This window comes from Microcaecilia unicolor, chromosome 14 (assembly GCF_901765095.1).
Source record: "Microcaecilia unicolor chromosome 14, aMicUni1.1, whole genome shotgun sequence".
Lineage (NCBI taxonomy): Eukaryota > Metazoa > Chordata > Amphibia > Gymnophiona > Siphonopidae > Microcaecilia > Microcaecilia unicolor.
In genome coordinates, this window is record NC_044044.1 from 50,274,689 (window position 1) to 50,335,775 (window position 61,087).

At 44.7% G+C, this 61,087-nt stretch overlaps 1 protein-coding gene and 1 long non-coding RNA gene across 2 annotated transcripts; both read left to right on the top strand.

Moving 5' to 3' along the window:
• Positions 1–360: 360 nt before the first annotated feature.
• Positions 361–22,778, top strand: LOC115457626 (alpha-2-macroglobulin-like protein 1). Its single transcript, XM_030187127.1, has 26 exons — positions 361–528; positions 1,092–1,319; positions 2,843–2,906; positions 3,172–3,308; positions 3,740–3,889; positions 4,388–4,579; positions 4,956–5,043; positions 5,451–5,571; positions 5,997–6,222; positions 6,833–6,959; positions 7,840–7,961; positions 8,080–8,131; positions 9,660–9,743; positions 9,900–10,076; positions 12,042–12,123; positions 12,297–12,453; positions 13,528–13,602; positions 15,312–15,474; positions 17,017–17,228; positions 17,533–17,742; positions 18,189–18,307; positions 19,814–19,904; positions 20,054–20,122; positions 21,552–21,654; positions 21,746–21,790; positions 22,600–22,778. Exons 1-25 carry the CDS (start codon positions 361–363, stop codon positions 21,781–21,783), a joined length of 3,255 nt encoding a protein of 1,084 aa, XP_030042987.1. The 3' UTR covers positions 21,784–21,790; positions 22,600–22,778.
• Positions 22,779–45,875: 23,097 nt separating this feature from the next.
• Positions 45,876–55,278, top strand: LOC115457627. Its single transcript, XR_003939985.1, has 3 exons — positions 45,876–45,981; positions 53,889–53,960; positions 55,233–55,278. It is a non-coding gene; the product is annotated as an uncharacterized LOC115457627 (long non-coding RNA).
• Positions 55,279–61,087: the final 5,809 nt, after the last annotated feature.

The window sequence follows — 61,087 nt, forward strand, 5'->3', positions numbered from 1 at the left end:
AGCTACCGAGCGAATCCACTTGTAAGTCAGTGAGAGGAGAATGAACTATATACTTTCCTTAGAGGAGTAAGCTCAGTATGCACCTTGGCAGGCCATTCTTATCTGCAACACAGAGCGGTCAATGCAGAAAACTTGCATTAGAGCTGTAAACTGATGGCTGAATGCACAGCTTCTAACACAAACAATGCCTGTATTGCTCGCTGATGAAGTAAGCAAACAAGAGTAGTCTGCAGAAAGGTGGTGTCGATCGAGCCAGAGGTTGTAGAACCTCCATTGAATTTAACAGGTTGCAGCTTGCATTTGTACTGTTTGATATTACCCAAAACAAGGACGCGTTAAGAGTAGAGCTTCTCCTTACAGATGAGGGCCCTAGACCACAATGGTTTGCCCTTGAAGCTCCATCAAGTGTTCCTCGACATAACCGCTCAGTCTGGGCGCCTGGTCCGATACTACACCACCGATGAGAATGGAAAAGTTTCCTTCACTTTGGACACCAACGAGTGGGGCAGTGCAGCGGTTTTCCTCCAGGTGAGCCAGAAGGGATTCTCTTCCAGATCCTGGAGAAGATCTAAGCTAAGCTGGACTTGTGGCACCTATTGCATGGCCCAAGTCAGGCAGAGAGCGGTCAAACTTTGGTAGCCAGCAGCGTCTTTCAGGTGCCACAGTGCATCACAGATTTGAACACTGTTAGAGATGGTGAACAGGTGCAGTCTTTTCCCTCTCTCTCTCTCCTATTAAATGCTTTTATTCCCACACTCTTTGCTCCATCGTGTTTTATGCTCTCTTATTTTTCTTTCCTGGTTCTCTTCCTTTTACCATTACTATCTACATTTCTTTGCCTCCATCTTCTATCACCTTCATGCCATTCCATTTATTGTCTCTTATAGTTATTCTTTCTCTTCCTTATCTCTCTCCATTGTTTCTCTTTTCTTTCTTTTAATGTTGGCATTGCTATTTTAATTATTCAGCTCTCATTTCTATCTCCTGTTTTCCGTCTGGTTCTTTATTCCTCCCTCCTTCTCGCTGCTTCTCCCTCCGTTTCTAGACAGCAGCAAAAATGCTGAAATACATTTGCCGTCCAACTCTTCCAGGGGAGAGTCAATCTAGTGGATCCTCCATATTCCCCCGGTGTGCCCTACGTGTACTATCAGAACGCCTACGCCACGGTGCAGCCTTTCTACTCCAACGTCGAGAGTTACCTGAAAATCCATCGTGTGCGGCGCAAACTGGCCTGCCACCTGAAGGACATTCAAGTGGAGTACACCATTAGCAGGCAGGACCTTCAGCACCACGCTAGAAGCTTTGTGGTCAACTTGGTGGTGAGTTTCAAGGAACGGCCATGTTGTGAAATAACGAAGGAAGACAAAAAAGGGAAGAGAGCTAGAGACAGGACTGATCCTGTCCTCCTGTAATTCTCTGATGTTCAGGGTTTTAGCAGCTGTATGTATGCTGCAAAACCTGGAATTTTTTGTAGGCTGTGATCCATTCTACTGGAGCAAGCTAAGAATTATTGAAAGATGATGTTGTATGTGACCTATCCAGAATAAAAAAAGAAACCCAAATTTGAAATTGACAACAGACTGTTGGCTGAGGAAGGGAAACAATTTTTCCAGCTCTGGTACTTCTGATGCAGGCCAGTTTGGCCGAAACACAATTTGTGTCGGGTCTTTATGAAGATCTAATTAAATATTTTTTGGTGCCCTTGGCATGAGATGGTTTGCTTTATGGTCTCCCCTGTTTGTTTTTGTTCTGTGACCTGTCCAGACCACACAGATGGAAAGGATCCCACATAGATTGCAAAGACCACATACAATATTGTCTTTCAACAATTCCTAGCTTGTTCCAGTAGAAGGTATCCAGAGAAGTTGATCAGGAGAGAATTGGTTTTCTCTCCAGACTCTGTTATTGGCCGCTGTAGATATTTTGAATCTCAGCCCAGCCAATGCCGGCACAGACAGCTTGAGGTTCACTCACTGAAGACCAGGGCCGCCGAGAGGGTGGGGCGGGGGGGGGGGGGCAAAATTCCCCGGGCCTAGGCCTCCAAGGGGGGCCTGGCGCCGGGGTCAGGCCACCGGCACTGCAGTTCCTGGTCTCAACTGCCTGCCTCCTTGGCTCCGGGCCCCCTGCATTCGAAGCGGCAGTCACAGATTGCCTCCCTTCGGGCCTTCCCTCCCTGTGTCCCGCCCTCACGGAAACCGGAAGTTACATCAGACGAGGGCGGGACGCAGGGAGGGAAGGCCAGAAGAGAGGCGATCTGCGACTCAAGAGAGGCAATCTGCGACTGCCGCTTTGAATGCAGGGGGCACGGAGCCATGGAGGCAGGCAGGTGAGACCGGGGACTGCAGCGGCAGGGGGAGCGATGGGGGGCAGTAGTGGCAGGGGGCGGAGGCGGGGCGGCCTTGCCTCGGGCCCGTCCTAGTCTCTCGGCAGCCCTGATGAAGACATGTTGCAAGTACAACTGTCTACCTCTCATCACCTGATGGGAAGATGGTGTTTCTCCTAAGCCCCTGATCTTATACCAGAACTGGACAAAACCGAACTCTCTATACTTGACTGCTTCAGTTACTCTGTCACGAATAAATTCTAACGCAATACCACTCTAGTTCTCATTCCGAATATGAATTCTCTACACTTGACTGCTTAACCTACTCTGTCACTTATGAACGTTAATGCAATACCTCCTGTATTTCTCATTCCGGAAATGGCGATCGCCATTACGGAATAATGTAAGCCACATTGAGCCTGCAAATAGGTGGGAAAATGTGGGATACAAATGCAACAAATAAAAAAATAAAATCTTCCTCTCCCCCCAACACCCTCATTCTTCCTTCTATCCCGACAGGTGACTGGGAAAGGAGGAATTGTGGCTTCAGCACATAAGAGGAGAGATGTTCCCAGACTAGGCCGTAAGTTCATTTGCATTCGCTGTGTCCTGAGGGTGGGAGGGCTGTTGAATACAGGGGAGGAGGAGCATGCAATGATTCTTAGGAAAGTCTGTTACCCGGGCGTTGTGACTTTCTAGAGATGTCTGGGAACAGGGATGTCACATTTAGAGATATCTGTGACTAGGGCTGTCAACTTTTAGCAGTCTGTGACAGCTGGGGGATGTCTTTTTAAAGAGATACCTCTGACTAGGCTGAAGTGAAACCGTCCCCTCTCTTGTATCCCCAGCTGTGAGAGGGGTCATCGGTTTCCCTGTCTCCGACTTTGGACCGGCCCCCAGAGTGTTGGCATTTGCTCTCCTGTCTCAGAGAAGAGTGGTCGCCGACAGCACCGTCTTTCAAGTAAACATGTGCTTCAAAAACAAGGTAATATTACAATACTAAAGTATAGACCGTCAGTGACAGAGCAGGGGATTAGAACTGAGGTCACTAATGAGTCTTGATTTCAACTGAGGCACCGAGAGAGGCAAATTGTGCAGGGCATTCATGGGTCCTGCCTTTCCTCACATTGAGCTTCTCTGTGGTTGAGGAACCGGGTTCTATTCCCACTGTGGCTCCCTGTGACCCTGGGCAAGTCACTTAACCCTCTATTGCCTCAGGTACAAAACTTAGATTGCGGACCTGCTAGGGACAAAGTACCTGTTGCACATAAAATGCAAACCACCTTGCTTGTACCACGGAAAGGCAGTATATCAAATGCATGACCCTTACCCTCCATGATCTCTTTGCTCAGGGTCAAGAGAATGAGTGACATTTTGCCTTTCTCTCCCTTTTCTATTTTTTCTGTGCTGCGGCAGGTCTCCCTGAGGTTTTCCGAGAAAGAGGAGCTCCCAGGATCCAGTGTGGGCTTAGAGCTGACCGCGGCTCCTGGATCTCTCTGCGCAGTGCGTGCCGTTGATCAGAGTGTCCTGCTCATGAAACCGCAGGCTGAGCTCTCCAACCAGACGGTGAGTCTCGGAGGAAGACTGAGGCTTCGGGGTTCCCGGAGGTGGCTGAAGGAGGGAGAAATGGATGAACAGAGGTAGAGGTTAAACAGAGAGTCCTGGAACAAGATAGATGGGTACAAGGAGAAGGTGGGTTTGCTAGAATAGGGAACGCCAGGCAGGATAGGAGGGGAAGAGAGCACAACGTGAGTAAATGGAAAGAAGACGGTAAGATGAAAAATGAAGAAAAGGGAGATAGAGATGCATATGGGAAAAGAAAAGTTTAGTGAGGGATATAGGACCACTTGTGATTGGACACAAAACCCACTCGTTCTGGATTGAACACTAAAGAAATTTCAGCTCTCTTTATTTACGAAGTACACATGTTTCCAGAGCATTGCCCCAGTGTACGAGTGACTAAGAGGGACCAACACCCTAACTCCCGGCCAGGAGGTCCATGTGTGGTTCCGGGAAGGCCCCATCTTGTTTTCATATCTACCACAGATTCATGGTCTCTTCTAGGTGTACAACTTATTCCCCTACATATATCGGGCTGGTTACCCTTGGCAAGTCGAGGAGTATGACGATGATCCGTGCTGGAACCCTTTCCTGAGGCCTCGCCCACTTTTTCCCATCGCTTCCAAGGTAGATCAACGCTTCAGTATCTGGAGGCCGTGGTATTCCCCTGAGGTGGATGTCTTCAGCCTATTTAAGGTAAAGGGAGTTCATTTTAAAACTTTTTAAAGAGAACAAGAAACTAGATGGACAGTCATGGAGGAGTGGCCTAGTGGTTAGGGTGGTGGACTTTGGTCCTGGGGAACTGAGGAACTGAGTTTGATTCCCACTTCAGTCACAGGCAGCTCCTTGTGACTCTGGGCAAGTCACTTAACCCTCCATTGCCCCATGTAAGCCGCATTGAGCCTGCCATGAGTGGGAAAGCGCAGGGTACAAATGTAACATAAAATAAAATAAATCTCCTTACGAAGGTGAGACAACCTGGTGTCTGTCTTCCTTTAATGTAAATATCCCCATCAATATTACACACTTGTTTCAAACTTTTCTTTTACTGTTTCATCTTTCTGGCAAACAGGAGGGCGGATTGAAAATCTTAACCAACGTCGACATTAAGAAGCCAACGACGACTGTGACGTGTCCTCCCTGGATTCAACTCCCCAATGGTTCGTATTTTAGCGTTGATACATGAATACTAATAAGGTAATTGGTTAAATTTTCAATCAGCATTTCCTGAATCAAAATACCAACAATTCTCCCCACCCTGTGGTTTCAAAGACACGCTTTGAGCACACGAAAGGTAAGACCTGGACCATTACTAGCATCAGAAAAAGACTTTTTTTTGTTTTCACTAATATGTATGTGCATTTTCTGTTCACCTGACTATCCACGTCCACTCTGTCCATAGTGATTATCCATTGTACAGATGGACAGATAACTGTGGGTGACGGACAGATACTAGAGATGGTTTTTGCGCACACAATAAAGGAAGGCAGGTGACAGCATTGACTCTGATAATGGAAACTGCCACGGACAGATTACGGCATTCAGCTTTCACCCACATATCTTTTAGTAATCCTTGCGGAGATTGCCAAGAGTCCCGCAAGTGCTGAGATGGCCCCCACCACTACCATGCAAGAGAGAGCACGTACCTACTTCCCAGAAACCTGGATTTGGAGTCTGATTCCTGTGGGGTAAGAACATTCGGGTTCTGCAACACTTCTCAGTGGCAAGGAAGCATAAGGTAAACTAGAGACCGATTTAAGGTTTGTGACATCGGAGAAGGAAAAGAGACCAGGTGAGACTGGAAGCTTTTGTGTGCCGTCCAATTTTGGTACTCCTTCAAGGACAGGTCAACAAATTCTCTGATTATAATGGAACAAATATGACTATATTTCACTTTAAATTCACTCTTTGCCTTTCTCTCTACACATAATATATAATTTCTCTTTCTCTTTCTTATCAGAGTTGATGACAGGGCTTAGACCTGAGGTGTCTAGAGACAAAGTGACTCCCTTGCTGTCACATACACAATCTCAGAGGCAGAACCAGGGATTAGAACTCATGTAGCTTGAAGGGCTCCTGACTTTGTGCTTGCTGTGTTGTCTTGGGTTTGCAGGAGTTCTGGTAAATGTTCTTTGCCAGTCACAGTCCCCGACACCATCACCCAGTGGAAAGCCATGACGTTCTGTACGGCAGACGTTGGCTTTGGGATCTCACCAACCGCAAACCTCACAGCCTTCAAGCCTTTCTTTGTGGACCTGACTCTGCCATATTCTATCGTCCGAGGGGAGAACTTCAACTTAAAGGCCACTATCTTCAACTACCTGAGAGAGTGCATTAAGGTGAGGCATCAAATATGAACCTAGCGACATCCGACTCATCTTACACCAGTCCTTAGGGACTTGACGCTTGCATGCGATGAAGATCCCCACTTCTGCTGTCCCCCCACCCACCTCCATATCCCAATTAACTTGGATAACATGACTGCAAAGGCCTTCAAAACAATGAAAACATATCAGCAAAGAAATAAAGATCAGAACAGAAATGGGACCCTAATGATTTTTGGAGGTGGTGTTGAGGTGAATTCCCTTAAATAAATGTATCTGTTGCTAGTCCTGCTGGTTTAACCATGCTGCTTGGTGTGGATCTGAGCATGTGGTCTGCCTGCAGGGCCCCAGCCCTTCTAATGGTGCTGTTCAGATACACGAGAGGGACTTCCTGGAGCCACCTCTCACAAGGTTTGCACACGAGATTCATGTGGTGAATGATTGGGCTCAGCCAGGCCTCGTCACACTATCTTTGTCTTACTACTTGCAGCTCCTCTTTTCTTTAGAGACGTCCAGAAGTGCAATGGGACACAGCCAGGAGCAGCTCAATCTATTCCTAGTGACTGGACATTGCTGACCAGCCCTACTTACAGGATGAACCCATTATTTTCTTCTTGTTATGCAGATCCAGATTACCCTGGCTGAGTCTGAAGACTTCCTGGTGGCCCCATGTGAAAACTGTGTTTACAGCACCTGTCTATGCCAGGACAGCTCCATCACCTTCTCCTGGGATATAACAGCTACTACCCTGGGTAAGAGGCCAGGAAAGTGCAAAGATGCATGATCAGAGAATGAGCTGACCCCATCCTGCACCTCAGAATGGGAAGAGATGAAAATCCATAGAGAGAGAGAGTAGATGTCAAACCAGCCTGCATTGGGGACAATGTTAGTAGGAAAGTGAGGGATACCTGTATGTAAGATTTATATAAATCATATACATTGCTCTTTGAGATCTGAATGCTTCCTAGAATAGGCTGAGCTGCATGTCTGGAGGTCTTGTCGTTCTGTCCGAAGGAGTGTGGCCTCCCTCGCACGTACAAAGCTCATTTTTCTGCATAGCAGCGTGTGCAGGAGGAGGGGGTGACCCCTTTAGGTATCTTATCTGATAGCCAGCATTTAGCATCAAGTTAAACTCTCATTTCCCATGCAGAAACCCCTTATCAGTCCTGGTGAATGCTTGGAATGCCCTCCCGCGGGAGGTGGTGGAGATGAAAACGGTAACGGAGTTCAAACATGCGTGGGATATGCATAGAGGAATCCTGTGCAGAAGGAATGGATCCTCAGAAGCTTAGCCGAAATTGGGTGGCGGAGCAGGTGGGGGGGAAGAGGGGTTGGTGGTTGGGAGGCTAGGATAGGGGAGGGCAGACTTATACGGTCTGTACCAGAGCCGGTGATGGGAGGCGGGACTGGTGGTTGGGAGGCGGGAAATACTGCTGGGCAGACTTATATGGTCTGTGCCCTGAAAAGGACAGGTACAAATTCAATTCAAGGTAAGGTATACACATATGAGTTTGTCTTGGGCAGACTGGATGGACCATGCAGGTCTTTTTCTGCCGTCATCTACTATGTTACTATGTTACTATGGTAGTTTATCTGAATACATTTTTCTAACTGTCTGGTTTCTAACCTCAGGGGAGGTGAACTTCACCGTCAGCACTGAGGCTCTGCACAGCGAGGAGCTCTGTGCTGGGAAGCGGACAGTCGTGCCAGAGAGAGGGCGTACAGACACGCTGATCAAACCCCTTCTCGTCCGGGTCAGTGCCCCTAATATAAAGTCGCATGCACGGTTTGGATTTTGTGTTTATTTCCAAACTTGACCCTGTTCTCTTGTCGTCGTCCCCCCCCCCCCCCCCCCACACACACACTTTACAGCCGGAGGGGGTCCCAGGAGAGAACACACGCAGCTCCCTGCTCTGCACCAGTGGTAAGACTGTGGAGTATAACTAAAAGGAAATACCTGTAGTAACGTAATGTGGGGCAACCAAATGCTTTGTTGCACTTTTAATTAATCAAATATGAATTTATTTAAAAAAAAAAAAAAGCTCCTCAATTGTGATCTGCAGGTATGATGATAAAGAGTTTTTGTTGAATTTTGTATGGGTTTTTTTAAATGTTTTTTTTGTACTTCATTAATATCTTACATATTTTGACTGGTGGCACATCTAGGTTCTTATATTTTTGCTTTAAAGAAATGCGTGTGTTGTGGTATATTTATTTATTACATTTACTACTATTTAACATTTCTAGAGCGCTACTAGGGTTACACAGCGCTGTACAATTTAACAAAGAGAGACAGTCCCTGCTCAAAGAGCTTACAATGTAATAGATAAGAGTGAGACAAATATAGGACAATCAAGCCATTGTGACATCACTGATGAGGTTGGCTCTTAGGCATTGGTGGAATGAGGCATTATGACATCACAATCTCAGCTCTGGTTAAATCACTGCTATATGTAATACTACTACTACTACTTAACATTTCTAGAGCGCTACTAGGGTTACGCGGCGCTGTACAATTTAACAAAGAGAGACAGTCCCTGCTCAAAGAGCTTACAATCTAATAGACAAGTGAATGGTCGGTCTGATAGGGGCAGTCAAATTGGGGCAGTCTGGATTCACTGAACGGTAAGGGTTAGGTGCCGAAGGCAGCATTGAAGAGGTGGGCTTTAAGCAAAGACTTGAAGACGGGCAGGGAGGGGGCTTGGCGTAAGGGCTCAGGAAGGTTGTTCCAAGCATAGGGTGAGGCGAGGCAGAATGAGCGGAGCCTGGAGTTGGCGGTGGTGGAGAAGGGTACTGAGAGGAGGGATTTATCCTGTGAACATTTGTACCCCGCGCTTTCCCGCTCATCGCAGGCTCAATGCGGCTTACATAGTAACAAGAGAATACAATCTGTAGTATCAGAATCAACAAAGGAGGTGTGTGATAGGACAAATGAACAAGGAGTAAATGGGATAGAAGAGGTATGAGAAAAAGGATAGGGATAGGTAAGGCGGTAGAGCGATTAAGGAGAAGATGGGAAGAAAGATGAGTGAAAGATTTTAGTTTCTGGGGGGTTTTTTTTGTGATCCACATGGAACTGTATAGGCTTTTACGGAATATAAAACCGATATGTAATGTAACACATTAGTGTGATATACAGGGATGTGATATGTGTGGATGAAGGAGGGAGGCTCGTGTCGGTGAGATGTACAGGGATCTGAACATCGGTGTGATAATATACAGAGATGTCTGGGTTGAGGGGAAGGGTACCCTGGATGTAAATAAGTGAGGATCCCTGTAAAGGGAAATAAGGAAAGCGGGAATATGAGAACTGTTTCCAGTTAGAAGACCTCATGTCTACAGTTTTGCACTGGTTATGTTTGAAGTGGTGGGGAGAGGGCCAGGACATCAGCAACAGCTTCGGCGTTTCTTGTGTTGGTGAAAAGTCTCACTTTCTTGTTTCTTTCCTGAAGGAAGTACCGTTTTTGAAGAGGTTTCCCTGGTTATCCCTCAAGACATTGTGAAGGGATCAGAGAGAGCCGTTATTTCTGTACTGGGTAACGTATCTGGAGGTTGTGGCACTCATTCCACTTGTACTGCGACTGTAGAGAACCTGTATTTTCCTCTTCGCGTTCCATGCTTCAGTACCTCGTATCACATCGCATCTGCAGACAGTCAGCCGTTTCCAGCATTCCTGTTTCCTCTCCTCTCAGGTGACCTCATGGGGTCGGCGCTGCAGAATCTGGACCGGCTCATCCAGATGCCCTACGGCTGTGGGGAGCAGAACATGGTGACCTTTGCCCCCATCATTTACGTTCTGCAGTACCTGGAGAAGACGGGACAGCTGACTGATGAGATCAGGACACGGGCAAATGGATACCTTGTGAGCGGTCAGTAGATCAGAGAAGGGGGAGTGTAATTCAAGAAAATGCCTCCGACCTTACGTTCCTACCTCAGTTTTTCCAGTGCCTTTCTGGGATCTGAGCTGCATGCTTCTTCTCTGAAATCATCATGAACAAGAGAGAATCAGAGGGAAGGCAGGAGAAATGCTGTCTATTCCTTCCCTGTTGCAGACTTATCCACCTCATAATCGAAAGTGAAAGACGCCCATATTTCGACCTAAATCGGGAGATGGGCGTCTTTCTCGCATGGGTGCCCAAATCGGTATAATCGAAAGCCGATTTTGGGCGTCTTCAACTGCACTCCGTCGCGGGAATGAATAAAGTTGACGGGGGCGTGGTGAAGGCGGGACTGGGGCGTGGTTATCGGCCGAACAGAGATGGGCGCGCTCGGCCGATAATGGAAAAAAGAAAGGCATTTTTAGTTAGAATTTAGGTCACTTTTTTTGGACCCTTTTTTATCACGAACAGGTTCGCAAAAAGTGCCCTAAATGATCAGATGACCACTGGAGGGAATTGGGGATGACCTCCCCTGACTCTCCCAGTGGTCACTAACCCCCTCCCACCAAAAAAAAAGAAGTTGAAAAACCTTTTTTTCCAGCCTGCTCATCCCCAGCTCCATCACAGCAGTATGCAGGTCCCTGGAGCAGTTTTTAGTGGGTGCAGTGGACTTCAGGCAGGTGGACCCAGGCCCATTCCCTCCTGCCTGTTGCACTTGTGGTGGTAAATGGGAGCCCTCTAACCCCCCCCCCAAAACCCACTGTACCCACATGTAGGTGCCCCCCTTCACCATTAAGTGCTATGGTAATGGTGTTGAGTTGTGGGGAGTGAGTTTTGGGGGGGATTTGGGGGGGCTCAGCACCCAAGGGAAGGGAGCTATGGACCTGGGAGGTAATTTAATGTTTTTTTCTATTTTTTAAAAGTGCCCCCTAGGGTGCCCGTTTGGTGTCCTGGCATGTGAGGGGGACCAGTGCACTATGAATCCTGGCCCCTCCCACGACCCAAAGCCTTGGATTTGGTCGTTTTTGAGCTGGGCCGCTTCGGTTTCTAAAACGCCCAGCTCAAAAAACGCCCACGTCCAATACATTTGCCTGGCACAAACCGTATTTTCGAAACTAAAGATAGACTTCCATCTTTTTCGAAAATACCGCCCCTTCACGGACCCGTTCTCGGAGATGGACGTCCCTACACATGGGCATTCGCGTTCAATTATGCCCCTCCACGTATCTCTCAGGGAAACGCATGAGTTCTACACCCATCTCTGCCACTGATTCTCTTCGGTCACTTTGGATTTTGCATGGCACTGCGGAGGTTTTGTGAGTTTGGTTGATATTGCTAATGTCATTTTCAAAAAGAGTTTATTGATCAACAGTCAATACGCGAGTGCAGCCGATTTCTAACTAGCTGTGCATGTTCTCAGTCCCCTGACGCAAGCTACTTTTTTGCCGAAACACGGCCGTGTCAGGTCACCTATGTGCTGCTTTCAATAAAGACTGCTGGTTCCGTTACAAGCTTCCATCTCCTCACTGTGGTTGCTTGTTTTGTCCTCCTCCTGGGGATTATAGATCCTTTTTCTTTCTTTGTGTGACCTTCTGTCACTTTGGCCATATTATGTTACCTTCAGTGCCTCCTATAATCCGCAGTTGTGCCCCACAGACAGGATTTAGAGATTTATCTGTATTCTGTGCAGTTCTATCATGATTGGTGTTTATTTTGTGGTGGAAGTTTGGGGGGGGGGGCTGTGGTTCAAGCATGCGAGCGCTTACTGGTATTTTGTTCTAGGAGTAATGTACATTGAAACGTGACAGCAGATGAGGCCTATGATGCCCAGTCTGTTCATTTACCTCTTCCTGATGTAATGCCACAGGCTACTCAAACTCCAGCTTCAATTCACTTCCCCTCAGCTATTCCGTAGTCTCTTAAATTCTATAGTTTGGTGTCTTTCTCTCTTTCCAGGATATCAGCGGGAACTGACTTACAAACACAAGGATGGATCCTACAGCGCCTTTGGGAGCACCGACGGAGATGGAAACACCTGGTCAGTAATCCTATGGCTGTATGTGACTCCTGTATGGTCACTAGTGTGAAATCTCCAGCTTTCCCTGGAGTATTTCAGGAGTTGCCCTCTTTAAGAAACCGATTCACAGAACTTGTAGTGAGACCAGCCTGCCTTATTCTCTCTCTTGCTGTAAATACCATCTTCTTCTCCAGGCTCACTGCCTTTGTGGCCAAATGCTTCGGCCAGGCACAACACTACATCTTCATTGACGAGAACAATGTGAATGATGCCATAACCTGGCTGGGGAGTCACCAGTCATCCAACGGCTGTTTCGCCAACATAGGAAGACTGTTCCACACAGCAATGAAGGTCATACTGGAAGTTCTTCGTCCCTAGTAGAATCAATGTTGGGGCCCATTTTTGATGGTGACCAGGTCGATGGTTTATGCTGATTACTTAGTCAATAGAATTGTCTTCCAGTGGAAGATTCAAAGTAAAAGGAAGACTGGGAATGGGAACCATACTGTTTGGTGAAACTAAGAAACGTTCCTAGAAACATCCACAAAAATACACACCTCGTGCATCACTGTCATCTTTCCATAGATAAAATAAGACCCAGGGTCTAGTCTGAGGTAGCGCCAGGGATACACACTGGGGATTCACCTCACTAGTTATGTTTATCAGACTTAATAGACCACCTTTTACTGTAACCAAACAGAAAAAAAGAAAACGCAATTGAATAAAGGACAGAAGTCAGTTGGAGGAAAGGGGGAAAAAGTACCTATGCAAAAACAGGTGGGGGATTTTTCATAGGGTAAGAGAAAAGATACAAGAAAGGGACTGAAATATTAGTGAAGGCCCACGGCTTCAGGCGCAACCTTTGTGCATTTAAAACAAGGCCCGGGCTCTAGGTAGACTGCAGCCCGAGGAGACACCTTACACCAACTTTACTGCCCCCCCTCCCCCTTCACCTAGAAAAAGCAGGACCCAGGATTTATGCCCAGAGAATGCACACATGTGATATACAGGAGGCTATCCCTTGGCTCATGGACTTCCGGAGAGAGAATGCACCAGTCACTGTACTGGTTACGTTCAGGAGATGAGACCAGGATGTATGTCTGTCTTAGAATAGTAGATGAGACATTCCACCGAGCTCCCTTCTCCTCTGGGGTTAAAGATTGCAGGGAATCTTTCACATTTCACATAATTAGGAGATGACCAGAGTCAATGCTAAATTCCAGCTGACAGAGAATCAAAATTCAACCCCCACTCCAACTGTGTGCAAGTTGAGAAATAATTTGATTCAGAAAAATCCTTCCCTCTACTGTCCATGTGCCTATCCCATAGTTTGAGAGTCCAGCAGTTTAAATTCAAGTGATATGCAAATGAAAAAAAAAAAACACCTGGTTATGATAGCTGGAGAAATCGCTCTTTTTCTTCCAGGGAGGAGTGGATGATGAGATCTCTCTTACCGCTTACATTGTGGTGGCTCTGCTGGAGGTGGGGTCCCTCCCAGATGTAAGTACGAACAGTTTTATTTATTTATTTATTTATTTGGATTTTGCTCACACCTTTTTCAGTAGTAGCTTAAGGTGAGTTACGTTCAGGTACACTGGGTATTTCCCTGTCCCTGGAGGGCTCACAATCTAATTTTATACCTCAGGCAATGCAGGGTTAAGTGACTTGCCCAAGATCCCAGTTCCCTCTGTTCATTGATGGGTCTGGTGGGGCTCAGGGTTCGGAGGGTGCGTATACCAAGGGCTATGGTGAAAGCAAGTGGAGAATCAAGAGGTGAAGGAACTGGGCGAGACATGAGCCTTGGATTAGGTATGGAGGCTTAACTCCTCAGTCGCACAGAGCTCTAAAGGGCCAGAAAGCAGCAAAGAGTGGTGAAACGGCTGCAACTATGTGTGTGTTTCAGCCTGAAGTCTCTGGTGCTGGAAGCAATAAAACGGGAACCAGAGTAAGTGTAAGAAGGGAAGCCCACTTAGGTGGTTGGGAGGCGGGGAAAATGCTGGGCAGACTTATACAGTCTGTGCCAGAGCTGGTGGTGGGAGGCGGGACTGGTGGTTGGGAGGCGGGGATAGTGCTGGGCAGACTTATAAAGTCTGTGCCAGAGCTGGTGGTTGGGAGGCGGGGATAGTGCTGGGCAGACTTATATGGTGTGTGCCAGAGCTGGTGGTGGGAGGCGGGACTGGTGGTTGGGAGGCGGGGATAGTGCTGGGCAGACTTGTACGGTCTGTGCCCTGAAGAGGACAGGTACAAATCAAGGTAGGGCATACACAAAAGTAACTAGCTCCTAGGAAGAGAAAGGTTCAGTTGACATGCAGTGCCAGGAGAAAGGCACAGTTTTATTTATTTATTTATTTATTCATTCATTCTTGTAGCCCACAATTATCCAAACAGTGTCAGTTTGATGTGGCTTACAGTTAACAGTAATGTTTAAGCTGATGTGGTTAGGGACGAGAGCAGGATTCTGGAGGAGGGTGGCGGGAAGCTTTTATGGCAGAAAACCTGGAGATACCCTCAACTGGAAAGTATTCTTATGTTCTTATGTATGGGGGGGGGGGGGGGGGGGCAGGCTGGGTGAACCAAAGGGCCCACTGCTATTTTAACATTACCATGCGTTTTTTTAATGTGAAACCCGTGCTTTCACTCGCCAACAATGAAAATGAAAATGTTTATCTGATCCATGGTATAGTAACTTCCACTGCACCCAAGCATCAAGCCATGAATGAGTTATGGGGGTCACCACAGAAGTGTGGTAGTTTCCATAGTGGGTCTTGAGTTGGGGTCAGGTTGCCAGCGCTGTCCTCAGCTATCCCAAGGCTATGAAGGGTTAAGTGACTTGCCCAAGGCTACAAGATGCTGCTGTGGGATTTGAACTTGGGCTTTATGGGTCAGTTCCCATCCTGCTGCCATTAGGCTGATTCTCTGCCCTAATCCAGAACCATCGTATCATCTGTTTATTGCATCGATGCTCTTGTAGATGTGCATTCTGGACAATGGCCCCTTGATCTGGTGTCCTTGCTCACATAACTTTAATCTCTTGATTTTATTGGGAGCATTGTATTGGTCCGATCAAGTTTCCTCAACTTGCTGAGAATTTGCTCATCTCTGGGACCAATGCAGGCCTTATTCTCGGAACAGTCGCAGCTCGGACGATCTCTCAGCAGATCCCGGCTATGCATATCTGAAAGGAAACTAACGTGACCCTCTCTTCCCAGAACTCGCTGGTGGTGAATGGCTTTGCGTGCCTGGAAGCAGCAGGGGACACCGTGACCAGCATCTACACACAGGCCTTGCTGGCCTACGCCTACACGTTGATAGGAAATGACGTGGCTCGAGCGACAATCCTGGACCAGCTGGACCAGCAAGCCATCGAGTCAGGTAATCTTGGGAGCATTCAAACTCATGGCCTCCTAGTTAATTAATCCCTGCAGGAGCGACAGACCAGGAAAAGCTGCTCTACCGAGTGTGGCCTGGGAAGCATCGATCATTGTACTTAACTCTCGGCGTTTATACAACTTTGTGAAGGTAACGGAGAAATAGAGTGGAGATGCTGCTTTGAAAAGGTTATAAAGATACAAGATTTCAGATGTGCCAGAGGATTTAATAATTTAAATGAATAATTTCTAATGTGGTAGATTGAATGCATTTTTCAGGATTTTTGTTGCTGCATAATTCTGAGCCATTCAAAGTTCACACTGTTCTCGTAAATTTGTATAGAACAAACTGCAATGGGCAGTACATACTTACCAGTCAAAATATGGCAAAAGGCTTTCCTACGGCAGGTGTTTTCATTCAGTGTGATATTCACATTAAGCAGCTAAAATTATGCACTGAAGACCAGCAGCTCAAAGGCCGGGCCTTGTCTAGCTGGCTGAATATTTTCAGCCTGAAAACCAGTTTCTTAGCGTTGGTCAAGTGTTTAGTTATCTTAAACCCAGCAAGTTTTAGAAAACTGACCCCCTAGTAGCTATTATGTTGGCTTAAGTGGAGGAGTAGCTTAGTGGTTAGTGCAGTGGACCCTGATCTCAGGGAACTGGGTTCAATTCCCACTGCAGCTCCTTGTGACTCTGGGCAAGTCACTTAACCCCCCCCCATTGTCCCAGGTTACAGTACAAAATAAGTACCTTTAAACAGTGGCGTTCCTAGGGGGGCGGACACCCGGGGCTGCGCCCCCCCCCCCCCCGATACAGCGCGGACCCTCCCCCCCCCCCGCGAAAGAGCCCCCCCGGGTGCATGCCACTGCGGAGGGGGGGGGGGTGCCGCAGCGCGCGCCTGCTGCGAGTTTACTAACTTTGCTCGTTCGCTGCAGCTCCCTCTGCCCCGGAACAGGAAGTAACCTGTTCCGGGGCAGAGGGAGCTGCAGCAAACGAGAGAAGTTAGCGATCTCTCGCAGCAGGAGCGCGCGCCGTGGCACCCCCCAGCGGCGTGCGCCCGGGGCAGACCGCTCCCACCGCCCCCCCCCCCCCCTTGGTACACCACTGCCTTTAAATACTATGTAAACCGCTTTGAATGTAGTTGCAAAAAACACAGAAAGGCAGTATATCAAGCCCCATTCCCTTTAATAACCAAACATGAAAAATATCTCCATTTCTCCTTCCCTTTATTCAGCACCCTGTCTGAAAGAATTATTTCCTGATGTTGCTTCCCTTTCAACCTCCCTCTGAGCCCTTGTTCTAGAATTGTATATTATTTATAAAATGGGCAGAGAGAAAGAGAGAGTAATTCCTAGGCAGTTGATTCCTATATAAAAGTGTGCCCTGCCTTTACTGCGGCCCTTAGACAGTGGCATTCTAACTCCCTCGAGAACAGACCAGCTCCAGAATGGCTTCACTTGTGTAAAACAAAGCTCGTGTGCCCAGTGAGAAATGTTCGATTGGTCAGTGCCCGGCTGTGACATGACCTTTGTTTCTCACCCCTCAGATGGGATGTTGCACTGGCGGTACAGCACCCATGTGGCAGAAAATGGATTCTGGGAGCAACCCCTCTCTGTGGACAACGAACTGACTGCATACGTCCTGCTAAGCCTCCTTTCTGTCCAAGATACGGGTAGCATTGATATCGGAAGAGCGTCCTTAATAGTTAGGTGGCTCAGCAGGCAGCAGAACGCCTACGGGGGCTTCGCTTCCACCCAGGTAATGCCCAACCCCATTTGAGGTAAAAAAAGAGAATCCTGGTGTCCATGTAATGAATGAGGAAATCCAGGCTACTGCAGACCCCCCTGTGCTTGGAAAGTTGTGGTGGTGGTGGTGGTGGGGGGGGGGGGGGGAAATCCTGCCATGACTATAGATCCCCATGTGCTTCATATCTATGGTGGGTGAGGGGAATCCTGGCACTAACATAGGTCCCCCCCTCTTAGAAACTGGGGTGTGGGCATCCCGAAGGCAGTCACTTGTTTCCCAGGTTCCCCTTTTATTTCAACCCCTCTCTTTGTCCCAGGACACAGTGGTGGCTCTTCAGGCCCTGGCTAAGTATTCTGCGATGACCTTTCGTGAGGACGGAGAGCTGACTGTGGACGTGACAGTGGATCTGCAGTATATGTTCACAGTGAATAAGATCAATCGTCTCTTGCTGCAGCAGCAGTCGCTCAGTTATATCCCCAGGCAGTACTCTGTCTCTGTGACTGGCGACGGATGCGTACTCGTACTGGTGAGAACTGGTCAGTGGGAGAGAGGGAGGGGTTTATGAGTCTGAAAGCTTTATGTCCCTTTCCAGTAAACAAAATCCACTTTATTACAATAGATTCTCCCACTGTGACTCTCTTACGAATCTACCCAGCATTAATAAACGTTCCCTTTTTCATTGGCAGACACATAGTGAAACTAGAATGCAAAGATCAGGCTGTGTTCGTTTTGTAGGTGAAGTTCTGATTAGACAGGAAAGCGTACTGTAGTGCTGTGAATGAGTATATTATAATACAGATAGATGTAAGAATGAATTAACCCTTAGTATGTTTTTGTATCCATCCATTTGCGCATTTGTGTAACAGAAATAATTTGGAGAACTGATCTGAGTGCGAGTCCAGAGACGGATGTTCTGCTTGACTTATATTTATGTTAAAAATATATTATAATATATATTTCTCTTTATGGTAGGTGACAGGACGATACAATACTCCTCCCCATACTATTCCGAGCTTTGCTCTTGGTGTAGTGACGGAGCCTCATGCTTGCCCTGGCTATGCTGGAACCCTTCTTCTCCACATTCATGCCCGGTATGTGCTGGGCAGACCACTAAAAATTCAGAGGAGAGGAAGCAGACCAAAGGCTATTAAAATCACACCTAGGATTCAGTCCGCACTTTAAAGAATTTGGTGCCAAATGCTGGACCACCGTGAGGACTGCAGACAAAGGGAAGTATGTTTAGTACCTGGGATGTGGTGAGAAACCTCTAATACTCACTCTGGAGTGCGATATTGTGCTTATGATATGTTCTGGCCCCCTACACCCAAAAAAATAGTAATTAACCAAAGAGCACATTTCACGCTATCCGACCTCGAACAAAAAAAGCAACACTGGGCCTTCAAGACTGAGACAACAGGAGTATTTTATTGATAAGTGACCCGACACGGCCCGTGTTTCGGCGTAAAACAACGCCTGCCTCAGGGGTCAGGGTTTGGATGTAAATTGTTTAGAATATATTTCTGTCCAATGCCTCTGAAAACGGACGTGGAAATTCTTTAGAACCAAGCTTGCCTGTCAGAATGGGCAGCCTTGATGTAGGAAAAAAAAAGCCTTGTCTTTTTCAAAAGCAAATCGCTATCCGACCTGCCAGGCTGTCTGTCCTTTAGCTGATGCCACACCACACTGTTCACAAAAATGCAGTTATGTCACGTGACTTGATCTGATGATCGCAGGGGTCCAAGGGATTTTGGATGCAGCTCAGGCGATTTTGGTAGAAGCTCAAGGTGACATACATTCTGATACAGGAGGTCCCCAGAGTACTTAAAATCTAAGGAGCCCTTTTACTAAGCCACGTAGGTTCCTAGGGGTGCCCAGCAAGCGACAATTTGGAGTTACTGCCCGGCTACCACGTGACCTGGGTGGTCATTTCATTTTTTTACTCGTACGCCGGAAATTCATTTTTATTTTCCTGCACGCGGCAGAAACCGGGCGGTAATCATCATTCTATACACGTAGACGATTACTGCAGGGTTACCGCGTGAGACCTTGCCCCGCTAAGTCAATGGGTGACGGTAAGATCTCAGACCCAAAATGGACATGCGCCAATTTTTATTTTGCCGCATATCAATTTTCGGCAAAATTTTTTTTTAAAGGCCTTTTTTACAGAGGCGCTGAAAAATGGATCTGCGGAAGTCCAAAACACGCGCCTACACCAGCGCAGGCCATTTTTCAGCACACCTTAGTAAAAGGACTCCTAAGCCTCTACTTTCAGTCATCCCATGCTTTATGCCTTTGAAAACGTTAATACGTAACGTTTACTTAGGTTTTGACAATTGTGCCCGAGAATTACGTTCAGCAAAATGGAAAAAGACCAGAGGAAGCACACTGAAAAGTGTTAGAAAAACTGAGTAACTGGATTTTATTTCCAAAAAGTACAGTGCAGTCCAGTAAGACTGTATGCTTGGATAATCTCATGCATAGACAAGAAGGATAAAGTCATGTGATATACCAGTGAGAAAAAAAAACCTGTTTGGGTTCAGTAGATAAACAGAGGCTTTTAGCCCACACATCACATCATGCCCTTTCCTTTTTTTCAGGTACAACGGGAGCCGGAGCACGTCCAACATGGCGATCATCGAGGTAGTGATGCTGTCTGGATATAGCCCAGCAGATGACACGAAGGACGTGGTAAGAATCCTCTCTCTTGACATGAGATCACAGTTCTATCCGTGATGCCCCTTTTCGGCCACTTGGCCTCTTTCTCCCATGTTCCAACCCAGACGACACCATCACACCTCCAGAGTGTAATTCTCTCTCTTGTGGTTCTCCCTCTGCAGCTCCTCCAATACCCCTTGGTGAGGAAGGTGGAAATTAAAAGCGCAATTGTCTACATCTACCTGGATGAGGTAAATTCAGTTGCACAGCAGTATTGAGGGTCAGCAAAGAGAAGCCTTTCCATAAGAAGCACCAAGGCACAAAAAAAAAAACAGTGATGACCATCAAATGAAAAAGCAATGTAACCAAGAAGTTCATTCCAAAATCATCTTAAATTATAAAATACTGACCCGACACAGCTGTGTTTTGGCACATGTGGAGGGGCATAATCGAAACGGGCCGCCCATCTCTAAGGACGCCCATCTCCGGGAACGTCTACGAGAAGGGGTGGTCCGAACTGTATTTTCGAAAAAGATGTGCGTCCATCTTTTCTTTCGGAAATACGGTTGGAACCGACCAAATGCCTAGGATTTGGGTGGATTTGAGATGGGCGCCCTCGGTTTTCAGCGATAATGGAAACCGAAGGCGTCCAGCTCAAAAATGAACAAACCCAAGGCATTTGGTCGTGGGAAGGGCCAGGATTCGTAGTGCACCGGTCCCCCCTCACATGCCAGGACACCAACCGGGCACCCTAGCAGGGGCACTTGTAACAATTAAAAAAAAAAGTAAAATACCTCCCAAGTCCATAGCTCCCTTCCCTTGGGTGCTGAGCCCCCCCCAAATCCCCCCCCCCAAAACCCACTGCTCACAACTCTACACCATTACCATAGCACTTATGGCTGAAGGGGGGTACTTAGTTGTGGGTACAGTGGGTTTTGGGGGCGGTTTGGAGCGCTCCCATTTACCAGCACAAGTGTAAGAGGTAGGGGGTGGGGATGGGCCTGGGTCCACCTGCCTGAAGTCCACTGCACCCATTAACAACTGCTCCAGGGACCTACATACTGCTGTGATGGAGCTGGGTATGACATTTGAGGCTGGCATATAGGCTGGGAAAAAGTTTTTAAAGGTCTTTTTTTTGTGGTGGGAGTGGGTTAGTGACCACTGGGGGAGTCAGGGGAGGTCATCCCCGATTCCCTCCGGTGGTCATCTGGTCACTTAGGGCACCTTTTTGGGACTTGTTCGTGAAAAAAAAAGGGTCCAAAAAGTGACCTAAATTCCCGCTAAAAACGCCAATTTTGTTTCGATTATCGGCCGAAGGCACCCATCTCTCCTCGGCCAATAACCACGCCCCAGTGCCGCCTTCACCACGTCTCCGACACGCCCCCGTCAACTTTGGCCGTTTCCGCGACAGATTGCAGTCGGAGACGCCCAAAATCGGCTTTCGATTATACCGATTTGGGCGCCCACGGGAGAAAGACGCCCATCTCCCGATTTGGGTCGAAATATGGGTGTCTTTCACTTTCGAAAATAAGCTGGATAGCCTGCGTCAGGGGTCTGTGACTACATCATTTACTCATATATGAATAGTTGTTCACTATCAAGGTGAAGCTTTCGGTATTCAGAAAAGGCGCACTGTGATCCCCGACTTTCTCTGTATTCTGTTTCTCTTCCTTCTCGTAGCTGAATCACAAGTTCCGGAAATTCTCTTTTTCTGCGAGACGAGACATCGTGGTGGGGAACCTGCAACCAGCGACAGTGAAAGTGTATGACTATTACCAGCCAGGTGGGTAAGGACAGGAGCAGAAACCTCAAGGGTGTGGCTGCTCAGGATTTTCACTCGAGTCGTCACTCTTTATCGTTTTTGTCTTTTGCAGAGGAGAATGCCCTGACTCAGTACAATGCCCCTTGCTGACGAGGAGGTAGGTCTCAAACAAGCTCCCTGTCTACCCTCTGTGGCTGGGAGACCAGCAGCATTTACATTTCAGCAAGTTCAGGAGCAGCACTGGAGGCTCAGTCGGGACTTTATCACTGGCAGTTTATTCGTAGTCAGTGCCCGTCTACCTTTAGATTGTAAGCTCTCTTGAGCAGGGACTGTCCTTCCCCATGTTTAAACTTGTACAGCGCTGCGTAACCCTGGCAGCGCTATAGAAATGCTAAGTAGTAGTAGTAGTAGTCTTCCAGCCAGTGGAACATAATGCCTATAAGTCAGCTCGACTCACTAATCTCAGGTGACTGTTGAGGGTTTTATACTATGGCACTTGTTGAGATGATCTGCTACACCCTCTCCATTTTGGGATGTTCATAAACGCTCAACTAGGAAGAGGAGAATGTAGTGGACCAAAACTTGCCAACAATTTTAAATGGACAGAATGGTACCATCTGTGTTTGTAGGGTCAAACTTTTCTCAAAGGTCCCTGATTATTTCTTTATTCTGTTCATTTTTACACATTCAGTTGGTGAATAAAATAAACGTGTACATCATAAAAACGCATGAGCATCATGAAACCAAAATGTAATATTAATTGGAAACCACCATCTTCAGGTGAGAAGATAAGCAAAAATCACCATTAATGAACAGTAGCTGTTGAAAGCCCAAAAAAAACCTATGAAGTTCTATAAGAAATCTATTCCATAGTCGAGGGCCACTGATCTTAAAAACTCTTTGTTTCGTGATTGCCTCGGACCAACTGGGCTATTAAATTCATGCTTATCTTTTTTTCTTAAATAGGTTTCCATGTATAAAAATTGATCTTTGTTGTATAAAATGCTACAGACCATCACCAGAAGACTCCAGGGAACTGAGCATGATTGTCTAATGCCATGCGATGACATTTTTGGAGTGGCCTGAGAACCAGGGGAACTGGGTGTGATTCCCTCTGCAGCTCCTTGTGACCCTGAGCCCAGTTACTTAACCCTTCACTGCCTCCGATACAAAAACGTAGATTGTGAGCCCAATAGGGACAGAGAAAGTACCTGCGTATAATCAATGTAACTGCTTTGGTTGTACCCCAGAAAGGTGGTATATCAAATCCATGACCTTTTACCCTTCTAACCAGCTAAGAAAACTGTCCTATAACAGTATTGCCAGTCTAAATCCCTCATGACTCCCATCTTAATATGAGCTTGGTGCTTACTGAGAATCAGCTAACTAGGACTGGACCAGTGGTGTAGCTAGGTGGGGCCACGGGGGCCTGGGCCCCCCAAATTTCCTCTGGGCCCCTGGTTTTGCGGATGGGGGTCCCCAACCCCTGTCAGCTGAAGTGTTATTCGTGTCAGTGTCCGGCGCTGCTGCTGCGTTGCCTGCCTTGCTCTGTCTTCCCCTCACATCTGGCGTGCTCCTTTTAGTGCCCCCCACCTCGGGCTCTGGCCCCCTCCCACCGCGAGGTCTGGCTACAGCCTTGGACTGGACCATTGTAAACAGAGTTTGGCAGGTGTGTAAGTGTGAGGGAACCCTGGAACAGGCTGAGCCAGGGAAAAGCAGAGCTAGGCTTGGTTTGCTATGGTGAATTCAGGGCTCTAGTTCCTCTTATTTATTTTTTTTGTTTTAAGTGCGTCCCCAGCTACATTCACACACACCTGCCAGCTAACTCCATTTCCATCTGATAATCTGATGCATCAACCATACCAACAACAGCATAAATGAATTCAAATGTCCTTTGTGATGCGGATCTTTTGCGGTGACTGGTGCTGTATAGGCAGCTTCACTGCAGTGTGGTTTCTGTATTGTAGCAGCACTTTCTCATCCTAAACACCTTACTGGTGAGGTTATGGCTCTGCCCAGCACAGTGGCGTAGCCACAGGTGGGCCTGGGTGGGCCAGGGCCCACCCATTTATGGCTCAGGCCCATGCAACAGTAGCACATGTTTAGTGGTAGCTGGTGGAGATCCCAAGCTCTGCCAGCTGAAGACTTTCCCCTGATAGTAACAAAATTCTACTCTCCACAATACTGGCACCTGCGCATGCTCAGTTTTCAGTGCATGCCTGCTGCAGACTGCCAAGGTGGAAAGAAGCATTTTCCTGCCAGCTGAGATATTTTTTTGGTGGTGGGGGGGGGGGGGGGGGGGGGTGGGGAGAACATTTGGTGCCCACCCACTTCTTACCTAGGCCCACCCAAAATCTGTTGTCTGGCTACGCCCCTGGCCCAGCAGCTGTGCCAGCTCTGTATTTTATCTATGGTGTTTTTAACATTTCTATATAGAGCTGACTTTCTACAGGACACATTAAGGACCCAAATTAAAAGTTCTGGGCAAAAAGGTTAGACCAAATTATAAAAACAACAACAACAAAGGTTAAAAACATGCAGATATTTGTTTGCACAATTTTAAACCAATGCATCTTTTGTCCAAGGAATTCTTTGCTTTTCCTGGAAGGAAAAAAAAAATCAAAGCTAGATCTCTCCAACATCAGAGCCACATTTTAACAATCTTTAGAAGTGAGTCCAAGCACCAGGCTCTCCTTTAAGATATAATTCCTAAACCTGTCCTCAGGATACCCAAAAATGAATATCCATGAGATAGATTTACATGCCCTACCTCCACGGTATGCAAATTTATCTCATGCATATTTATTATGAGTATCCACCTGACTGACTGGGTTGAGAACCTCTGCTTTAGAAATATTCAAACCATACCCTAATCCATGCCCAGTCCTGTTAACATAAGTTTTTAAATCATTTGTTTTAATTGTTCTATTCTAAAGCCCTATTCCCCTAAGCCTCTGGGTACAGCCACTGTCATCAAATGTCAGGCATCACCAGGAGGGTCCTTAGAAAGGGGAGAAAGGGATGACCGTACAGCATTATTATTTCCTGCTACCATGCACATTAAATTTCAGGGCCCCTGACTTTCTCCTAAAGTCAGCCCTGTGATCATCTTACACATTTAGAGGATCTGATCGATCTGTATTAGCTGTGACTTTGTCTCTATGAACTGTTCAGTGTAAGGTAAGGTAACACCATTCTGATATTAGTTATCTCCAGGGATTCTGTGGAAAGTCAAGAGAAGATTCTTAAAGTAACTTAAAATGCTGGAGCCATTAGTAAAATATTTCATTCATAATTATGTTAGGAATCTGAGTAACTGAGGCTTTTCTCCCCCACAGATACAGAATAGGAGAAAAGCTGCCATAAAATCAGCAGAGGCTTTAACTTAACAAATGTTACAACCGGTGGATATTTGAAAAGTATGAAAATGTTTTCCTGCCTGTCATGTGCTTGAAAATAAAATACACAGTAATTGCAACTACACTAACAGCAGTCATGAAAATGTTTGGAAAATTGACATTTTAACTCCATTTGTTGGAAACGATGAATGTTAAATCTTAATAAATATATTCTAGGTTGCAAAAATAATTGGCCAATGGTATCTTCTTGAGCAGATCAGAGGGAACCAGCAACACAGAAAAATGTGGAGCAACAATTGTACAGGCCAGAGATGAAACAACAGTCTTCAATGTGGATTAATACACGGGTTAACAATCCAAACGGGTGTGAATATCAGTATATATCAACTCATGCCAACACTTTTCAAGGGGTGTGCAAAAAACAAACAAACACACAACTAAAAAAACCAATGTAAATACCAATGGAGTAAAATATTATCTGCTGCAACTAAATTGCAGCTTTCAAAAAACATAGTTACAAGGATGTGCAGTGTCTTTTTAATATACTTGCCTCGAGAAGTGCAGTGTAGGCAAATTTTATGCATTGAGGGGTCCTTTTGCCAAGCTGTGGGAAAAAAGGCGCTGCCCTAGCAGCGGGAGCTGTTTTTCCCATGCGCCAGAGCCCTTTTTACCACAGCAGGTAAAAAAACCTCAGGTACACAGGGCCACGCAGTGAGAGAACTCTTACTGCATGGCCATGCAACAGGTAGCCCTTACCACCACCCATTGGGGTGGCGATAAGGGCTCCCACGCTAACCAGGCAGCGCGAGATGATGCCCGATTACCACCGGCCGAGCCATTTCCGTGGGTTTTCTTTTTTGCCCGGGAAGTGACTTGCGCTTGGGGCGGGACTACGGCTGGCAGCAGTAAACCCGCGTTGGGCTTTTGTTCTTGTGATGAAAACAGTAGGCATCTAGGCTCCAATGAAAACCACAATACAGCATTGGAAAAAAATAACCCTCCTCCTTCTCCTTCACAGACCCCTGAAAATTCCACCAGCCCCTACAACTCCCCATAGATCTTCTCCACCCCCCCCTCCCCACAATCCCCTAACAAGAGAGAATGCAAATGTACTTTGCTATTGTCTTTGACAAACCGAGATGGCTGCTGCAGGGGGAGCCGGCTTCAACTTTATAGTCATACCGTTATCCAATCTCAGTGGACCAGATAAGCTCATGTCTCCTCATTTAACCTCAAGGAGATGGAGTTTTCAGTTTTGGCATTGTATAAGTCATCACAAGAACAAAATATTAAATAAACAATGGACGGCATTAGGGGCTTACAGCCCATTTAGTATATTTAAACAAAAGAGATTTGCATGAAATAAAATATTTATTTTTATGTTGACTTATAAAATCACAGAATAATCCATTTGTATATCTAAAAGGGATGTGATTCCATGTGTGCCAATGAAAGGACAGTTTCCATTTAATTTCAACATATTCCATCATCTTTATCATACCAGGCTTTCCAAGGTAGATTCCAACAACAGCGTGTAGTTGGACACTGGAGCTCATTGCCGGAGAAAGTAGTGACAGCAGCTGGCCTTATGGAGTTTAAGGGGGGTTTGGACAGATTCCTGAAGGAAAAGTCCATTGAACATTATTACTTTTTTTTTGGGGGGGGGGGGGGGGGGGGTTGCCAGGTTCTTGAAGCGTGGATTGGCCGCTGTTGGAGACAGGATGCTGGGTTCGACGGACCCTTGGTCTTTTCCCAGTATGGCAGTGCTTATGTGCTAAGATGAACCCATCAGGAAACAGGATGTCCTCACTGAAATCTGGCCATCTGAATTGTATAGAAGAACAATGAATAAAAATAAGAACAGAGTTTATAATTGCTGTTTCTACTACTACTACCTAGCTACAATAATTTTTGAAGCTGTTTTAGAGATATTCAATTGTTATTTATTTTCTCCTCCACCTTTTAAGGCACTGCCTATCCAACTGAAACAGCTTTTTAGACTTGTTACAGATGGACCAACAATAAAGAATGACAACGTGGTCCATGTGGATAGAGCAGCTCATAAGTTTGCATGCATTGTTTTGAGTGTATGGCAATGACGGCTGCGCAGAAACAGAGATTAACCAAATGGCTTCCTTTATAACAGAGCACTAGATAGGTTCACTTCCAGACCTGTCTATTAAACCTCCTTGCAGCAGCTCATAGGTTTGCTTGCTTTGTTTTGAGTGAACGGTAATGACGGCTGCGCACGGGAGGGGAAACAGAGATTAACCAAATTGGCTTCCTAGTTTACAGTGGACTAGATAGGCTCACTTCCACTCCTCCTACTACTACTACTATTTAGCATTTCTATAGCGCTACAAGGCGTACGCAGCGCTGCACAAACATAGAAGAAAGACAGTCCCTGCTCAAAGAGCTTACAATCTAATAGAAAAAAAAAATAAAGTAATCAAATCAATTAATGTGAACGGGAAGGAAGAGAGGAGGGTAGGTGGAGGCGAGTGGTTACAAGTGGTTACTGATGGGGAGAAATGAAAAAATAGACTTTTACTTCAGCAGATTTAGCCCATATGCAGCAGAGCTTTAGAAGTGTTAACTCCCATTTTTTTTCTCTCTCTCTCTCTTTCACACAGACTCTTGAATAAAAGATTCAATTACTCTCTCTTCTTTAACTTCCAAACAAAATGATGTTTACTTACAGTTTCTTCAGATAACTATTTACATCATACTTGCAGTAGACATGGTAAAACTACTGAATACAAAAATTCTGTCAGTTGGTTATCATACAGCTTGAAGAGAGATTGCTAACACCATCTTATGCTGACACAGACTGACTCACTCTCAGAGCAACTAGAGTGACTCGGACACACCCACAAGACATTACACTATATCCAATGACATCATAGCTTATAGAATTGTTGACAGTTAATGCATGCAGCACTTGTCTTTCACATATTCCTACAGTTACGAGTCAAAAGCAATGTTAAAGAGGTGGGCTTTCAGTCTAGATTTAAAGGTGGCCAAGGATGGGGCAAGACGTAGGGGCTCAGGAAGTTTATTCCAGGCGTAGGGTGCAGCGAGACAGAAGGCGTGAAGTCTGGAGTTGGCAGTAGTGGAGAAGGGAACAGATAAGAAGGATTTATCCATGGAGCGGAGTGCACGGGAAGGGGTGTAGGGAAGGACGAGTGTGGAGAGATACTGGGGAGCAGCAGAGTGAATACATTTATAGGTTAGTAGAAGAAGTTTGAACAGGATGCGAAAACGGATAGGGAGCCAGTGAAGGGTCTTGAGGAGAGGGGTAGTATGAGTAAAGCGACCCTGGCGGAAGACGAGACGGGCAGCAGAGGTTTGAAGCGACTGAAGAGGGGAGAGGTGACTAAGTGGGAGGCCAGCAAAAAGCAGATTGCAGTAGTCTAAACGAGAGGTGACAAGGGTGTGGATGAGGGTTTTGGTAGAGTGTTCGGAAAGAAAGGGGCAGATTTTACGGATGTTGTAAAGAAAGAAACGACAGGTCTTGGCGGTCTGCTGGATATGAGCAGAGAAGGAGAGAGAAGAGTCAGGCGACCCTCAGGGGAAGGAATGCTCCTGTCTATTAAACCTCCTTGCAGCAGCTCATATGTTTGCTTGCTTTGTTTTGAGTGTACTAGAAATGACGGCTACGCGGGACAGTGGAAACAGAGATTAGGCTCACTTCCACTCCTGTCTTTTAAACCTCTTTGCAGCAGCTGATAGGTTTGTTTCCTTTGTTTTGAGTGTATGGCAATGACGGCTGCATGGGAAAGGGGAAAGAGAGATTAACCAAAGGGCTTCCTTGCATACAGTGGGCTAGTTAGGCTGACACTCCCACTCCCACTCCAAAAAAAAAAACCCTCCTGGTTTAACCTCCTTCAAGTCTCGCGCGGCGCTGGGTTAGAGCTGGCGATCGCCTGCACACCGGAAGCAGCGCCGGAACTTGTTTTAACCTCGAGAAAGTCAGATCCCGATGTGGCCACGCCCACTGTGACGTAACGTTACCTTCGCGAGAGGGGGAGGTGGTGGAGGCTCGCCACTAAGGAGAACGAGATTGGCAGGCTGCCGAGACTCCCTAACAGAGACCTCGCGAGACTTCATCGGAAGTCTCGCGAGGCCGCCGCCGGAAGTCTCGTCAGCCATATTTAAAGAGCCTGCTGCACTCTGTTGGTAGACATTTTTTTTTTTGTTGTTGCAGCTGTCAGGACTGGTGGAGGGTAAGAAAGACTTGGGATTTTTCCTGTGTCCAGAAGATTGCACTCTACCCCCAGGGTAGCTTCAGGTAGGTGCTGGGTTGAAGGCTAAAGAGTTAGATTAGGGTGTCTCTCTCTCTTTCCTTTATAACCAGGGCTTTTTTTGAGGGGGTACTCGGGGGAACTGAGTACCGGCACCTTTTCCCATTGTCTGTTAAAATTGACCCACAGGCCCCATATTTTAAGGAAAAAGCTGAGGCTCTACACACCAATTCTGCCTTGTCATAGGTTCTGTGACTGGTTGCAGGGGGGGCCTGGCCATTATGGGGTGGGTCCCTCAGTGACCACCCGACCCTTGAAGAGTGGCCTAGCATTTGAGTGCCGACACCTTTTTCTCTAGTAAAAATGCACTGTTTATAACCCACAGGTTTTTGGGGTTTTTTTTCCAGTATTTAACATGAGGTTTTCTTTATCCATTGCTTATGATGCTTTTTATTTCTAGGATTCTATCGTGGGAGGGAGGGGTGGGGGATAGTCGGCTTTGTTTCGTTTGTTACTGGGTTTAGCTCATTGGTAACATTTCTTGGGGGGAGGAGGAGGAGTTAGTCGGTTTGGCTTTAACTTTGTCTTTTCAGTGAACTGCCATCTTGCTGTCCAGCCTGTCTCGGGCCTTTGAGCCTGCGCTGCTCGGCCTTTTCCCGCCTTTTCTGGGCGTGGAAGGCAGGTTGAGGATGTTGGTCTGGAGATGCGAAGCCCAGGCTCATGCCGCCGTTTACCAGAAAGGACAACACATCCTCTGGTGAGTCTTCCCCGTCTTTGGCTTTTGTAAATGTTGTTTATCATAAAAGCTTTCTCACGTGGAACTCTGTTATATTTGCAGTGGAGGAGAAGGGTGCAGATAAGAGAAATTTACCCAGTGAACGGAGTTTATTCATTTATTTATTTATATTTGTATCCCACACTTTCCCACTAAAAGAATATTAGTCATGCAGCAGAATTTTGAAGAGGAGAGAGATGGCTGAGTGGAAGACCTGAGAAAAGCAAGTTGCAGTAGTCAAAGCGAGAGGTGATAAGAGTGGGGATGAGGGTTCTGGTAGCGTGTTCAGAAAGGAAATGTCGAATTTTGGTGATATTATAGAGAAAGACAACAGGTTTTAGCAGTCTGCTGAATATGTGCAGAGAAGGAGAGGGAGGAGTCGAAGATGACCCCAAGGTTACGAGCTGATGAGACAGGAAGTATGAGAGTATTATCCACAGAAATAGAGAATGGAGGAGGAGGAGAGGTTGGTTTAGGGGGAAAGGTGAGAAGCTTAGTCTTGGTCATGTTTAGTTTCAGATGGCGCTGAGACATCCAGGCAGCAATGTCAGACAGGCAGGCTGATACTTTGGCCTGGATTTCGGCTGAGATTTCTAGTGTGGAGAGATAGATCTGGGAGTCATCAGCATAAAGATAATACTGAAAACCATGGGATGAGATCAGAGTACCAAGGGAAGAAGTATAGATGGAGAAGAGGTCCCAGGACGGATCCCTGAGGTACACCAGCTGACTGTGGGATAGAAGTAGAGTTGATCACAGCCTACTTGACACGCTGTCCTCACTTGGATTTCGGAATTCTGCTCTCTCCTGGTTCTCCTCTTATCTCTCACAGTGTAATTTTAGTGCATGCTCTGATGGTTCCTCCTCTTCCTCGATCCCACTGTCAGTGGGTGTACCTCAAGGATCTGTTCTAGGACTTATCCTGTTCTCCTCCATCTATACTTCCTCCCTTGGTGCTGTGATCTCATCCCACGGCTTTCGGTATCACCTTTGCGCTGATGACTCCCAGATCTACCTCTCCACACCAGTAATCTCGGCAGAAATCCAGTCCAAGGTATCTGGCTGCCTCTCTGACATGCTACCTGGATGTTTCACTGCCACCTGACACTCAGTATGTCCAAAACTGAACTCCTTATCTTCCCTCCTAAACCAACCTCTCCCCTTCCCCCATTCTCTATTTCTGTGAACACGCTTATTTTTCTGGTCTCGTCTGCTCGCAACCTCGGGGTCATCTTCGACTCCTCTCTCCTTCTCTGCTCATATTCAACAGATTGTGAAAACCTGTCATTTCTTCCTTTATAAAATCGCCAGAATTCGCCCTTTCCTTTCTGAACACGCTATCAGAACCCTCATCCACGCTCTCATCACCTCTCGTTTAGACTACTGCAACTTGCTGTCCAGCCTGTCTCGGGCCTTTGAGCCTGCGCTGCTCGACCTTTTCCCGCCTTCTCTGGGTGCGGAAGGCAGGTCGAGGATGTTGGTCTGGAGATGCGAAGCTCAGACTTGTTCCGCCATTCACCAGAAAGGACATTGCACCCTTGCGTGAGTCTCCCCGTCTTTGGCTTTTGTAAATGTTGTTTATCATAAAAGCTTTCTTGTGTGGAACTCGGTTATGTGTGATGCTCAGTTGTGATGGGGCGCAGGCGCGCTAAGCCCATATACGCCGACGTTTCAGCCGTGTTTCATGTAGAAATATCCTGTAATAAGCTTTGGGTAAGTAAGAATCTCTCCTTCTCTTTATTAATATCTGTTAATAATCCCTTGGTTTGGTTAAAGAATAAGTGAACTACTCTGTTCAGAGATGGAGTCAGTTTTGAGGTCCAATCAGCCTTCTTGAGGTTCTCTCTGGTATTACCAGGCAGAATCTAGGGGACAAGTAACCCCTAAATAATTCATCTATCACTAAGAGAGCTTGAAAAATTGTTGTACTGGTAGAAACAGAAATTTGAAACTCTCTATTTTGTGCTCAGTTTTCTACACTAAAAACTAAATAAACACACTGTATACAATACAGATGGCCAGATTTCAGTGAGGATATACTATTTCCTGATGGGTTCATCTTAAATGTTCCAATCTGCCTTGGGAAGCCTGGTACATATTGAAATTAAATGGCAGTAGAATTGAACTCTCCTTTCATTGGGGCACATCATCTGTTTTGTAGAAGTTTGCCTTTTAGATACACAAATGGATTATTCTGTTTGAGCATGTTTCAGAGACATGTGATTTACAAATCAAAATACAAATGTTTTCTGTCCAACAGATCTCTCATTTGTTGAAACATAACTAAATGGGCTATAAGCCCCTAATGCAGTCCATTGGTTTTGTTCTTGTGATGGCTTATACTGTGCCAAACTGAAAATACAGTGAGACAGAATAATAGTTCAGTAAGATCCAAACCTTATTTTTTTTATGTTTTAATCATCTTTATTAAAAGCAAAACATGGTGGTTGGGTAAGCTTCATACAGAACAAGAAAAAAACAGTAAACCATCCAACCTTTTACTTCTACCCCAAGAACCCTTCCCCTCCCTATAAAGCCACCTGACTGATTCCATCTGCCACAATAACACAACAGATGTACAGATCAGTAGGACTCAAAAGCATCCACTGGAAGCAAATCTCTCATGAATATTCATTGGCAATATCCTGACAAACCTGACTGCCTTGGGTAACTCCAGGGCCAGGTTATAATTTAACAATATAATTTTATTTGTATTTGGGTAATTGAGAAAATGCTATTAAAATTATATTACAAAGCATGAAGTTGACTTGGTTAACTTCTGCTATATATCAACCAGTAGTAAAGAGTTTTTGGGAACTTGCTTCTTCTGTTTTGAAGAATGCAGTGGTATATCATAAAAATGCACTTAATATTGTTCATTATTATCTTTTTCTTTTAATCTAGGCACAGGGAAAAAAAGAGCTTTCAAATGCTCCCTGGTTTCAACCTAATACACGTTAAATGTGTGATATGAATGTCATAAATAGATAGAAACTCTGAATGTTGAGCAACTGATTCTCATAACATGTCTGTTTTAGTGGCCCTTTACCAGGAGGAAAAAAATCTCTGCACTAATATAACATATGCTAGGGTGTCCCTGTAACCAGCCCCTCCCAATGACGCACAAATTAAGATTTATAACGCATTACTACTCTACCTATGAAAAGTTATTCTGTTATACATCCTCTGCGTACATCTGTATACTGCACAAGCTGCCATGTTTGAAAATATAAGTGAGGTTAAATAAAAATGCTACCAACAATAAAGATTGACAAAGTGGATGCAGCAGCTCATTGGTTTGCTTGATTTGTTTTGAGTGAACGGGGATGATGGCTGTGTTGGGAAGGGGAAACTTAGACTGATCTAATTGGTCTTTATCTGCTGTCATTTACTATGTTTCAGTGTTCTGATGTCACTTCATCTCCTCCTGTCTGTTAAACCTCCTTGTTTTTGAACAGCTTTGCTGTTTGTGTACAGCGACATCTAGTGGTAGTCTGCTGATTTGGTAGCTCTGTTAGTCCCATTCTCTTCAAACCCTTTCCAGTGGTGTTCTTAGGATCAAATAATTAATATGCATTACAGATATGCCTAGAATCAAAGTCCAGTGTATACACATTTTCTTATGCATATTCAATATGATAATTTTGAAAAACTGGGTAGGTACCCCTCCAGGTTAGAAAATAGTTTCCTATGCCTTAAAGGATCTTAACTTTGTACCTGAGGGAGTGGAGGATTAATTGTTGAGTCCCAACATCATAAGGAACATCTGTGTGATTTAAATGCTTTTTCCCTGGTTCTTACCCTGCTGTTCTAATCATTAGGCTCCTGTAAAGATAATGTGATGTTTCATGAACTCTGATCCATGTGATTGTCAGGCTTACAAAAGAAAAACTACTGGTGAGACTGCAGACTCAACGCTGAATTTAATTTTCTCCTCTCAACACCAGATCTCCTGCACTTATGTTTTCCAGAACTGCCAAGTTTCCCAGTTCCAGGAGGCAGACTTTTTGGCCAGTCCAGGTTTTGAATCAGGCCAACTAAATTTTGGGTTTTGGCCAAAAATGCCTTGTGTATTTTCAGCTGAAACCCATAACTTGTATCCCAAAAGCAGTGTGGTGGTTGTAGACCTGGACCTTACCAATTGAAACTGCTGCTGCAGATCCCTAATACATCAAACAAGGATTGCCAGCACTGACTCAAAATGTCCCCTTTTTGAACTGGTAACATGGCAGTTCTGGATCTCACTTTTGTCACTAAATCCTTTTGGAACACTTGTGTCAATGCTACAAATACTTATTCTGACCATGTTTGAATGGCCTTTTGCTGTGCTCTTGTCAATGCTACAAATATTTATTCTGACCATGTTTGAATGACCTTTTGCTGTGTCAATGCGTCAAATACTTATTCTGACCATGTTTGAATGGCCTTTTGCTGTGCTCTTGTGTCAATGCGTCAAATACTTTGACCATTTTTGAATGGCCTTTTGCTGTGTCAATGCGTCAAATACTTTGACCGTGTTTGAATGGCCTTTTGCTTTGTCAATGCGGCAAATACTTTGACCATTTTTGAATGGCCTTTTGCTGTGTCAATGCGTCAAATACCTATTTTGACCGTGTTTGAATGGCCTTTTGCTGTGTCAATGCGTCAAATACCTATTTTGACCGTGTTTGAATGGCCTTTTGCTGTGTCAATGCGTCAAATACCTATTTTGACCGTGTTTGAATGGCCTTTTGCTGTGTCAATGCGTCAAATACCTATTTTGACCGTGTTTGAATGGCCTTTTGCTGTGTCAATGCGTCAAATACTTATTCTGACCGTGTTTGAATGGCCTTTTGCTGTGCTCTTGTGTCAATGCGTCAAATACCTATTTTGACCGTGTTTGAATGGCCTTTTGCTGTGTCAATGCGTCAAATACCTATTTTGACCGTGTTTGAATGGCCTTTTGCTGTGTCAATGCGTCAAATACTTATTCTGACCGTGTTTGAATGGCCTTTTGCTGTGCTCTTGTGTCAATGCGTCAAATACCTATTCTGACCGTGTTTGAATGGCCTTTTGCTGTGTCAATGCGTCAAATACCTATTCTGACCGTGTTTGAATGGCCTTTTGCTGTGTCAATGCGTCAAATGCTTATTCTGACCGTGTTTGAATGGCCTTTTGCTGTGTCAATGCGTCAAATGCTTATTCTGACCGTGTTTGAATGGCCTTTTGCTGTGTCAATGCGTCAAATGCTTATTCTGACCGTGTTTGAATGGCCTTTTGCTTTGTCAATGCGTCAAATACTTATTCTGACCGTGTTTGAATGGCCTTTTGCTGTGTCAATGCGTCAAATACTTATTCTGACCATGTTTGAATGGCCTTTTGCTGTGCTCTTGTGTCAATGCGTCAAATACTTTGACCATTTTTGAATGGCCTTTTGCTTTGTCAATGCGTCAAATACTTATTCTGACCATGTTTGAATGGCCTTTTGCTGTGTCAATGCGTCAAATACTTTGACCATTTTTGAATGGCCTTTTGCTTTGTCAATGCGTCAAATACTTATTCTGACCATGTTTGAATGGCCTTTTGCTGTGTCAATGCGTCAAATACTTATTCTGACCATGTTTGAATGGCCTTTTGCTGTGTCAATGCGTCAAATACTTATTCTGACCATGTTTGAATGGCCTTTTGCTGTGCTCTTGTGTCAATGCGTCAAATACTTTGACCATTTTTGAATGGCCTTTTGCTTTGTCAATGCGTCAAATACTTATTCTGACCATGTTTGAATGGCCTTTTGCTGTGTCAATGCGTCAAATACTTTGACCATTTTTGAATGGCCTTTTGCTTTGTCAATGCGTCAAATACTTATTCTGACCATGTTTGAATGGCCTTTTGCTGTGTCAATGCGTCAAATACCTATTCTGACCGTGTTTGAATGGCCTTTTGCTGTGTCAATGCGTCAAATGCTTATTCTGACCGTGTTTGAATGGCCTTTTGCTGTGTCAATGCGTCAAATACTTATTCTGACCATGTTTGAATGGCCTTTTGCTGTGTCAATGCGTCAAATGCTTATTCTGACCGTGTTTGAATGGCCTTTTGCTTTGTCAATGCGTCAAATACTTATTCTGACCGTGTTTGAATGGCCTTTTGCTTTGTCAATGCGTCAAATACTTATTCTGACCATGTTTGAATGGCCTTTTGCTGTGCTCTTGTGTCAATGCGTCAAATACTTTGACCATTTTTGAATGGCCTTTTGCTTTGTCAATGCGTCAAATACTTATTCTGACCGTGTTTGAATGGCCTTTTGCTGTGTCAATGCGTCAAATACTTATTCTGACCATGTTTGAATGGCCTTTTGCTGTGTCAATGCGTCAAATACTTATTCTGACCGTGTTTGAATGGCCTTTTGCTGTGTCAATGCGTCAAATACTTATTCTGACCATGTTTGAATGGCCTTTTGCTGTGCTCTTGTGTCAATGCGTCAAATACTTTGACCATTTTTGAATGGCCTTTTGCTTTGTCAATGCGTCAAATACTTATTCTGACCATGTTTGAATGGCCTTTTGCTGTGCTCTTGTGTCAATGCGGCAAATACTTATTCTGACCATGTTTGAATGGCCTTTTGCTGTGCTCTTGTGTCAATGCGGCAAATGCTTATTTTGACCATGTTTGAATGGCCTTTTGCTGTGTCAAATACCTATTTTGACCATGTTTGAATGGCCTTTTGCTGTGCTCTTGTGCCAGTTGAATGGAGTTGTTTTCTATCTGTAAATTTGTCTGTATAAAGAGCCTTGCAATTGCGCTATAAAAGGCAGTATATTAAAATCAATAACCCATGCTTTCTTACACTTTGTTGTACTGCTAAAGGAGTGGATCTGTTTGGTCTCTGAAATTCACCTAACACCTTTGGATAACTATGCTGGGCCACAGATAGAGCCAGGATCTATTTTATTTGAATTTAGGGCCCCTTTTAGAAAGGTGTGTGAGCATTTTCAATGCATGCTCTAACTGTGTAAACGCCCATAGGAATGTTATGGGTGTCTACAGGTTAGTCTGCGCTAAAAACGCTTGCGCACCTTTGCCACTATAAAGAATGCACTAAGGGGTTCTTTTACAAAGTGTCTATTCCATATTATCTAAAAATATAAATGGGTTACAACTTAAAAAAAACGTAGAAATTACAAAATCAAATGACTAGTAGTTCATCTTTTTTTTTTTTTTTATTTCCCTGTAACAAACTGCTTTGGGAGAAGTGATGACGGGAAAGACCATGACTAGAGGGCAGTTTGGGAGGGAAGGGGGCCCAAAACTGAGGTTTGAAAACATTTAAAATCAAAGCTGTCACTGTTTCCTTGTCTGTGCTGACCTCGCCCTTTGGTGGCCAGAACCGGTGGGTGCTATGAACTGTCATATGTTCCAGACTTCAGCCGAGTCCTGTCCGGATCTTCCAGGCTGCCAGACTCTCTTTTCTTGTTTGTGCCTGAACAGCACCCATAGTGGCCCTGTGATTCCTGCAGTTGAGCTTCAGCAGTGGATGGGCTTTATTAACTTCCTGGAAACTTCTGTTTGCCTTTGCATTGTCTAAGATCTCTGGTATGTTGGTGTGCGCTGTGCACTTCTGCCTAGTCCAGTTTCTTGTCTGAGATCCTTGTCTGATTCTAGTTAGTCTGTGTATGGTTTAGCTTTGGTTTTATTGCTTATTTCCTAGTTTTGTTTTCTGGTCTGTATTCCTTGTCTAGTTCTTCTTTGTTAGTGTTTGTCTAGTGGCTGCTTTGCAGCTTTCAGTCCTGATTCTTATCTGTGTTTCTTAGTGGCTGCCTGGCAGCTTTTAGTTCTGACTTTTTTGTGTGTATCCAGTTCCTGCCCTGTCCTGTAAGTCCAGCCAGCCACCCGCCTGCACTCAGGGGCTCAACTCCTGAGGAACGGCGGTCAAGCGCTGGTGAAGTCTAGTTGTTCCAGCTTGTTTGCCTCTGCTGCAACTCCAGTCCGGGGTTCCAGTCCTGTTCGGCCTTGTCCCTGGCTTGGGGGTGGTTTTGCAGTGGACCAAAAGGGCTCACAAACCCAGTGTTTCCGTGAGAAACGTGACAACAGCTGGCCTGCCATTATATTGGGTCCTACACAAATAATTCTCAGCTACTGCTTTGCTCATTGTGTCCTTAAGTTGCTCCTTAAGTCTTTCTCAGTAGTAGTGTGCTTGAGACTTGGTGTTGAGGATTTGCATAATATAGTCTTAGCCTTAAAGAATTGTGGCTGTCTGGCTTTGGCTTGTGTGAAGCCTCTCCTGTATCTTTCTAGCTACAGCTGAACCATTTTTATTCTTTGCATACACAGAACACAGCTACATCCCTCTCCAGCTCCCCCTCCCCCACCAAACAGAATTGGAAAGAATTCCAGGAGTTGCTCTGCATGCTTTCCCCATTTGTTCATTCGTCATTTCCTTATCTCTTAACATTGAGGTTTTCTTTACCTGTTGCTTATGTCGCCTTCTCTTTCCAAGATTTTTTAAGGAGGGGGTGGGGGTTAAGCTTAGTGTCTTGATTCTTTTGTTTTTGTTCATTGGATTTAGCTCATCTGGTAACATTTTTAGGGTTTAATAATGCGTGCACTACCCTTTTTTGCTGTCACATAGGAATGTACATTCATTTTCAAAATGACATGAAGAATGTCAGTGATATTCTTTATGATATCAAAATACGCCCTCTGGTAATATTTTTTTATATACAGTGATATAATAATCAAATGATCAATGTCCCATCTAAATACTGTATATCATAATTCATTTGTTTCTTATTTTTTCAGACCTCCAGAGGTGGTTTGCTTGTCAAATTATCACTTTGATGTTGATGAGCATCTAGTGATTAGACTTAAGCTCCTCTCGTCATTGGTCAATATATTTTTATATCCGTTTTAGATTGAATAAGCTTTTTGATAAAAGATATTTAAATAATCTTCATAAAAATGATAGAATAAATTCCTTTATACTTAGCTTTGTATCAACTGTACAGACGAGACTTAGCTGTCGTTTAAATATATATCATTCATCTCATTCATAGTCTAGGGCTTCACACCGACACGTGTTTCGCCAACTAGGCTGTCTCAAGGCTGTGCCCCTAGAAAAGTAACAATCGTATCATTCTCAGTAAATAATATTTACGGACTGATATTTCTACATCTTTATACTGGGTCTGTTACCTTTCTGTCTCGTGCTAGAGTATCTACTTCTTAATCGCCAGCCTCCAATATGGCCGCGGCGTTTTTTTGCTATTTAAAGAGTATCATGTGACTCCTCCAACCAATCACAGTTTCTTCACAATAATGTTGGCCATTCGATTTCTCTTTTCAAGCCATTAGGTTCAATAGAGTTTAATGTAAAAATCCTTATAGTTTAAAATGGATTCAATGTTTCCTCCTAAAGTGGTGGTGATAACCACGTCAGTAATTCTCCAACGCAGATCTGCAATTGTATGCTGTTTTTCCAGCCAATGCTGGACAATGGGAGCTTCAGCTGTTTGTGTATTTATCTTTGATTTATGTTCGTTTAGTCTAGTTCTTATGGATCTGCTATTTCTCCCTACATAAATCCTATCACAAGGACATAATATAATATATACTGAATTCTTTGTGTTACGTTGCGCTTTAATCAAATAATTGTTAGTTGGGACTATCCAACTATTGCCCACTATAGATAAAGACCACCACTGACATGTCCCACAGCATTTGTGATATTCTTAGTCATTTTTATGCCAAAGTGTGGGGGACGGGCCTTCCCAGAAGGTCTTTTAACTTGACATTGCTTTCACTTGTAAGTCCGAACACCAAGATAGGGTAAACTTTCACTTGCTTCATGCCGTTCTATCAAGTTTGTTTTACATTCTATAGAGAAAAGAAGTTAAATAGATTTCGAATTCAAAATCCCTCCTTTCAGTACCCTTCACCACCGCCAACTCTAGGCTCCGCCCTTTCTGCCTCGCCTCACCCCATGCTTGGAACAAACTCCCTGAGCACATACATCAGGCCCCCTCCCTACCCATCTTCAAATCATTGCTCAAAGCCCACCTCTTCAATGTCGCCTTCGGCACCTAATCACAACACCTCTACTCAGGAAACCGAGACTACCCCAACTTGACATTTCGTCCTTTAGATCGTAAGCTCTTCTGAGCAGGGACCGTCCTTAGTTATTAATTTGTACCGCGCTGCGTAACCCTAGTAGCGCTCTAGAACTGTTAAGTAGTAATAGTAGTAGTAGTAAAATTATTTGAGATAGAAGGACTTTCACTTTGAAATTGCTTTGACCTGGAAGTCTGAATGGCAAGATAGTATAGCGTGAAGCCAGTGAATCTTTACCCTATCAAATTCGTTACATTGCTCTGATGCATCGATCAGCTGATCGTAACGTCAGCAAAGGATCGAGGATTCTATATATGTAGAGTTTAGCGTGTGATGCAAGAGCGCCATTTTGAATGAGGATTTCCGACATAAAAGTATGTAAACCTACGTTTTAAGAGCTAAGATTTTTAGATTTGAGTTTAAACATGTATTCAGATTACTGTGTCTCTTTTTTTTTTTTTTTTTTTTTCTTTAGATTCAAATCGGGAAAAGTAAAATCGCCAGCAACATTTTACAAAAAAGCAACACTAGTCCCTGAAGAAGCCACATTAACGGTGAAACGATGGCACCGTAGGACTTGAGCTAAGTGTTGTATTTATATTTGTTGTGTAGGCGCTTCTAGTTATATTCATATGTGAGAGACATAGTCCAAATACATTTTTTATATGCACTTTAACACTTTAAGCACTGAGAAGAAAAAAATAAGAATTTAAATCCCCCTGATAGAAACAAGACAACGTTGTATTGTATACTCGTTGTTAAACCTGGGACAGGTTGTCCGTCAGATTTCTGAGGGATTTTCTTCCTAAAATTATCTATGAAGCCATTTGCACAGTGTCAATATTTGAATTTTTGTATTAGTTTACCCTATTTCAGACACTGAGTGTACCGCAAGAAGCTTTAACATAGTAGGAATGGGCCCGAGTGCCAGTAGCTGAAGCTGTTTTGTGTGGTTCTGGTTGGAGGTGGGTGGTGTGGCAGGCTATGCAAATCAACCAGCACTGTCCGGCATAAACTTGGGTCGGAGATGGCTCTATGGTGTTTGCAGATTCTGCCTTTTGTGGTGCTGACCTGCACTTTGTCCTCCTTTATATTTGGCTGTGCCTTGTCAGATCTTACATGGCATAAAATCTGTCCTGCAGTATTTTGAAGTGATTTAAAAATGTTTAACCAAACTGAGTGGAATATATTTTGAAGTGATTGTTAAAATAAATTGCTGGTTGGGCTGTGCTCCAAAACTGGGCCGATTGAAAATATTTGATCTGGCCGGAATGTGCTCCAAAACTGAGCGGTTGTATGTCATTTTGAAGTGATTGAAAATGTTTTGATCTGGCCAGACTGCGCTCCAAAACTGGGCCCGTTGTATGTATTTTGAACTGTGTGAAAATGGTTTAACAAGCTGGCCGGACCGTGTTCCATAACTGGGCCCTCTGTATGTCATTTTCAAGTGTTTGAAAATGTTAAGGTGGCCGGACTGCGCTCCAAAACTGGGCCGTTGTATGTATTTTGAAGTGAGTGAAATTGTTCGGGCCCAGTTTTGGAGCACAGTCCGGCCACCTTAACATTTTCACTCACTTCAAAATACATACAACGGCCAAGTTTTGGTGCACAGTCCGCCCAGATTTAACATTTTCACTCACTTCAAAATACATGGGCACAGTTTTGGAGCAGAGTCCGGCCAGCTTATGAAACCATTTTCACTCACTTCAAAATACATACAACGTCCCCAGTTTTGGAACGCAATCCGGTCACCTTAACATTTTCAAACTCTTCCAAATACATACAATGGGCCAAGCTTTGGAACGCAGTCCAGCCACCTTGTATGTATTTTAAGTGTTTGAAAATGTTAAGGTGGCTGGACTGCGCTCCAAAACTGGGGCGTTGTATGTATTTTGAAGTGAGGGAAAATGTTCGGGCCCAGTTTTGGAGCACAGTCCGGCCACCTTAACATTTTCACATACTTGAAAATGCATACAAAATGCTCAGGCCACGTTTTGGTGCACAGTCCGGCCACCTTAACATTTTCACTCACTTCAAAATACATACAACGGCACAGTTTTGGAGCGCGGTCCGGCCAGATCAAACATTTTCACTCCACAATACATACAAGGGCCCAGTTTTGGAGCACAGTCCGGCCACCCTTTGTATGTATATAGAAATGTTTGAAAATGTTAAGGTGGCCGGACTGCGCTCCAAAACTGGGCCGTTGTATGTATTTTGAAGTGAGGGAAAATGTTCGGGCACAGTCCGGCCACCTTAACATTTTCACTCACTTCAAAATACATACAACGGCCAAGTTTTGGTGCACAGTCCGCCCAGATTTAACATTTTCACTCACTTCAAAATACATGGGCACAGTTTAGGAGCAGAGTTCGGCCAGCTTATTAAACCATTTTCAAACTCTTCCAAATACATACAACGGGCCAAGTTTTGGAACGCAGTCCAGCCACCTTGTATGTATTTTAAGTGTTTGAAAATGTTAAGGTGGCTGGGCTGCGCTCCAAAACTGGGGCATTGTATGTATTTTGAAAATGTTCGGGCCCAGTTTTGGAGCACAGTCCGGCCACCTTAACATTTTCACTCACTTCAAAATACATACAACTGCCCAGTTTTGGAGCGCAGTCTGGCCAGATCAAACATTTTAACTCATTTCAAAATATATACAAGGGCCCAGTTTTGGAGCACAGTCCGGCCACCCTTTGTATGTATATTGAAATGTTTGAAAATGTTAAGGTGGCCAGACTGCGCTCCAAATCTGGGGCCCTTGTATGTATTTTGAAGTGAGGGAAAATGTTCGGGCCCAGTTTTCGAGCGCAGTCCGGCCACCTTAACATTTTCACTCACTTCAAAATACATACAACGGCACAGTTTTGGAGCGCGGTCCGACCAGATCAAACATTTTCACTCACTTCAAAATACATACAACGGCACAGTTTTGGAGCGCGGTCCGACCAGATCAAACATTTTCACTCACTTCAAAATACTTACAGGGGCCCAGTTTTGGTGCACAGTCCACAATACTTACAGGGGCCCAGTTTTGGTGCACAGTCCTGCCAGATCAAACATTTTCACTCCACAATACATACAAGGGCCCAGTTTTGGAGCACAGTCCGGCCACCCTTTGTATGTATATTGAAATGTTTGAAAATGTTAAGGTGTCCGGACTGCGCTCCAAAACTGGGCCGTTGTATGTATTTTGAAGTGAGGGAAAATGTTCGGACCCAGTTTTGAAGCACAGTCCGGCCACCTTATCATTTTCAAACACTTCAAAATACATGCAACGGCTCAGTTTTGGAGCACAATCTGGCTGTCACGGTTGTGCCCCTGTTTAATGTTCTCATTCATCTCGCCACTTGGTGGCTGCGATGGACTGTCTATTTGCTGTTTCCCATGTTCCAGAAGTCTTGCCGGTCCGGATCTTCCAGCCTTCCACTGTCTAGGGATGTTTGAAACTTAGCAGCACCCTTACCGGGTGAACTTTCTTGTATGTTGCCTTTATTAAGCACCTGGGAACTTTCAGGCTTTCCCTTGGCAACAGAGGTCTTCAGTTATGTTTTTGTCCTTGTTGCGGTTCCTGCCCTGAAAGCTTGCTTTGCCTGTCTTAGACTCTGTTTGTTTCCTGGTTTGTTCTACTGTCTGCTGCCTGCCGAAGACTCTACTTGATTCTTGATTCACTATTGATTGCCGCCAGCCTACAGACTCTGTGTGGTTCCTGGTCTCCCTGCCTCTTTGCTGCCTGCCGGTAAGACTCTGCTTGATTCATGGACTATTCTCCTTCTGCTTAGTGCTTCTGTTCCAGTCCAGCTGCTCCAGTCCGGCCTGTGCCTGTCTGTGGTCTGCCTTGCCTCCTGTTTGGGTGATTTGCCTGCTGCTGCTGCTCCTCGGCAGTGGCCCAAGGGCTCACTTTTCCTGAGCAGCGTGACACCGGCCACCCTTTGTATGTATTTTCAAATATGTGAAAATGTTAAGGTGGCCAGACTGCGCTCCAAATCTGGGCCCTTGTATGTATTTTGAAATGAATGTAAATGGTAGATCTGGGCGGACTGTGCTCCAAAACTGGGGCCGTTGTATGTATTTTGAAGTGAGTGAAAATGTTCGGGCCAAGTTTTGGTGCACAGTCCGGCCACCTTAACATTTTCACTCACTTCAAAATACATAAAACGGCCCCAGTTTTGGAGCACAGTCCGGCCACCCTTTGTATGTATATTGAAATGTTTGAAAATGTTAAGGTGGCTGGACTGCGCTCCAAAACTGGACCATTGTTTGTATTTTGAAGTGAGTGAAAATGTTAGATCTGGGCGGACTTTGCACCAAAACTTGGCCTGAGCATTTTCACTCATTTCAAAATACATACAAGGGCACAGTTTTGGTGCACAGTCCGGCCACCCTTTGTATGTATTTTGAAATGTTTGAAAATGTTAAGGTAGCCGGACTGCGTTCCAAATCTTGGGCCCTTGTATGTCATTTTGAATTGAGTGAAAATGTTTGATCTGGCCGGACTGTGCTCCACAACTAGAGCCGTTGTATGTATTTTGAAGTGAGTGAAAATGTTAAGGTGGCCGGACTGTGCACCAAAACTTGGTCCGAGCATTTTGTATGTATTTTCAAGTATGTGAAAATGTTAAGGTGGCCGGACTGTGCTCCAAAACTGGGCCCAACATTTTCACTCACTTCAAAATACATACAAGGGCCCAGATTTGGAGCGCAGTCTGGCCACCTTAACATTTTCACTCACTTCAAAATTCATACAACTGCCCAGTTTTGGAGCGCAGTCTGGCCAGATCAAACATTTTCACTCATTTCAAAATACATACAAGGGCCCAGTTTTGGAGCACAGTCCGGCCACCCTTTGTATGTATATTGAAATGTTTGAAAATGTTAAGGTGGCCAGACTACGCTCCAAATCTGGGCCCTTGTATGTATTTTGAAGTGAATGTAAATGGTAGATCTGGGTGGACTGTGCTCCAAAACTGGGGCCGTTGTATGTATTTTGAAGTGAGTGAAAATGTTCGGGCCCAGTTTTGGAGCACAGTCTGGCCACCCTTTGTATGTATATTGACATGTTTGAAAATGTTAAGGTAGCCGGACTGCGTTCCAAATCTTGGGCCCTTGTATGTCATTTTGAATTGAGTGAAAATGTTTGATCCGGCCGGACTGTGCTGCACAACTGGAGCCGTTGTATGTATTTTGAAGTGAGTGAAAATGTTTGGGCCCAGTTTTGGAGCGCAGTCCGGCCACCTTAACATTAACACTTCAAAATACATACAATGGCCCAGTTTTAGAGCACAATCCGGCCAGATCAAATATTTTCACTCACTTCAAAATACATACAACGGGCCCAGTTTTGGAACGCAATCCATCCACCTTAACGTTTTTAAACACTTCAAAATACATACAATGGCCCAGTTTCGGAGCACAATCCGGCCACTCTTTGTATGTATTTTGAAGTGTTTGAAAACGTTAAGGTGGATGGACTGCACTCCTAAACTGGGCCTTTTGTATGTATTTTGAAGTGAGTGAAAATGTTCGGGCCCAGTTTTGAAGCACAGTCCGGCCACCTTATCATTTTCAAACACTTCAAAATACATACAGGCTTGGGAACTTTCAGGCTTTGCCTTGGCAACAGAGGTCTTCAGTGATGTTCATGTCCTTGTTGGTCTGTTGGCGGTTCCTGCCCTGAAAGCTTGCTTTGCCTGTCTTAGACTCTGCTTGTTTCCTGGTTTGTTCTACTGTTTGCTGCCTGCTTAACTCTGCTTGTTTCCTGGTTTGTTCTACTGTCTGGTGCCTGCCCAAGACTCTGCTTGATTCCTGATGATTTACTATTGCTTGCCGCCAGCCTACAGACTCTGTGTGGGTCCTGGTTTCCCTGCTGCTTTGCTGCCTGCCGGTAAGACTCTGCTTGATTCATGGATTATTCTCCTGCTTCTGTTCCAGGCCAGCTGCTCCAGTCCGGCCTGTGCCCGTCTGTGGTCTGCCTTGCCTCCAGTTTAGGTGATTTGCCTGCCGCTGCTGCTTCTCGGCAGTGGCCCAAGGGCTCACTTTTCCTGAGCAGCGTGACACCGGCCACCCTTTGTATGTATTTTCAAGTATGTGAAAACGTTAAGGTGGCCAGACTGCGTTCCAAAACTGGGCCCGTTGTGTGTATTTTGAAGTGTTTGAAAATGTTAATGTGGCCGAACTGTGTTTCAAAACTGGGCCCGTTGTATGTATTTTGAAGTGAGTGAAAATGTTCGAGCCCAGTTTTGGATCACAGTATGGCCAAATTAACATTTTCAAACACTTCAAATACATACAACGGCCTGCGTTGTGGAGCACAGTCCGGCCAGATCAAACATTTTCACTCCAAAATATATACAAGCTGGCTGGACTGTGTTCCAAAACTGGGCCTGTTGTATGTATTTTGAAGTCTATGAAAATGGTTTAACAAGTTTCTCTGTGTTCCAAAACTGGCCCGTTGTATGTTTTTTGAAGTGAGTGAAAATGTTTGATCTGGCCGGACTGTGTTCCACAACTGGGGCCGTCGTATGTATTTTGAAGTGTTTGAAACTGTTAAGGTGGCCGGACTGTGCTCTAAAACTGGGGCCGTTGTATGTATTTTGAAGTGTTTGAAAATGTTAAGGTGGCCGGACTGTGCTTCAAAACTGGGCCCGAACATTTTCACTCACTTCAAAATACATACAACGGCTCCAGTTGTGGAGCACAGTCCAGCCATATCAAACATTTTCACTCACTTCAAAATGACATACAAGGGCCCAAGATTTGGAACGCAGTCCGGCCAGATTGTTAAACCATTTTCACACACTTCAAAATACATACAACGGCCCCAGTTTTGGAGGGCAGTCCGGCCACCTTGTATGTATTTTGAAGTGTTTGAAACTGTTAAGGTGGCCGGACTGTGCTCTAAAACTGGGGCCGTTGTATGTATTTTGAAGTGTTTGAAAATGTTAAGGTGGCCGGACTGTGCTTCAAAACTGGGCCCGAACATTTTCACTCACTTCAAAATACATACAACGGCTCCAGTTGTGGAGCACAGTCCAGCCATATCAAACATTTTCACTCACTTCAAAATGACATACAAGGGCCCAAGATTTGGAACGCAGTCCGGCCAGATTGTTAAACCATTTTCACTCACTTCAAAATACATACAACGGGCCAGTTTTGGAGCGCAGTCTGGCCACCTTAACAGTTTCAAACACTTCAAAATACATACAAGGTGGCCGGACTGCATTCCAAATCTTGGGCCCTTGTATGTCATCTTGAAGTGAGTGAAAATGTTTCATCTGGCCTAAATGTGCTCCAAAACTAGAGCCGTTGTATGTATTTTGAAGTGTTTGAAAATGTTAAGGTGGCTGGATTGCGTTCCACAACTGGGGCTGTTGTATGTATTTTGAAGTGTTTGAAAATGTTAAGGTGGCCGGACTGTGCTTCAAAACTGGGCCCGAACATTTTCACTCATTTCAAAATACATACAATGGCTCAGTTTTGGAGTACAATCCAGCCACCTTAACATTTTCAAACACTTCAAAATACATACAAGGTGGCTGGACTGCATTCCAAAACTGGGGACATTGTATGTATTTTGAAGTGTTTGAAAATGCTAGGGTGGCCGAACTGCGTTCCAAATCTTGAGCCCTTGTATGTCATTTTGAAGTGAGTGAAAATGTTTGATATGGCTGGACTGTACTCCACAACTGGAGCCGTTGTATGTATTTTGAAGTGTTTGAAAATGATAAGGTGGCCGGACTGTGCTTGAAAACTGGGCCCAAACATTTTCACTCACTTCAAAATACATACAAAAGGCCCAGGTTAGGATTGCAGTCCATCCACCTTAACGTTTTCACATACTTCAAAATACATACAAAGGGTGGCCGGATTGTGCTCCGAAACTGGGCCATTGTATGTATTTTGAAGTGTTTGAAAATGTTAAGGTGGCCGGACTGCGCTCCAAATCTTGAGCCCTTGTATGTCATTTTGAAGTGAGTGAAAATGTTTGATATGGCTGGACTGTGCTCCACAACTGGAGCCGTTGTATGTATTTTGAAGTGTTTGAAAATGATAAGGTGGCCGGACTGTGCTTGAAAACTGGGCCCAAACATTTTCACTCACTTCAAAATACATACAAAAGGCCCAGGTTAGGATTGCAGTCCATCCACCTTAACGTTTTCACATACTTCAAAATACATACAAAGGGTGGCCGGATTGTGCTCCGAAACTGGGCCATTGTATGTATTTTGAAGTGTTTGAAAATGTTAAGGTGGCCGGACTGCGCTCCAAATCTTGAGCCCTTGTATGTCATTTTGAAGTGAGTGAAAATGTTTGATATGGCTGGACTGTACTCCACAACTGGAGCCGTTGTATGTATTTTGAAGTGTTTGAAAATGATAAGGTGGCCGGACTGTGCTTCAAAACTGGGCCCAAACATTTTCACTCACTTCAAAATACATACAAAAGGCCCAGGTTAGGATTGCAGTCCATCCACCTTAACGTTTTCACATACTTCAAAATACATACAAAGGGTGGCCGGATTGTGCTCCGAAACTGGGCCATTGTATGTATTTTGAAGTGTTTGAAAATGTTAAGGTGGCCGGACTGCACTCCAAATCTTGAGCCCTTGTATGTCATTTTGAAGTGAGTGAAAATGTTTGATATGGCTGGACTGTGCTCCACAACTGGAGCCGTTGTATGTATTTTGAAGTGTTTGAAAATGATAAGGTGGCCGGACTGTGCTTGAAAACTGGGCCCAAACATTTTCACTCACTTCAAAATACATACAAAAGGCCCAGGTTAGGATTGCAGTCCATCCACCTTAACGTTTTCACATACTTCAAAATACATACAAAGGGTGGCCGGATTGTGCTCCGAAACTGGGCCATTGTATGTATTTTGAAGTGTTTGAAAATGTTAAGGTGGCCGGACTGCGCTCCAAATCTTGAGCCCTTGTATGTCATTTTGAAGTGAGTGAAAATGTTTGATATGGCTGGACTGTGCTCCACAACTGGAGCCCTTGTATGTCATTTTGAAGTGTTTGAAAATGATAAGGTGGCCGGACTGTGCTTCAAAACTGGGCCCGAACATTTTCACTCACTTCAAAATACTTATAACGGCTCAAGTTGCGGAACAGTCCGGGCAGCTTGTTAAAACCATTTTCACAGACTTCAAAATACATATAACGGGCCCAGTTTTGGAGCACAGTCCGGCCACCTTAACAGTTTCAAACACTTCAAAATACATACAAGGTGGCCGGACTGCCCTCCAAAACTGGGGCCGTTGTATGTATTTTGAAGTGTGTGAAAATGATAAGGTGGCCGGACTGTGCTTCAAAACTGGGCCCGAACATTTTCACTCACTTCAAAATACATACAACGGGCGAGTTTTGGAACACAGTCCGGCCTCCTTAACATTTTCAAACACTTCAAAATACATACAAGGTGGCTGGAGCGCGTTCCAAAACTGGGCCCGTTGTATGTATTTGGAAGTGTTTGAAAATGTTAAGGTGACCGGATTGCGTTCCAAAACAGGGGCCGTTGTATGTATTTGGAAGTGTTTGAAAATGTTAAGGTGGCTGGACTGCATTCCAAATCTTGAGCCCTTATATGTCATTTTGAAGTGAGTGAAAATGTTTGATGTGGCCGGACTGTGCTCCAAAACTGGAGCCGTTGTATGTATTTTGAAGTGTTTGAAAATGTTATGGTGGCCGGACTGTGCTTCAAAACTGGGCCCGGACATTTTCACTCACTTCAAAATACATACAAAGGGCCCAATTTTGGAGCACAGTCCAGTCAGATCAAACATTTTCACTCACTTCAAAATGACATACAAGGGCCCAAGATTTGGAATGCAGTCCAGCCACCTTAACATTTTCAAACACTTCAAAATACATACAAGGTGGCCGGACTGCATTCCAAATCTTGGGCCCTTGTTAAGGTGGCTGGACTGCATTCCAAATCTTGGGCCCTTGTATGTCATTTTGAAGTGAGTGAAAATGTTTGATCTGGCCAGACTGTGCTCCACAACTGGAGCCGTTGTATGTATTTTGAAGTGTTTGAAAATGTTAAGGTGGCCGGACTGTGCTTCAAAACTGGGCCCGAACATTTTCACTCACTTCAAAATACATACAAAGGGGAGGTTTTGTAGCACAGTCCGGTCAGATTTACATTCACTTCAAAATACATACAAAGGGGCGGTTTTGTAGCACAGTCCGGTCAGATTTACATTCACTTCAAAATACATAACAAGGGCCCAGTTTTGGAGTGTAGTTCGGCCAGATCAAACATTTTCACTCACTTCAAAATACATACAAGGTGGCCGGACTGCGCTCCACAACTGGGCTGTTGTATGTATTTTGAAGTGAGAAATGTTTGGGCGCATGTCACTTTTGTCCCCATCCCCCTCTGTTTCATGCTCTTATTCATCTCGCCACCTGGTGGCTGTGATGGACTGTTTGCTGTTTCCCATGTTCCAGAACACACAGATTATATAAATGTCAATAATATATTACAAGTTGCTTGGGGTGAGAACCTTAAACATTCAGATTAAAGTAAATACTCATAAAGGTAGTCTCCTTTGATATGACAATTGTAATAGCGATGAAACTACCAACCAATTGTGATGAGGAAAAGGCCTCGAGAAACTCTGTGACACTATAAAACATAAAGGTCACTCAGGTTGGGCTTTCTCATCATGGGCCAGAAAAACGTCAAACCAATTTCAACAAGCTTTAAACTTTAAACACACTTAGCTTGGTTGGAAGTGAATCTCTGTGCTCTCATCTGTCTCTTAGTCCGTGTGTTTAAAGTTTTAAAGCTTCTTGAAATTGGATGAGGTTTTTCTGGCCCATGATGAGAGAGCCCAACCCCGAGTGACCTTTATGTTTTATAGTGTCACGGGGTTTCTCGAGGCCTTCTCCTCATCACAATTGGTTGGTAGTTTCATCGCTATTACAATTGTCATATCAAAGGAGACTACCTTTATGACTATTTACTTTAATCTGAATATTTAAGGTTCTCACCCCAAGCAACTTGTAATAATATTGACATATATTATATAAACTGTGTGTTCTGGAACATGGGAAACAGCAAACACAGTCCATCGCAGCCACTAGCTGGCCAGATGAATGAGAGCATGAAACGGGCACAACCGTGACAGCCAAACTGGGCACGAACATTTTCACTTACTTCAGAATACATACAACCGGCCCAGTTGTGTAGCGCAGTCCGGCCACCTTGTATGTATTTTGAAGTGAGTGAAAATGTTCGGGCCCAGTTTTGGAACACAGTCTGGCTGTCACGGTTGTGCCCCGTTTCATGCTCATTCATCTTGCCAGCTGGTGGCTGCGATGGACTGTCTGCTGTTTCCCATGTTCCACAACACACAGTTTATATAAATGTCAATAATATATTGACATATGTTATATTACAAGTTGCTTGGGGTGAGAACCTTAAACATTCAGATGAAAGTAAATACTCATAAAGGTACTCTCCTTTGATATGACAGTTGTAATAGCGATGAAACTACCAACTAATTGTGATGAGGAGAAGGCCTCGAGAAACCCCGTGACACTAAAACATAAAGGTCACTCGGGGTTGGGCTTTCTCATCATGGGCCAGAAGAACCTCATCAAACCAATTTTAAGAAGCTTTAAACTTTCAACACACGGACTAAGAGACAGATGAGAGCACAGATTCACTTCCAACCAAGCTAAGTGTGTTTAAAGTTTTAAAGCTTGTTGAAATTGGTTTGAGGTTTTTCTGGCCCATGATGAGAGAGCCCAACCCTGAGTGACCTTTATGTTTTATAGTGTCACAGGGTTTCTCGAGGCCTTTTCCTCATCACAATTGGTTGGTAGTTTCATCGCTATTACAATTGTCATATCAAAGGAGAGTACCTTTATGACTATTTACTTTAATCTGAATATTTAAGGTTCTCACCCCAAGCAACTTGTAATAATATTGACATATATTATATAAACTGTGTGTTGTGGAACATGGGAAACAGCAAACAGACAGTCCATTGCAGCCACCAGCTGGCGAGATGAATGAGAGCATGAAACAGGGGCACAACCGTGACAGCCGTACTGTGCTCCAAAACTGGGCCCGAACATTTTCACTCACTTAAAAATACATACAAGGTGGCCGGACTGCGCTACACAACTGGGCCCGTTGTATGTATTCTGAAGTAAGTGAAAATGTTCGTGCCCAGTTTGGCTGTCACGGTTGTCCCCCTGTTTCATGCTCTCATTCATCTCACCAGCTGTGGTGGCTGCGATGGACTGTCTGTTTGCTGTTTCCCATGTTCCACAACACACAGTTTATATAATATATGTCAATATTATTACAAGTTGCTTGGGGTGAGAACCTTAAACATTCAGATGAAAGTAAATACTCATAAAGGTACTCTCCTTTGATATGACAGTTGTAATAGCGATGAAACTACCAACCAATTGTGATGAGAAGGCCTCGAGAAACCCCGTGACACTAAAACATATAAAGGTCACTCGGGGTTGGGCTTTCTCATCATGGGCCAGAAGAACCTCATCAAACCAATTTTAAGAAGCTTTAAACTTTAAACACACGGACTAAGAGACAGATGAGAGCACAGATTCACTTCCAACCAAGCTAAGTTTGTTTAAAGTTTTAAAGCTTGTTGAAATTGGTTTGAGGTTTTTCTGGCCTATGATGAGAAAGCCCAACCCCGAGTGATCTTCATGTTGTTTTATAGTGTCACGGGGTTTCAAGGCCTTTTCCTCATCACAATTTGTTGGTAGTTTCATCGCTATTACAACTGTCACATCAAAGGAGAGTACCTTTATGAGTAATATACTTTGCTGGAAACCCTCCCCCATCTCTCCCTCTCCCCTGCTACTCCTTGTCATGGTCTGTAATGAATATTGCATTGCATCCTGGTTTTTTTTTTTCCCCCTTTCCCTACTGAGCACCACACTGTCCCCCACTCCCAATGCCATGCATCCCCTCCTGGGGCAAGAGCCCATGGATGATGCGCTCAGTGGGGGTCAGGTTAGCGGTGGCTTGTGCCGGGGGGGTTGGCACCGGCCTTCCTCCTCACATCTTGCCTCAGCCGGCGCCACTTTCGCTTGCAGTCCTCCACATCTCCGCCACAGTGGAAGACTGCATTGAGCCTGTCTCTGGTTCCCACGATAATAGAGAGAAGGGGGGCTAAGAGGACCGGCCATATAAGAATGAGATGGGCGGGTCTCAGATGGCCACGCTTTCCACCTCATGTCTCCCCGCTAGGTTCCATCCTTCTTTGTGGTGAATCTCAGTCCCCTTTTATGCAGTGCCCACCCATTCTCAGGTTGTTGGGGGTGTGGGGAGGGGGGGGGGGGGAGCACATTCTTCAACACAGTCCTACAATCCTCCATAGTTATGGAACAACATTTCTAAATTCTAGCCTGCAAACTATTTTCAAGGTGGCCACCGGTACTGAGGGTTTATGGTTACAGTTCCTAATCCAAATTACCTGCAGGTGGCTTCAACCTGGTGGCTGGAGTGGTGTTGTGGTTAGAGCAGCAGTCTTGCAATCCAGAGTTGCTGCTCCTTGTGATATTGGGCAAGTCACTTAACCCTCCATTGCCTCAGGTGCAAAGTTAGAGCCCTCCTGGGACTCAGAAATATCCAGAGTACCTAGTCACCTTGAGCTACTACTGAAAGAAAAATATTTCCCCTAGCCAGTGCCTTTCTGTACCTGTTGTATTATATTGCAATTGTGATGAAGTAAACATCCATCTAATGCTTTTACCATTGCTTTCCCTTTTCTCCTCACCACTATATACCACAGTGCTCAATGTGAAAAGATGACCCGGCTGTTTGTAACTCCTTCCTGGCCCCCACCAATGTGGTTTGGTTGTGGGTAAGTGTGTCTGGTGATCAGAGAGCAAACATCGTCTAGGCGCTACCTACGGTTATCTGCAATTTTTGTACTTGGGCAGCTCACTAGTGCCACACATCACACATATGTACCAAAGTTTCTCTGTCACAGTTCACCTGTCATGCAATCCATATTGCTGCCTCCTCTCACCTCACATCAACCCCAGCATTTGATAATATGTAGTGCACAAAGTAGAGACACACGCCCTGTTATGTTATATTTTGTGACTTCTGAAATTTATGAAAAATATTAGCCTTCTAAGTACGTATATTGCCATACTGGGGAAAGATCAAAAGGTCCATCGAGCCCAGCATCCTGTTTCCAACAGTGGCCAATCCAGGTCAAAATACGCGGCAAGATCCCAAATATGTACAAAACCTTTTATACTGTCCAATTCCGCCCCCCCCCCCCCCATCAAATGTCCCTCAATGATGGGCATGTCCTCTCTGAATGGCCGTGTGCAGCAGGCTAATGAGCAGCACCAGGAGCAGCTTCACTGCCCTCCCTATGGTGCTGCTCATTAGCCTGCCACATTGCTCCCATCTCCTGCCTCATTGCTGACAGACACCTCCTGCAGTAACTGGTTTTGCCCATCAACCAGTTGCTGCAGGAGGCGCAGTGCATGGCTCCACACGAGGCCGGCTGTGACGCGGGGCCTACGTGCGGAGTTTCTCCAAGTGTGCGAACTTCATACACAATATATTTCCCCTAGCTGCGTGTTCCGCAAGTACAGTGTATGTAGTTGTGTACATCCAGATACAGGGAAAATATAAGGAACGTTGAAAAGTATCAAGTACAGTAATGTATTTCTCAAAACTACCCTATTCTTCGTATACTTCTTCGTATACTTTGGCCGGCCCTGATTTTTGCCGGTTTGAACCGCGATAATGGAATGTCTCCAGTCCTCCGGGACCACTCCAGACTCTAAGGAGGCATTGAGGAGGTCAGACAACGGAGCCGTAAAAAGTTCCCCGAGTTCTTTGAGCACCCTCGGATGTATTCCGTCATGCCCCATCACTTTGTCTGTTTGGGAGGAGCGAGTTAAATTAAAAATAGTCTTTTATCAGCTTCTGCATATTCCTCCCCTTCTCCCTTGACCCTCCCTTGGCTTATCTTTTCCCAACTTTTCTAAGTAGTTTGCTGTTAAGTCATTTGAAATATTTGCAAAGTTTTCATGTGCCTTTAATTTTAGAATTTGGCAGTGTTGATGGTGGGAAAACCCTTGAAGGTCTGAGACTGTGCTTTCTTTTTTAGGGTTCCCTCATCAACCAGAAATGTCAATTTGATCATTGGATTGGTCTGAAAAAAGAAAAGGAGCAGCCATGGAATGGTCCGGTGGATCTGAATTCAATAATATGCAAGTCTTGGTCTTTACTGTTTACTTAAAGAAATGTGGTGTGGGTAGGGTTTGATTTCTCTGATTGGTTCATGGGTGTAAAATGTTCATGACTTTGTGCTGACACACGGTGGCAAACATTTTTGTCTGCGGAAAACGCCTTGGAACAGCTTTCTCATGGTTTTACATTTTCACTTTGATTTCTCAACTCAGTTCTTGAGTGCGTACATAGGGTGTCATGTTTTTATTAGTCCCTTGCATTGATTTTTTTGTGTGTATCTGTTGCAGGTTTAACATTTCAGAGGAACCCGGCTGTGCCTACCTGGATAACTTGAGCCTCTGTAATGGAAAAGTTTGTGCTTGACGTTCTGCCTCTGTCTGCCTATGTGTTATCATGAACTAATTGATATAGTAAATGATATACTGACTTTTACAGATAGTACTGAGTTGTACTAAACGGAATAAAAACATGCTTAAGGATGCTGAGACTCTCTGCAGACTGTATGTACCTGGACCTCCTGGTTTCTGGCGAAGATGATTTATTTAAAGACGTGATAATTTGGATAATACAGAAAACATGGATAATACAGAAAACAGCGAAGCTCCTAATCAAGACTTTACTGTACATGGGATGTTTCTCAAGCTGGTCCTGGAGTACCCCAGCCAGGTTTTCAGGATAACCACAATGAGCTGCCCTTCAGACTCCATCACTATTTTTGTAAGAATATTTTACAAAAAAACACAACCAGGGTATCTTGACAGCTGTACTTTATTTGTTTAAATAATTTGTTTATTGCATTTGTATCCCTTATTTTAATCCTTTACACCTATCTGACTCATGTAGGCTGAAGCCTATGGTGGAGTGATGCAAATTAAAGCCATCTTAGGTGGAGACTGGCTTCAGTTTTGTGACATCATGCCATCTGTTATTGCTTGGTACTGTCTATTGAAGCTGGTGCTGCAGGTCCCATAATGTTTTAAACCAGTGCTGCCTAAAATTTCCCCTTTTGAACTGGTAAATTGGCAGCTTTGGGTTATGGAATGACATGGGAAAAAATTGTCTCCATCCACAATCCTAACCTGTCACTGCAGCGCTGCAGGGCCTTGTCTCCGTGTCCGCAGGTTCTGTTCCTGCCCCCGCTCCTCATCTGCAGGAGCCTCAAACATTTTCAGTAACACCTTTCACTAATTCTCATGCTGAGCAGCACATTGTGTGAACTGTATTTACTGTAATAAATTTAAGAACATCCTTTTGCTGCAAACAAAATCAACCGCTACGTGATCTATTTTATTTAATGTGTTGCTTTATACCACCATACGCCTAATAGTTTGTGGCCTGAGAACCTTTGAAAGTCTGTATTCAGCTACTGCTGTCATATTGCTTTTCTATTGCCTACTGTGTTGGGGGGTACAGGGGTGTAGCGAGACTTCAAGGTGGGAGGGGGCACATTTTGGTCACGGCCTCCCTACCGCCCACTGCTGCCACCGCAAATACCTTGGCTGGGACTTTGTCCAGCCTCCAGCGCCGCTGTATTGCCTGCTCTGCTCCCTCTCCTTCCCTGACATCCAGCATGCTCCTTTTAGTGAAACTGAACATGCTCAGTTTCTTTAAAGGGAGCGTGCCCAACATGAGGGGAAGAGAGCAGGGAGGCAATGTGGCACTGCTGCAGCAGACTAGCACTGGACAAAGTCTTCAGCTGGCGGAAGTTGGGGATTATTCTAGCTAACCAGGGACCCAGAGGAAATTTGGGGGGGGGGGGGGGGGGGGAGAGACTAGGCCACCATGGCCCCACCTAGCAGGTGCAGTCTGCTTTCCCCTTTCCCTATTTGGAAAATCCCCTTTCCCTATTTGGAAATCTCGTCTATCTCGTCATGTCACTAAGTTGGTGAAGTCAAAAATGAGTTCCTATCTGCTGTCAGTCCAGTTTTGTAGGGGTCGTGGAAGTAACATTTTCCACTGTGATGTAGCCATTCCACGTTGCTACTGCGATGTAGCCGCTATTCCACAGCACAACCTGTGGACACTGATACAGCTGGATAAAGAGAAAAGAGAAGATTTACAATAAAGAGAGGTTGACAGGTTCATTGCATCTTTAATGGAAATCTCAAAGGGATTCAGATTGCAGCCATTTCCCTTTAGTCCTCTATAATGATCAGTACCATAGAATGATGGATGGTATATTGGGCTGTATCATTGTGCTGTAGGGTGCTTGGAGGTGAGGATGCAAATGATGAAGACACTGGAGATCAGATGTTGATACTGTTGGTCCTGGGTTGAGTGTCCAGTGTTTTACTGGGGACGGACATATTGGAGACTGACATTGATGATGTTCATATGTGGTTGGTCATGGTTGTCATGTTTCCCTGAGCATGGGCAGCCTGAGGGCAAAAGCAGTTTCTTGGCAGGAAATGCAACACAGAGCAGTTCTGAAGGAAGGGGGACTCGTATAGTAAGTTCTTTCTGTCTGAGAGTTCATTTTGTCTGAGGGTTCATTGTCTGAGTTCATTTTCTCTGAGTTCTTGTCAGAGTTCATTATTGTCTGAGAGTTCATTCTGTCATTCTTGTCAGGGTTCATTTTCTCTGATGGTTCTTGTCAGGGTGCATTTTGTCTGAGGGTTCTTGTCAGGGTTTATTTTCTCTGAGGGATCATTCTTTCATTTTTGTCAGGGTTCATTTTGTCTGAGGGTTCATTCTGTCATTCTTGTCAGGGTTCATTCTGTCTGAGGGTTCATTTTCTCTGAGGGGTATTGTCAAGGTTCATTTTGTCTGAGGGTTCATTTTGTTTGAGGGTTTTTGTCAGGGTTCATTCTGTCATTCTTGTCAGGGTTCATTCTGTCTGAGGGTTCATTTTGTCTGAGGGTTTTTGTCAGGGTTCATTTTGTCTGAGGGTTCATTCTGTCATTCTTGTCAGGGTTCATTCTGTCTGAGGGTTCATTTTGTCTGAGGGTTCTTGTCAGGGTTCATTCTGTCTGAGGGTTCATTTTGTCTGAGGGTTCATTCTGTCATTCTTGTCAGGGTTCATTTTGTCTGAGGGTTCATTTTGTCTGAGGGTTCATTTTGTCTGAGGGTTCTTGTCAGGGTTCATTTTGTCTGAGGGTTCTTGTCAGGGTTCATTTTGTCAGGGTTCATTTTGTCTGAGGGTTCATTTTCTCTGAGGGTTCTTGTCGGGGTTCATTTTGTCAGGGTTCATTTTCTCTGAGGGTTCTTGTCGGGGTTCATTTTGTCTGAGGGTTCATTTTCTCTGAGGGGTATTGTCAGGGTTCATTTTCTCTGAGGGTTCATTCTGTCTGAGGGTTCATTTTCTCTGAGGGTTCATTCTGTCGTTCTTGTCAGGGTTCATTCTGTCTGAGGGTTCATTTTGTCTTTGGGTTTCTTGTCAGGGTTCATTTTCTCTGAGGGTTCATTCTTTCATTCTTGTCAGGGTTCATTCTGTCTGAGGGTTCATTTTCTCTGAGGGTTCTTGTCAGGGTTCATTTTGTCTGAGGGTTTTTGTCAGGGTTCATTCTGTCTGAGGGTTCATTCTGTCTTTGGGTTCTTGTCAGGGTTCATTTTCTCTGAGGGTTCATTCTGTCATTCTTGTCAGGGTTCATTCTGTCTGAGGGTTCATTTTGTCTTTGGGTTCTTGTCAGGGTTCATTTTCTCTGAGGGTTTTTGTTAGGGTTCATTTTCTCTGAGGGTTCTTGTCAGGGTTCATTTTGTCTGACGGTTCTTGTCAGGGTTCATTTTGTCTGAGGGTTCATTCTGTCTGAGGGTTCATGTTCTTGTCAGGGTGCATTTTGTCTGAGGGTTTTTGTTAGGGTTCATTTTGTCTGAGGGTTCTTGTCAGGGTTCATTCTGTCTGAGGGTTCTTGTCAGGGTTCATTTTCTCTGAGGGTTCATTCTGTCATTCTTGTCAGGGTTCATTCTGTCTGAGGGTTCATTTTGTCTGAGGGTTCTTGTCAGGGTTCATTTTCTCTGAGGGTTCATTCTTTCATTCTTGTCAGGGTTCATTTTCTCTGAGGGTTCATTCTGTCTGAGGGTTCATTTTCTCTGAGGGTTCTTTTCAGGGTTCATTTTGTCTGAGGGTTTTTGTCAGGGTTCATTCTGTCTGAGGGTTCATTTTCTCTGAGGGATATTGTCAGGGTTCATTTTGTCTGAGGGTTCTTTCTGTCATTCTTGTCAGGGTTCATTTTGTCTGAGGGTTCCTGTCAGGGTTCATTTTCTCTGAGGGTTCATTCTGTCATTCTTGTCAGGGTTCATTCTGTCTGAGGGTTCATTTTGTCTTTGGGTTCTTTGTCATTCTTGTCAAGGTTCATTCTGTCTGAGGGTTCTTGTCAGGGTTCATTTTCTCTGAGGGTTCTTGTTAGGGTTCATTTTCTCTGAGGGTTCTTGTCAGGGTTCATTTTGTCTGACGGTTCTTGTCAGGGTTCATTTTGTCTGAGGGTTCATTCTGTCTGAGGGTTCATGTTCTTGTCAGGGTGCATTTTGTCTGAGGGTTTTTGTTAGGGTTCATTCTGTCTGAGGGTTCATTCTTTCATTCTTGTCAGGGTTCATTCTTTCTGAGGGTTCATTTTGTCTGAGGGTTCATTCTTTCATTCTTGTCAGGGTTCATTTTGTCTGAGGGTTCTTGTCAGGGTTCATTTTGTCTGAGGGTTCATTCTGTCGTTCTTCTCAGGGTTCATTTTCTCTGAGGGTTCATTCTGTCTGAGGGTTCATTTTGTCTGAGTGTTCATTCTTTCATTCTTGTCAGGGTTCATTTTGTCTGAGTGTTCATTCTTTCATTCTTGTCAGGGTTCATTTTCTCTGAGGGTTCATTCTGTCTGAGGGTTCATTTTGTCTGAGGGTTCATTCTTTCATTCTTGTCAGGGTTCATTTTTCTCTGAGGGTTCTTGTCAGGGTTCATTTTGTCTGAAGGTTCCTGTCAGGGTTCTTGTCAGGGTTCATTTTGTCTGAGGGTTCATTCTGTCTGAGGGTTCTTGTCAGGGTTCATTTTGTCTGAGGGTTCATTCTTTCGTTCTTGTCAGGGTTCATTTTGTCTGAGGGTTCATTCTGTCATTCTTGTCAGGGTTCATTTTGTCTGAGGGTTCATTTTCTCTGAGGGGTATTGTCAGGGTTCATTTTCTCTGAGGGTTCTTGTCAGGGTTTATTTTCTCTGAGGGTTCATTCTTTCATTTTTGTCAGGGTTCATTTTGTCTGAGGGTTCATTCTGTCATTCTTGTCAGGGTTCATGCTGTCTGAGGGTTCATTCTGTCTGAGGGTTCATTTTCTCTGAGGGTTCTTGTCGGGGTTCATTTTCTCTGAGGGGTATTGTCAAGGTTCATTTTGTCTGAGGGTTCATTTTGTTTGAGGGTTTTTGTCAGGGTTCATTTTGTCTGAGGGTTCATTTTGTCTGAGGGTTTTTGTCAGGGTTCATTTTGTCTGAGGGTTCATTCTGTCATTCTTGTCAGCGTTCATTCTGTCTGAGGGTTCATTTTGTCTGAGGGTTCTTGTCAGGGTTCATTCTGTCTGAGGGTTCTTGTCAGGGTTCATTCTGTCATTCTTGTCAGGGTTCATTTTGTCTGAGGGTTCTTGTCAGGGTTCATTTTCTCTGAGGGTTCATTCTGTCATTCTTGTCAGGGTTCATTCTGTCTGAGGGTTCATTTTGTCTGAGGGTTCTTGTCAGGGTTCATTTTCTCTGAGGGTTCATTCTTTCATTCTTGTCAGGGTTCATTTTCTCTGAGGGTTCATTCTGTCTGAGGGTTCATTTTCTCTGAGGGTTCTTTTCAGGGTTCATTTTGTCTGAGGGTTTTTGTC

Bases quoted from the DNA above. Each gene is read 5' to 3' on its own strand.
- LOC115457626 (XM_030187127.1), top strand. From the start codon at position 361: ATGAGGGCCCTAGACCACAATGGTTTGCCCTTGAAGCTCCATCAAGTG. The intron at 17,229-17,532 runs GTAATGCCCAAC...TCTTTGTCCCAG, and splicing joins GGGGCTTCGCTTCCACCCAG to GACACAGTGGTGGCTCTTCA. The intron at 21,655-21,745 runs GTGGGTAAGGAC...TGTCTTTTGCAG, and splicing joins GTATGACTATTACCAGCCAG to AGGAGAATGCCCTGACTCAG.